The following is a 64393-nucleotide window of genomic DNA, read 5'->3' on the forward strand; positions in this document are numbered from 1 at the left end:
TGGTACGTATGGATCCCCAGGTGCATGCTGATCTAGCTTCTTACAAATTTGTTCAGTGTGTGTCAGCAAAGGTCTGCACTGAATGTTTTACAATAATTTATGGTTTTAGTGCTCACAGCTGAGTTTGCTGTGACACTGAAACAATTCAGAAAGCACATGCAGTACACAGATGTATTGGGTCTGGCTGACATGGAGCTGACTTTCTACAGCAGCCCGCAAATAACTCATGGGAAGTTACTCATGGCAAAGCCCTGCTCTTCTGGTACCAACTGAACTGGAAGTGGAAAGTATATTTCTCTTTCTGATTTGCAGTGCCCCAACACCGATTGTTTACTTTATATTTTACTTTCAGGATTATGACTGGGATTAGGATTGGGTCTCAAGCTGTAATTATCTCACAACTCTCCTTAGATTTCTTCTACCTTTTCCCATGCTGCAGAGAACAAAGCTAAGAAGCAACTGTGTGAGCATCTGGGTCTCAGTTATGGCTAGCCCACCATGGTGAATGAGCAGGTGATTTTTGAGAAGGAATTCATAACAGGAAGGCAGACTAACTCTTTCCCTTTTCTACCTACACGATCTTTTTTCCCTAATTAAAGAGAAAATGAAAAAATGTGTTGGTTCTGACACACACCTTCATGACTCTCAACTAGCAACTCAGGGTTGCTCCTGAGAAGCTGCTGTGGAAAATGAGAGTTTTTGGTTAAATGTGACATGCTGGCAGTACGTTTTCATTTTTAGGTTTCTTTCTCTCTCAACAACTCTATACCAGGTTCTCCAAGATTTCTGGGGAAATTAATGAGCTGAGCTTAATCTTACTATGTGTAATCCTTTGATTTGTGTAATTTATTGTGTTTATGCAGTGTTCACTTGTTTGGTTGGTTGGTGTGGATTTTTTTTTATTTGCATGTGTATGTTCTAATTAATTAAATATTCACATTATAAGAGGCCAACATACAGTATGAGGTCGCCAGCTCTGACTTTTGGAAACTCAGCACTTGCCTACTTGTGCTACTGCAGCTGCATGTGGGTTAACCAGGCTGCCAGGCTGGGAGGTACAGCCTTTTAAGCTTTCCCTACAAACAAACGCCACATTAAAAGCAGGATTTCCGGCTCAGGTGCCTGCCCTTGGTCCCGAGCTCCTCCCCTCAAAGCTTGCTGGAAGTGTGGATGGTCTGGGTCGCAGCTCAGCGCGCAGACCGAGGCGGGTCGCATCCCTGTGAGATAACATCCCTGTAAGATAACAGATAAGAGGAATGGAAACAAGGCTCCCAGAGATGCTCAGCCTGGAGCACCACCGAGCAGCGCCAAGCTAACTTGCGAGCAAACTTTTTCACTTTGTTACAGTGACACCTGGTGTTGCAAGGTAGCTTATTCGAGAGAGAAGCGTGAGGACGTCGGTAAAAGCAGCAACACCAAGCTTGTATTTTGGCACTGACAAACAAATGTTCCAATTTGCAAACACAAGGTTTTTTTCAGCTCCACTTTCTTCCTTCCGCATTTACTAAGTGGGGAAAAAAATAAAAAAAAAAGGAGTCACTGTGTCTTCGTGCATCTACTTGAGATGATTTATGTATGCATTATACTCTGGTGCAACAACTGTCACACAGTTTTGGGAACCTTCTCTTTGGGAACAACAAGACAGCAAAGCAGTCTTCTAAATATAAATAAAAAACTCGAACCCAATTCTTCATTGAAGTATGTCAAACATGAAGCCCACAGGGCTATCTTGATGTCAAATCAATTAGGGAAGACGTACTTAACTACTAGTATAGTTTACTCAAGGTCAGTAAATCAAGCTCCCTTCTAACATAATTTACCTTCGAGAAGGAGCACAACAATCTGTCCTGGTTAGGCAGGATGGGGTAACCAGGTAGAGTTACCATCTACCTGGGGTAGAGTTAATTTTCTTTACTCTGGCTGTCGTGGGGCTGTTTTGGGCCTGTGCTGAACAGAGGGTTCATTGTACAGAGATGGTTGTTATTTCTGAGCGCAGGTTACACAGAGCCAAGGCCTCTTCTGCTCTTTGTGCTGCCACAATGGTAGAGTAGGAGTGCAAGGGAGAATTGGACGAAACAGAGCCAGAACAGGTGACCCAAACTGACAAAAGGGACATTCCAGATCATCATCCTCAGTATATAAAGTGGAAGGAAGAAGGAGAAAGGGGGGACATTTGGAGTGATGGTGTTCTTCTCCCAAGTCACCATCATGTGTCATGGGGCCCTGCCCTCTGGAGATGGCTGAACGCCTGCCTGCCTGTGAGAAGCAGTCAACTAATTCCTTACTTGGCTTTGCTTGTATGTGTGAGTTATGCTTTCCCATCAAACTGCCTGTATCTCAGCCCACGAAAGAGTTCTCTAGCCTTTCCCCCTTTGATTCTCTCCCCAGTCCTGCAGGTGGGGCAGTGAGTAAGCACTAGCTGGGGCTTGACTGCTGGCTCGGGTTGAGCCACAACACATTCCCCAGGTGCAGACTAACAAAACTCAGGGCTACTAAAGCAGTAGCTCTATGAAAAAAAGATCTATACTCAACAGAGTCACGAATGGTAAAATGCTTTAATGTTAAGAAAACCAAAACAACACCTGAACTCCTCAAAAAACCCAAACATAAAACCCAAACAAAAACTCACTGAAAAGTGTATCAAATTACAAAGGTAAAGTAGTGATAACTGTGTTTTGTCACTGTGAAGGTCTAGTGTTCAGTTCTATGAGTGGGATTCTTAATCCAAATCAGTCTTTTAAAGGCAAGTACAGGCTGTGTGAACTTCTGTACTTCCATACTCACAAGCTGCTTCCTGGCACACCTTCTTCCCCTTCTTCCCACCTTCCCTCCACCCTCTGCCTCTATTTAGTTTGTCCAAATGGCATTTTGGACAAACTTGGCTGAACAACCCTGCTTGGCACTGTCAGATATTTGACAGAGGCCCTTCTCTCCATTTAAAGACTAAAGCATGTGCATTACCCTTCCTTTAGAACCACACACTCTGTTCCCATTAATGGCGCACTTTAGTGGCAAGGGACAAGAATGCCCAACAGGACTCATTCTGAGTGTCCTGGGTAAGTGCTCCAGCATGGAACAGGGAATATTGTTATTATTGTTTTATTCATTTCTGTTTTGATTTTTTTGTTTGATTTTTGAGTTTCATTTCACTTGGGGGAGGACTCTTTGGTGGGGTATTTTTGCTTTGTTTTGGTTCTTTTGTGAGGGGGTGTAGGGGTGTTCACAAGCAGTCAGCTGCTAATGCATTTTTTTGAAGTAACATGGCCAGCCAGTACCTGTACTTGGTCTCCATAGACCTTAGGTGCAGTCATGAGATGAGGATGAGAAAGAAGCAACTAGTTAGGTGTGGTGACCCAAAATGCAGTTGTTTCTTGAAGGGAGAGTTCATAATGCCAGAATTACTAATACGCAAATGCACCTCAAGAACAGGAAATAAAGAAAAACTTCCTGCTGAACCACGGTGGAAACCATAGCTCAGAGGTTCTGGTCCCTGCACAGGTTTGGGATGGCTTAATCCTTAAGGCAACAATTTCCTAAAATGGAGAGATTCTAGCAATACAGCTACAGTCTTTCTAGGTATTTTCTAGGCAAATTCCTTGTGATCTTTTAAAAGCATAAGATCAGTTTTATAACATAACAATTGCATTATGACTTTTCTCTGAGTAATGCAGGTACAACCTTGCTTCATTCTGGAAGGTTCTATCACTAACTTATTGTTAGAAAGAGTAAGCTGCTACTGAAGAGTTATTTTCTGTGGAGAATGAGATATTAGCCATTTCCAGAGAGACTTTTAAAATCTTTGTCATGTAGGTAATAGTAAATCTGTTGTTGCTTAAAAGAATAGAAGTTGTCTTCTTTATGGGTCTTATTTTTCCTTGGATATGGAAGCTTTGGGATTATTCTGCATTTCTCTAATACTATAAAAATATTGTAGCACCTTTTAATCTTTTCCCCCCAAGACCCATGGCTTTACTTCACTTCACATTCACCTCATAACTGTATTTTGTATTGGGTTTGCATGACAAGGTTTGGGTAGTGTGGGTGCTACAGGGCTGCTCTTTCTGAGAAGCTGATCTACCATCTCCCCCTGTGTCTGATGAAGCCCACACAGTCCATCTCCAAAGTGGACCCACAAGGTAGACCAGTTTGTTTTACAGCTGTGGCATCAATTCTGTTCCTTCTACTTACTGGGAATAACCTGGAGTAATACATTGTTGCTGACAGTCAGAGGCTGCACAGCTCTGATGCAGCTAGAAACTTCCACGGTGCAGCGGCTCTGGGAAAAGTATACTAAATAACCCTAAAAGGAACATAATAGTCAGGAGGAAAAAACATCTAGCTGTTACACATGTAGCTTTAAAACTACATATTACTCAAAAAATGTTACAAGTTTCACTGCTGATACATTTAGGAATAATTACCCCATAGATACTTTTCATAGATAGTTTTGACACACTGTGTCATATTTGCTCACATAAAATTAGGGAAACTGCAAGTCAAGTGCAAGAAGAAGAAGAGATATTACTGTCTTGAGGCCGAAAAATGCAAGATGTCCTTAAAAGAGAGACTTCAAGTGAGTGCTGTCATTCAGTAACAGGCATAAACCTTTTTTTGTTTTTTGTATAAAGACATGGTATTCTCTGATGCAGTTTAAAAGCAATTATTAAACTATTAAGTGCTGTTTTCAAAGCACTTATAAGAATATGTCTAATCCCTTCAATTTGGGTTTCTGACGTTATGACAGAGGCAAATGCAAGGAGAGATTCTTCAGATAAAATCTCTCCTTGCAGGAGCCTTTGGCTCTTGTTTTCATGTCCTCAAATTATTATTGATGACTGAATTATGAGTATTACCCCCATTATTACAAATAGATGTTTTCTTATTGGCTTCAGAAAAAAAAAGAGATAATTTTAATGTGACTTCATCTTAACTATTTTTAGGGGCTCCAGCAGGAAAGTTTGCTATTTGAAATAAGCCAAATATTTTATTTCTAGTCTGTTACGGATAATTTGTCTGCAAATGTGTTATCAAGCCACAGAAAGATCTCACTTCAACAGTTTCAAAGTTTAGGAATCTACTTTACAAACTCACTCTATGTGATGAGTATGTATACAGAGTTCATGGATTGTTTTTCACCAAGAGTTTTGAATTGTATTAGTTTTCAGATGAAATGTAGGCAAGAAATTAATGCCTATTTAATGTTTAGGGAGTTTGCGTGAGCAGCTCCCTAAACATCTGATAAAGAAAAGCATCTCTCCCTGCCACTTACAAAGCTTTCCTCATTAACTCTGTAAGTCAGGCTGATGCTTCCAATAATCACTTAGTTTTGCATTTTCTACCAGCATACATTTACTTATGAGAACTCCTAAACAAAGAAAACATACATAATTATAGGGCTAGAGGTTTACAAGGTGGCTCACATTTGATGACCTGCAATATTTTCTTCTATTTTCCTTGCTAATGCTGTGATTTACATCTCCACATCCAAGTACATGCCCATTACAGGGAGAAAGCAAGCTGTACTTTTCTTAATTAACTGGTAGTTCTATAAACCTTCAGAGGCTGGTATTATTACAGTATTTTGGAGGAATACAGATTAACGAGTAGCTAAAACAAGAATAGAAGAGCTCAGCCCATGCAAAACTGGAAGTAAAATCATGGGGCAATGTTTTTTGCATTACCTGATCCTGCAAAACATTTGATGATAGGATGTCTCAGAGATGCCTGTGAACTTTGACAAAGAAGATTGTTAAGGAATTATTCTAGAATGTAGCACTGTGTCCACATCAGATTCTCATCATTCTGCAATAAATCCAGGTTGTCTCAAGAAATCCTTATGCATAGGAATTTGGTTCCCAGAAATGTGTGCAAGTCAAGCATGTTGAATTCTGGCAGCTCCAGCTATGATGAGCATTTCCCCTTGTGGAGTAAGAATCATCTGGCATGCCTGCCTCACACATACCGGCAGTCCACAACCTCATGAATTACTTCAGTGTTGAGTCATGGCAAATGACCCTCCTAAGGGCAACCTGGTAACAGGAACTCAGCTGTCAGCGACATCACTGCATCACTAGTGATGCATCAAGTATTCTTCAGATGACTAATTAACATCTATCATTTTCTTCTTCAGTAATGTACTTGGTGAGGCACTGCAAGGTCCAGACAAATCCTGGAACCTCCGATCAGTCACACTGTTTAAACTGCATCTCAGTATCCTGCACGCACTGTGGTATTTTTCATTTCCTCTCATGTTTATAGAAACAAATTCATTATTATTTGTGAAAGAATAGGCGGAAAAGTTTCAAAATCTCAATTAAAAACTAAAAATCATTCCATCTAGATGACTACCCCAAAGATATAAAAAATCTTTGATGACTTTTTATCACCTTTTAAAAAATATTCTCATTTCTATATGATTATACTGAAGATCAGTATTTAAAGGGGCCCACTCCCACATTATTCTCTGTTCAATAAGTTCCTCAAAAAGAGACAAAACCAAACTCCTGATACCCAGAACTCTTATAGCATGAGTTATAATAGTTTAATGCAGTTCCAAATATATCCTAAACTTCAGTAAAATGCAAACTCCTTTTCCCTTGCAAAGCTGCCATTTTATAAGCTGACTCACCACCATGACAACCACCATGTTAAATGGTGTGCAAAAATTATTTCCAGCAATATATCCTTCAGCCACAGCTACAACCAAAGACAGAAGGCTTGCCGGAACCAAAACTGTCTGCAGACAGGCTGGACTAACACCAGCCCAGCCAACACTGCAGCTGTGCTCACCCACAGCACAGTTTCATCAGCTATAGTACCAGCTCTGAACAGAGCATCAGGAATGTGACATGAAGCCTTCACAGGACTTTCCCATTGTACAAACATTTTTGCACTGTGTTGCAACACATTGTTTATCTCTGTCACTCTGCTCGCTCCTGGTACTGACAGGTTTTGTCACCACTATGAGAAGAGAATTCTTCCTCTTATTTTCTCATTATACAGCTTCTGCCAGTTCCATCACATGCTTTCCTATCATTCCAGGATTTCCTCTCACCTTTAACAAAGAACAAGGCCATTATGAATTCTTCCAACTGGATGAACATTTCCCATATGTATGGCACTTTCAAAAGCCAAATTCACTTTTGGTTCTCCCTTCAGAGACACCCTTTCTGAAGCTAAATCCAGATTACTTATTAACTTCCTTCCATGCACCCTCCTACCTGGTCATCTGCAGTGTGTGCATGGGATATTCCTTGTTTACTCTGCCATTGTTGACGTCAATGGGCAGGACAACAGATGTGACACTAAGTTAGTCAGAGGTCATTGCTGTGCTGTTGGGAGGACTTATCTGTCAGTGAAACCTCCAGATAACCTTCAGATCCAACACTTCTGAATACACCTGACAAATCCTTTTCTGCCACTGAACACTTCTTGGTGTTTTCCAGCTTGACAGGACAGACATCAGGTGCTTATCTGCACCCAAAGAATCAAGTTTCAGTATTTCCTTCATTCCAAGGCAGGGATGGGCAACAACCTCAGAGCTGAACTTCCTCACAGAGCATTTGAAAAATGTAGTTTGAGAATCAAATTTTTCCATGCTCACTACAGCAAATCAGGCAAAGCAGCAAAGCAGATGTGGCATAGCATATTGTCATAGGTTAATTTATATATATACTGCTAGTTAAATGTAAAGAGTAGGAAGACAAAAGAAATCAAACCATCCTAAATCCTGTAAAGACAGTTACTGCAACTTCAGTTAAGTTCTGTGTATCGCTTAATCAACACTGGAATAGAAACTGGGAAGGGAGTAACTTTATATGCATCACTCCATTATGCAAGTCTTTTCATATCAGAGAAAACGACATCAGATCCAGATGAATCTCTGAATTCTGAAAATGAAACGAAAGTGTGATGAGAAATTCTAAAGCCTGCAGGTTTCTTCTTTACAAAATATTGGTAGCAAAAAGGTCAGAAATCTGTAATGCACACTTAATACATGGTAAATAAGCTTTAACTGTTCATGAACTGTACTGGTGATGGCATTTATACACTTGTTTCTTTTTTGTGGGGAAAAAAAAATGAACAAAATCTTTGGCCTAGGGTAAGACCCCATTTGGAAACTCATTGACAGCATGCTGCAAGTTCTTCCTTCAGAAAACCACTATAGCTGCTTTAGCTCTTCCTATCTATGCTTACTCTAGACTTTCAGGCAGGTTTCCAGGTAGCAATAACACTTCCGACGGTCACATAATACTGAATTTCGAACAATTACACAAAGAGACTTTATTCCATAAAAACAGGAAGTTGTTATATGTATGAAATAAATAACCATGCTTACAGATAGAAAATGGAATATTTTCTGAATATTTTCAAAGAAATTCTGTTCCTAATACATAAAAATGTGTATTAATATAAATCCCCACATGCATCATCATACACAATGCCAAAATTAACATACAAGGATCTTAGATGTCTAATCAGGGTTTGGAGCAGTTTAAGGGCAAGCACTGGTTTACCACATTTGATGGCATATAAACTCTTGCATAAACACAGCCTTTTAGCTCTCTGTTTTTTCAAAATTCATACTTTTAAATTGTTCTTCAAGCACATCAGAATCTTCATCACTGTCTGCACTACTGAAATTTGTATTAAAATCCAGCTCATCTTTCAATTTAGTGCTCTCTTGGCCATCTTTAGAAGTCTCATTGTCAGTTCTGTCTTGTCCTTTATCAATCCTGTAGAAAGCAAGAGGGATATTATCAGCACCCACTTCTGGAATTTCAACAAGAATGGGATGGAGGATAGAATATCCTCCTGGCATTCCCTCCCAATGTAGGATGGAAGATGGCAGGAGATGGGAAGAAGGAGGAGGGGCAATAAAAGTCCCTAAAGTTACTTCACACTAAATAGGAAGGATATAAAACACAGTAAAGTATGCATAAAATAGTATTTAGTACAGAAGAGACTGCAAAGAAAGAAAAGTAAATATTTGAACAGCTTGACCAAGCAAGCAACTGCTGGATTGTTGTCACAAACTACTAAATTAATGTTTCATGTGTCATGCTCAATAGAGAGCACCAGTAAACAACGTCAAAAGCCTGCTAAATGTACCGTGGTAACTGTGCTTAATATCAGTCCTTGTTTAGTTCTTCTGTTCACTAGTAACTGAATCATCAAGTGGCAGCCAAAATGCAAACAGTAAAGCGGCTTGTGCATATTTTATGATGCTCTACACAAAAAACCCATTTTGAAGTGCTTTGTTAAGAAGAAATACAATTTACCCATTGGTGCTAAAATGTCTTATCCAAGTAGGACTTTTGCTGCCTCAGCCTCACTAACATCAATAAACATTTTAGCCCCAGTTGCATCTGAAGAAAGTGAGGAAAATTACTCCTACTGATTCATGTTGGGATAATTGAGAATATGGCATAAATTATGACAGCTTCTTGGCAGTTTCCAAACAAGGCTTATTACAAGGGGAATTATCAGAACAGGACTGAAACTATGTACTCTATGAGCTACTTACGGAATCACTATTTCTTCTTGTTTCCCACACTTAGCACAAATTTCTAGTTTACCAGCACATGGTCGACAAATAATATGATAAGGATCTTTTACAGTCTTCTGGAGGCATTTCACACTGTGAAGAGAAAGAAAATATGATTCAAAAAATATTGTGGACATTTACTAAACATTCTGTGTTCAAATACAATATACAAAAGAGGAACAAACACTCAAAAGAGGAACAACACATCTTCGGCTGATTTCAGATTAAACACTCAATGTTTTATCAAGTAGCATAATCAAAATCATTGCCATTCACCTCTCTCCCTTACTTTCCTCAGGAAGAATTAATAAAACAAGTATTGAGAAAGAAACATTAAATAAAGAATTTTATATTTAAGTTGACAGAATAAACATTTCCCTTCATTTCAGTAGGCAGTTTTTACTTTAAAATTGCACAACTTCCAGTTTAAGGATAAAAGCAGCATATGGCATAAAAAAGTACATGGACTTTACAAATAAAAAGCTTTCAGCTGCAACACTGAAATGACTTCCTCTTGAACTTCTCAGAATATAAACTGAGTGAGTGCTAGACTTTGTTTTCTATGAACATAAGCCTGCATGGAATAGTATTCTCAACAAACCCAACCTGATAAGGTAGAGGGCTTGGGCTATTCTTTTTCAAAATGTGATAATATTCTGTGGATTTTGTAATTTCCAAAATTCTATGGCTTAACATTCAGCTGGCATTTCCAAAGCCTTGTATATCTGGAGAACATAACTGGAACAATATATCCCATGTAATGCTGATCTCTTGACAGTAATTTTTAATGCCTCAAAAGCTCTTCCCAGACATGTCTTACTAAACAGAGGCAATACCAATGCAAGGCAGATCTATATATTTTTTTTTAAATAGTTTGACTTCTAATAATTAAACACTCAGAAGTAAAGTAGGGAATACTCGTGGTTATATTAAGACTCATAATTTTAAAGATGTTACAAAACTAAAAATAATTGAGGTATTAATTGAGGTACAGGGAAGTCCTCCATCCCCATCTTTTGCAATATAAAGATTATTTTTTTTAAATTGTCACATTTTTAATGTCTATTATGCTTTCACTTCACCCAAAAGCTTCATATGTTAAAAATTTTCCTAGTCTTGTCCTTTCAGAACAATGGCTCACCCAGCCATTGTACTGCTGGCATAGAAATCATGACCTGTAAAGTCAGAATGCTCTGAGAAACAACTTCTTAGTTCAAAAATATGAGAGAGAACATCACATATTCTTTTATAAGCTGCTGTTCTAAAATGTCACTTCAGAACATTTAGAACAGTTCTTCAAAACAGTTGTTTAAACAATTCTTTAAACAGTTGTTTAGAACAATTAAGAAGCTGTCCAATGCTTCCCTAATTTACATGGGGTTTTTGCCTCCTCTCTTCCCTTTGGGAAAAAAAACCAAAACAGGATGCACAAATAACATAGTTATTTGGGAAAAAAGTGGAAAACCCAACTTCATCTGTGGTGCACAGAACATAGAATTCTTATTTTTTATTCAGCAAGCCTTCTACCTAATCATTTATTCTTTACATGAAAGGGTGAAACTGGTTAGTAATACCAAAATACAAGCTACTGTGACAAACCTGGCTGTACTGTGCGCACAGCCCAGCTGTGCTTTCTCTGAGTTCTGTGTTTCATTGCTGAAACACTGCTGTGTCTGCTACCGCAGGAGGTAAGGACCTCTGCAACAGAGCAAATAAGAAGGAAGCAGAGAGCATCTCCTTCAGAAAACTAAAATAATTATGTGTTTGTGATAGGTTAAAGTATTTATCATCTTTGCCATAGAGTTACACAAAAACAAGCAATACAGAACTCCATGCAAACAATGCCAACATTTGCTACTTAGGATTATAGTTTCTTACAGAAAAGGAGAAAACATGCTAAGAGGTAATGAAATGCATGAATTGCAAACATTAGCAAAGTAGAGAAGTCAAGAGATGTGCAGATCCCTCTAATACAGATGTGAAACAAGACCTTAGAAAATTGTGTTACAACATGGTCAGTAAGACTTTTTGTTCAGGAAGACAGTGACAGTCTTGGAAACCTACGGGTCCACAGTTCAACCAGTTTTAACAGCAAAGAGGGAAGCAGCTGCTCTTCCTCTGTGTCTCCTTTTCAGAAGATTGCAACAAAAGACTTCAGAATTAGAAAATTAACATTGCATAATACCAGCTTCTTCTGAGTTTCCAAAGCCAGAATATTTTCCAAAAGCTCACAAACTACATGACCAACAATTAACAAAAAATATATTTACTCACCATTTTTTAGGTTTTGTCAGTAGCTTGTACTTTCTGAATTTTACTCGCCACTCCAAGATACCTTTGCAATGCTGACACACTCCATCATGAAGCTTAGCATTTATTTTCTGAATAAGTAAAAAAAAATACATTGATGACTTCCTGCTGTAAAGAGTAAAATCTTGCTTAGCAAGTATTTTACCCATCTTATAATTGATACAGTACTATAAACATGTTTGCTTGGTACTAACATTAAGGTTTTCATATACTTTGTCTACAGATTTTCTTCAATGGAAAGGATACCTTGAAATTAAAGAATAGATGATGATGATGATGATGATTATTTTAATTATCTTAATACTCATACTTATTTCTGTTATTGTAGTGCTGAGAATTGATTACTGTAGGTATTTAATTATTTTCACCTCTAGAAATTTTACAAAATGGATAAAAGAACAAATAAGCCCTGAAATACACAGCTTTTGTCCAAAGAAGACAACTTACAAGATGTAGCATTTAACTTATTGCTCAAGCTATCACTGTACTACATAGTTTAAGTAGTCTCAGGATTTTTCCTCAGATAACAACAAACTAGAATCCACACACTACTTGCAGTCAAATTATTCAATCTCTCTCTAATCCTAGCCTTCCTTTATGAAAAATATTTTTGCTCTCTGCATCTAAGATAATTTTTTTAAATGGTAACTTAAACCATGGTATATTTTCAAGACAATGAAAAATTTACCTTAATATCTCCTACAACATTTTGTGTTTAGCTTTCTCAGAAATATAAAATGTCAACTGGCTAGTATTATTTCCACAAGAGAAGTTATTTTGAGATGGGAAAAGGTATCAAATCACACTTTTACTTTAAATAACAAGCTATGTCATTGTAAACTCAATCCACTTTTATTTCTTCTCTATTTAAGAATGCCAGCACTAATGTTGTCTATCATATGGGTGTTCAAGTTAATTGAGAAATTTAAAACTAGAAATTTCAGGGTTAAAAACCTCTTATAATAAAAAAATGTATTTTTTAAGACGGTTTAAAAATGGCTACCACATCAACATTGCATTATTAAAATTGTTTAAACCACATCTACTTCTTAGCATACTTAAGAGGAGCGATTCTGCATTAATCTGGACTTCAATTGATGTTATTCTTTCACAAATAAACTGAAAAAAAAATATTCTATGAATACAGCATCTTCTGAAGTAATTTCCTGCTTTTATGACTCACAAGAGTTTCTTACTACTCCACAAAGCTCTACTTCAATACATAAGACCAAAAGAACAAGGCAAGCTTTAAAAACTCAGTATCCTATTCTATTAAAAAAAAATTTATATGGCAGAGGAGATGCTACTTTCAAGTGAAACTATACTCTGCGACTTATGTTCCATTGTCTCCTTTTTTATTAAACTTGCTCATTCAAAATGAGTTTTCCTGTGGTGTGGTTAACTGAATGTGTGGTTTCTGGCTGCTTCAGTTAAAACAAAATTATTTTCTAAATGATCAAATACAGACTTGGCATATTAAGAAGTCATCCAAACAAGGTTTTGCACACTGCTTGAATTTTGAATACAGAAAGTTGTGGTTCTGCTGCATTATGGATATATTTTCCAAAAAATACCAACAAACACTTAATGTGCAGAATTTCTGAGAGAAGAAAATCATCATTAAGTTCCCATTAGGTAGATAACTGTTAAAGGCGATTTAATATCTCACAATTCAGTATCTTGCAATTCAAACTACTGTGAGCAGTGCCTGTGTTCAGTCTTTCAAAATTCATGCAGTTCAAAGACAAGCCTTGTTTTCAGCACTTGACCAGCATGAAGCAAGGCTCCAGGCACTATAGCCCACAAGGTGCAAACTAGAATGAACTTCCCAGAGCTCCCCCTCACTTCCCGGACTTGCATTGACTGCAGGAGGCCAGGAAGATACACTGTAATTTGCTTTTCCAGGTAGGGATACATTTATTGTTACCAGCTGGTTTTAGTTTTGCTAAAGGCAGAATCCAATGAAAGTCAAAAGACTGCAGAAGCTTAAGCTGAAGGGAGATGGCTGCTCTTCCAAAGAAGCAGTTAGCTTCCTGGATGAAAATTATGTATATTCCCTTAACACATCCTGACATCACAGCTGGGGCTGGGGTTGGGAGCTGTGCCATGGAGTGATCCAGGGGCAGGCTCAGGAAAGCCTAAAGCTCCTGGAATGCAAGACCCTGTGTTCAGGACTGCACACCCTGAAGAATGATCAGAAACTACTTCAGAAATCTCTCATCTGAAGCAAATCCAAAGTTCATCAAACAGGCAGCCTATTAAAAATTCTGCTTAATATTTGCTATGGAACAAGGAAATATACACAGTCATTGCTCATGGAACTTTATAAAGCTCTTCCCCACCCCAACACTCTCATCACATGGCTCCAGAATACACAACAATCACACAGGGATGAGTTTCTTTTTTCTTCTTTTTCCAATCAAACTGAAACACAGACCATCCCAAAAGCTGAAGATGCCAAAGATGAAGGGACGCTACAGCAGGGCACAGGCAATCCAAAAGGTTCCTCACCTACACTGATGACAACTGCCTTCTCCAAGTGAGAGAGGAGTCAACAAGCAGAGGCGCTGTGCAGGACCCTGCTCTCACCAACGAGGAGGAGCTGGTGAATGTGAAACTCGAGGGCAGCCTGGGCTGCAGTGACCATGAAGCAGTGGATTTTAAGGACCTTGGGGCAGTGAGGAGCTCGGGAAGAAGGCCACAAGAGAACAGACTTTGGCATCTTCAAGGATCTCCTTAGTAGAATGCCATGGGCTAGAACTGTGGACAGAAGAGTGGCTCAAAAGAGCTAGATGATACTGAACAGTTGTCTCCTTCAGGTTCAATTGCAATGCATCCCTACAAAGAGGAAGTCAAGACAGAAAACTGAGATGCCTGCATGGGTGGACAAAGAGCTCCTAGAGAAACTTAAACAGCTAGCTCACAGAGGGTGCAAGCAGGGGAAAGTAGGCTGGGAGGAATACACAGAAATCGAGCCAAGGAACCAAGGAGATGGTTAGGAAAGCTAAAGTACAGGCAGAAATAAATCTAGTAAAGGATGTCAAGGGTAAGAAAAAAAAAGGTTCTTTAGGTATGTCAATGATCAAAGACAGACTTGGGAAAATGTGGGTCCTCTCAGGAGGGATACAGGAGGCAGAAAACCTGCTTTCCCTGGACATGTAGAAGGCATTTGCACAGTGGAACTGAGTGTACCCTCAGCAAGTTTGCCAATGACACCAACCTGTATGAAGTGACCAACACACTGGAGGGAAGGGATGCCATGCAGAGAGAGGTGAACCTGTACAAATCTCATGATGTTCAACAAGGCCAAGTGAAGTGCAAAGTCCTGCACATGGACTGTGGCAATCCCAAGCACAAATACAAGGTGGGTGGAAAATGGACAGGAGTACTCTGAGGAAAAGTGTCGGAGAGAAAATGAGGCCTTTGCTGGGGTCGAGCCATTTGTCGGTGAGGGGAGACTCAGACACTCAATATGAGTGATAAGCAAATTCCGTTTATTGAAGAGAGCATCAGACACTTATACAGTGAGTAATAAGCTTATGAATATTCTGTAAGCTAAGCAATCTATTGGTTAAACTATACCACAAACTCTTCCTCATTCCTTAGGGGTTACAACTCTCTTTTCTCATGTCTCTTCCACTGTTTGTTATCCTACCACAGCTAGGGCCAAGGACATGCTATCAACACAGGTGCAGGACTTGGAATTAGCCACGGTTTTGTACTTTTCCAGTCTCTAGCAGCTAAATTCCCAACATAATATGAAAGGTTCTCAAAACCTTCATATCTATTCCCAGACTGGCTGTCTGTTCCCAGTAGCAGCCAAGGACAGAATGGTCTGAGAATCTTGTTGTTTATATAAAAGGTGGCTGAGAACCTAATTATTTACAGGATCAAGCCTGGGAAAGGCTGCTTTACAGCAGGCCCCTATATTTCCCTCAGCTGAATACCTTCATGGCCTCTTTCTTCAAGCCATGCTTAAACCAGGCTCTCCACAGAAAAGGACTTTGTGGGTGTTGGTGGATGAGAAACTCAACATGGGTTAGCAGCTTGCAGCCCATAAATCTGGCCAGCAGTGCAAGAGAGAGGATTCTGCACCTTCACACTGCTCTTGTGAGACACCACATAAGCATTCAGATCTGGATGATGAGATAACATAAGAAAGACATGGGCTTATCAGAGCAAGTCCAAAGAAGGGCCACTAAGTGGACCACCCTTGCTAGCAGAAGGACTAGAGGAGGTTTGCAACTAGATGATCTTTAAGGTCCCTTTCAACCCCATCCATTATATGATTCTGTCATCACATTTATGTGCATCAAAAATCACTTTAAGTATCCTGATCCAGGCATAAAGATGCCTGGAAGCTTCAGCATGGTAATAGCACAAATCTTACGCAGCTATTCCAATTGCATCTGCTCAGAAGGTCACAAACTGGAAGAAAGACAACAGCTTTAAGTTCTGACTTCCTCCTTCTGAGGGGCACACATAGAGCATCTTCCCCTTGTTCAGCAATTTGTATTTTTTACTCAATTTTGATGCCTCAAGTATGAGGCGTTGTAATTAACCATTGGCTCAGCATATCTGAATACAAGAGCCACTAAGACTTTACAACCCTACCAGGCAGTTGGTTTAGAAAGTCAATAGAGAATGATGGATTGATGTAAAGAAAGCAGTTAGAGAATTTAACTTGTGTTTGTCTTTCAGATTTATTTTGCTCAGAAAAAAAGGCATGGTATTTATGTGCTACCATTACTAAATAAATTGTTAATTTACTGTGGTTTTTTACACTTCATTCAGCATCTCCTCTGACCAAAACAACCCATAACACACCACTTTCAAAAGCAATGCAGACTTGAAGAAGTAAAGAAAGATGTCCCTAATTAAAAATTTGAATAGTCTGTTTTTTCAGATTTTTGAAAATGCTAAAAAAGCATGTGAGAGAAGTTCTCATAACAAACCTGAAGACAAATTTTCTTGTTTCTCAGTTCCTGGTCAGAATGGGGAAGTCAAATAAACTCCTCTGGTGCTTACTTTTCCTATTAATATTTACTTTTTAATATATTTTGTATATTGTTTCAACTTTCACAAACTCATATGTTTTTCCTTTTGCCCATTTAATGGCTTGCTTTTCCTTGAGGGTATTAAAAAACTCAACAGCCCACACGAAACCCTGAAAAAAGCTAGTCAACTTCATTATTCTTTTCCAACTTTTCTACCCAGCTTTTTGCAGGTAGCCAGGGCCTCACACACAAATAGGAGGTAGCACTTGAAATTAATTTCTTGGTGTAAAATTAATTTATTGGTGTGAAAACTACTCCAACATGTTAGATTATGTTTATGTTGCAGCAGTTTCTCTGGGGTTTTCTTTATGCTCATTTCCTTGTTTTAATCAATAGCTCTCTCTTTTCTTTAGCATACTTTGCTCCAAGGAAAAGTGCAACTCATCCAGCACTTGTGGTACATCTGTACATTCTCCAGGGAAATTACAGTTATGCAATAGAGACATACCTGAGCAGCCTTAAGGTATGATGCCACAAAATGCTCCATGTGCACACTATAAGCACATTCAGCTGTACATTAACAAATCAACATCCTCTGATCCCATAACCTAACATTAAATCACCTAACAACCTGCCAAAAGCAGTTCAGAATGTATTAAAGTAAACGAATGCACCTACACCTACTAACTTGGCACACAAAATAATCCCTAGCTAAAACTAGCATTAAAGCGCTCACAGGTAGAATGTAATGACAGGGTTTCAAAGAAGCTTCACCATCTGTTTGTAAGCTTCTAATTATGTGTGAACCTATGGGTATTTTGGTTTCCTCTACTGAAAGCAGATTCCTTCTACTGAGCACATATCAGTGGTCCACTCTGCTGTAACTGAGTGAAATGTTAATGCCACCCATAAACTTCCTTGTCAGAAACACAGGTGGCACTGCTTCAACCAGTAAGGCTGAATGCAGCACAAGGGTGAATGCAGGATTTCTGAACAAATGAACTTATCAAAAAAAACCCAAAAAAAACCAAAACTCCACAGGACCTCCAGCGCATGACTACTAAGCAGTTAAAGTAGGTCACTGCAGACTGACAAATGTGAAACTGAGCCACCAGATGCCAGATTTCATGGTTCCAGTACACATTACACAGGCTAAAATTGTCCCCCACAGAGCTTCAGTTGATCCCATATTGTATCAGCATTACTTGAAAATCCTTTTTCTACAAATGTTTTCTCATCAAGTATTTCAAAACTTAAGGAACATACGCATATAGCATTTAAGAGAGCACTGGAAGGACTCTCATCATCTCCCCCAGAAAGAATGGAAAATGCACAAAGTCACATACATACACACCAGACACACCTCCAGCACCTACCCACACATTCTGTCTCTCACTCTCTGCCCCATAGAGTCCAGAACAGATATTATATTTGCTCCTATTCTCCCCACATGAAAGGCTACAACCCAAGACGGAATGCACTTCTGAATCCAGAGTAAAAGGAGTGGCTAAACAGTAGACTTCAGCCTACCAAGCTACTCTACGCTGCAGCAAGAACGTTATCTAAAAAACTGCAATATGGTTATCTAACAATTCCAGTCGGCCACTGGTTTATCTCTAATTCCCTTCTGTGTTTCAAAATATGATTACTGACTCAGCATTTAAGCTCTACACTCAGCTGTTCTCTACCTAGTGCTTTCCCACAGTCTAAACCAGTGTTTCAACTAAAACAAGTGATTTATCCATGCACCTGGCTGAAAAAGTAACTGACATTAATACTGTGGTAAAGCTGAGGTTCAAAGGTAATAAACCCTGAAATTTAGGGAAATATGAATTATCATCTTAATTAAAAGAATGAAATAGAGAAACAAAACAGTCCTTTTGAGTGTAAATAGGAATCACTTTGTGGTTTACCATCTTACTACAATGGAATTCTAAATGTTCTCATTAAATGATATTTGCTTTCATTTCTAGAACTACTGCAGTTTTCATGATGTTTTTGTAATATACTTTACATAAAATGTATATTCATATAACATAATGTGTATTCCTCAGCTTGGTGCTGCAAAGAGCTATTCTGGAATATACCATGTAATGCAAACGCCAATAAACAAATTCCAAGATTCAGTAACTAACAAGATGGTGTCTTACCCTGTCCTGGCTATTCCTTCTTCAGGTCATCCTAAGATGCACACTTTTCCAGCACTGTTGTAGCTGTTTCCCAAATACAGTAGAGAGGCAGTGTACTTTGTTGCAAGGATGTTTCACCTCAACAAGCCTCAAGAGCAATTCTGTAGTAATGCTGTAGGTAAAGACTGATCATTAGAGGAAAGACAGGTGGATCTTCTAGCATGTTCTCAAGTAATCAGGTCTGTGGCCTCTAAGATTAGAAAATGGATGACACAGTCAGTGTCGGACAAAAAGCACGAAACATTTCAAAAAACCAAAACAAAACAACTGGATAATGACTGCCAGCAGAGAAAAGTCAAAATCCTATTAGATCAATTTCCTCTGCAGATACTGCTTCACTGAAAGAAATAGCAATAACACCATAATTAACTACCTCAACTCCACCCACTGTACAACCTGGAGCTATTCTAGTAAATATTCAACATTGCTAATGCAGTGTACAATTGCAGCAGGATCCAAATTTTAAGCTGATAAGCATTTTGCAGCCTTTCAAGATAGCATTGCATTGGACAGAAGACAGAAGAAGCCTGTACAACAGAAGACAGGCTAAACACAAACCCCCCCCATTATGTTTAACAGTGATTTTCAGGAGATCCATTTTCTTTGAGAAGCTTTAAGCATTCTTTTGATCTACTGAATAGAAAGAAGTATGCTCCACTCCTTTATCAGTCCCTATGACAGACTTTCTATGATTTCTTCATTTTTCCTCATCACACCTTGAATATCCATGACATATCTGATCATCCAGGACTGCAAAAGACAGAGATGCAAAACCGTGATCATTCAGCATAGTCCATATCTAAACTATGACATTAATCACCCCTTAATCTTTGCTAGTCTAACTTCTTTAAAACAGCAAAATGGGGCTAGCATCATTATACTGACCCCTGTGTATCCCTGTCCTGGTGCTGGCCAAGCCAGGGTTAATTTTTCTAGGACATTAAGGTTATTCCATACCACTTCACATTATTTTGCAGGAGTGGGGGCACATAGCATGGTGTGGTCTGGTACTGCCAGGAGCCCCACATAGTGAACGCCTGTGTGTGAATCATCTCTTCTACACTATTGCTGTGACTGTTTTCTTATTTCATTTGCTGTTTCCAGTAAACTGTCCTTATCTGAACCTGTGATCCTTGCCTTTTGTGCCTCCAATTCTCTTCTCCAGGGCTATGCAGGGAGATAGGTAGGGGGAGGGATGAGTGAGTGGTGCATGGTTTAGAGTGCTTCAGTTACAACACTAAACTGGGGAATATAATCCCTAAAACACGGCAGTACCTTAGGACTTGAATTTGTACATGACAGCATGCCCTAAGAAAAAGAAACGTATCCTTTCCCCTTACCAAACATTACCTAACCCCAGAATACGAGGCACATTCTTCAGGATGCTACTTCCACACACTCAGCCCTCTCCATGAACCAGCAGGAACAGAGAGAAAATTAACAATTTGCTTTAAATGGAAAGAAAAAAAAAGACAAGTAGACGTCCACAGCTAACCTTGGCCACATTAAAAAAAAAATATTTTCTTGAGTGCATGACATGGTGTAGCCAGTTCTATAGGATATCAATTATTTTCAAAGGAAAGAAAAACAGAAAAACAGTCATGTGTGTATTAAAGTAATTACATCAGTTACAAAACAGATACCAAAATTCAGTTTCTCTTTGAAAACTTTTTTGATAGACCAGCTCTCTACAACATTTCTCTGTGTGTGTGTGTTTGTACCAGACAGAAAATACTCTCCTATCAGAGGTCATGCACTGACTCATACGATAAATAATACTGTCACTGCTTAGAATCCCAGGAAAGCAGCCTGCAAGTTCAACTTGCAGAACCGGTCCTAAAAAAAAACATCTCAAAAACCAACCAAAACAAACTCACAAAAAACCCAAACCTCCCTCTTTAGCATCAGGGCCTTAACTTACTGCTTTGTTTCCCTCCTCCTAGCTCTTTTTAACAACCCAGGCAGGTTCAGTTAAAGGGATATTGATATGACAGCAATAGCACCAGATAAACTCTCCTAGATTGTTCATCCTCCGTGTTTTTCAGCCCCTTCCACATATTATGTTACCAAAACTAAAAGCACAGAGTGTATTTCAAGAATCTATTGTAGACCGTTTGCCCTTCCCTGCTTAGTACCAAAAAAGACAAAACAGTCTTCTGGAACAACAGAGTGAAGATGATAACTTTTGTAGCAAAAGTGCTGACAAGACAAGCTGAACGCCCCTTTCTATTTAACTAATCAAAAGAGCTCCCTTTTTAAAAAAAGAAATTAAAGCACACATGAAAGTTATCTCAAACGTAAGCCAACTGAAGCTGGGTATTTATGTGGGATAGGGGAAAGTTGTCCAAACGTAGCTCTCAAAACATTAAGATTTCTGAGTTATGACCACATAGTCACACACTTTGAGAAAACCAAAAAAAAAAGAAGTCATATGGATAACGCCTTTCAAGAAGTCATAAGGATAACACGCCATTGAACATTTAATTGCTGCACTCACTGCACAAATGTATGCGCTTTATTTCAGTCTTCCTCTTAAAATTCTTTGGCTTAACGAGGTCCTTTCATGTCATAAGTATGATTCAAGTCTCACACTACCCATTTGCCTACAGTGACAACTGTCTGAAATGTCTTGTTACGATTCTCTCTTAGCAGCACTGCGCCTGGTGCGGGCGGAGCCGGGCCAAAGGTATCTCCATCCCTGAAACGGTCCCTCGGCATCCAGCGCCTCGTGACTTCCTCTGCGATCCCGAAGCCCATCAGGACCTGGCACCAGACCTCACAGGGACAGGGCATGGCTTCAGAAGCCGTGCGGGGACCTGCCCACGCTTTCGGCAAGACGCCCTTCCCAGGGCTCCGGCCCCAAGAGCTGCATCGCCTGCAGAGGGGCGGCTTCTGAGGCCGGGACGGGCCCGTGTGTCCCGGCCTGGCCCCGTCCCCGCCTGCCTTGCCCCGGGCCCGCCCCCGCCTGCCTTGCCCCGGGCCCGCCCCCGCTTACCTTGCACCGGGCGCTGGTGTCGTACTTGTCGTTCTTGAAGGCGCGTGCGTTCTGGTGGCGCTGGGGCCGCGTGCGGGACACGTTCCCCCGCTCCGAGCTCATCGCGGGCCGGCGCCGCGTGCCCCGGAACCGCTCCGCGGCCCGCCCGCGCTGGGCGGTGCCGCCCCGGCTGCGCCCCCATTGGCGCTGAGGCCCGCCAGGCCCCGCCCCGGCCGCCCCCGCGCCGGTGCAGTCTGCGGGCGAGGCGAGGCCGGCGCCGCTCCGGAGGCTGCGCGGGGCGGGTTCAGCGCTGCCAGGAACGCGCGTTCTCCGGCCGGGGCCGGGGCGCTGACGGCCGCCTCCCGCCGCGCCGTTACTCAGCACAGTCGGTGTCCCCACGGCCCGCCGACCCGGCAGTCGGGAGAGAGCGGGACCGCCGAGCGGACCGCCTGGTGCAGGTAGGGACTGTCCTCCCCCGGCGTTGGGGGGATGGACGGTGTGCGGGTGACCTGCTGCCGCGGCGTGAGGGCGAGTTGTTTTCCCCTCGTGGCTCCGTCCGTGTCTCTTGCCCGGCTTGGACCCGCGGCCCCTCCTCGCCGCCTGGCGCAGGCGTGTGGCGGCCCCTGGGGCGAGCGGAAGGGCCCGCGGCCGCCACCGGCGTTTCCTCGGAGAGGCGGGCGGTGCGGCTTCGGTTTGCGGCACGAACCGGGCGAGGAGCTGCCCACCCCGCCTGCCTCTTGCCCGCGTCCCTGTGTCGCTGGGCTCGGGGGTCTCTGGGGGTGTCCCCTGCCTCGGGGTGCCCGGGTGCTGTGGGGATCTGTCCGGTGCTCCCGTTTCCGTGGTCTTGCCCTGGACTCCGTTGTTGGAAACGGGCGCCCTGACTTGTGACGCGCGTGTTGAAGTCCGGCTTTTCGGGCTCCGAACAGTGCCTTTGAGTCACTGCTGAGGACTTCGGCGGAGCCCTGTTCAGATTCGGACACCTGAGGAGTTAATTTAGTTCCCGCCAGCCTGGTTAAATTTATTCTTTCAGCTTCTGCTGTAGAGGGTGGAAGTGACGCTGGCCTCAGCATTGCTCTCAGGTATTATTAATATAAAAATTTCAAGTATTTGGTCAGCAATTAACTAGGAAAGTTCATGGCTGCGGAAATCAGGGTAGAAGTACCTGGGCGTAGAGCGGCGTTGAGGGCGGAGCTCGGTGCTGGTGGCCGGCCGGCCTGAGCCGGGACCCCGGGACACCGGGCCGAGACACCGCGGGTCTTCAGCGCCAGCCGCCGGTGGGTGCCTTCAGCAGGGCAGCTCCGGGGGCAGAGGCTTGCTTAGAGCATGCAAGGCATTATGTAATCGGCTTAATCCCGCAGTTGTCTATCTGGAGCCTTTAGAGGTTTCGTTTGTTCTTCGGTTGATAAAGAATGTCTGGATTTTTCAGTTAATGTTTCCTGGATTTCCTTTCTTTTTTCAGCTGTGGCCTTGGGTTTTGATATACACAAAGTAACCAGCAGAGGATAAATAAATGATATGTGTTAAAATAGATAGAATTTGTAAGACTAGAAGGGGTGTTTATTTGCTTAGAATCAAATTAACCAAAGTAAAGTTTTGGTTTAATCAGGCTTCTCTGTTTTCATGTAGCCTACTTTGTCTTTGAAAACTATCTTAAACACTTACTTCACAGTATTTCTTAATATAGCTTTTTCATAATTGAATATACTTTGTGTTGTTTTCTGGATTTACTGTGTATTCTTTCTCAATATTCTCTTAATCCTTTTATGTGGTACTGAATCAGACACTAATGATTTCTTTTTCTCTGAACATTTTGTTGCTTTAACTGTTGGACTAGTTAAAGGATGTTCATATCGTTCTGTTCCATTTCTAATATTACACAGGTGTTGAAATAAATGTCGCTACTTCAGTAGTAGCTTGAACTCAAGTTCTTATTGCATTGTGCTCGATGGAAGTGTGAGGAAAAATGCTTTAGAATTTCTTGTTTCAGCAGTAGATAATGAACAATAAAGGTGAAAAAAACCCTAATCAAACAACAAACCCTCAACCAAAATACACACATATACAAAAAAAAAAAAAAAGCCAAAAAAAAAACCAAACCAAAACAAACTACCAAACAAAAAAAACAGACAAATAAAAAAAGCTCCCAACAATTTGAATATCTTGCCCGTTATGGTTTGAACAGCACTTAAAGTTCCAAACCAGCAGCTATACTTATGAGTTTGACTTTGTTCTTGTGAATAGTTCCCATGAAGTCGGCAATTTAATTTAAATAAACAATTAGAATAATTTCTATTTAATGTAAATATAAGATTTCTAGATAAGTGTTTGCAAGGTTTGGCAGGTTTTGAGACTAATACATAGCAAAGTATTCAAAGATGTGAATAATAGGTTCCACTGTCTTGTTATTATGTACAGAGAGATAGGAGGACAGGAATAAATTCTCTTGTGAAAACATTACATTTGTGTTATCCTAGGAAGCACAAGATAAATACTTGAGGTGTTCTTTAAGATTAAATAGACATTTTCCCACTTCTGTCAGCCTTTATGAAAAGGCTAATTGCCACAGAATGAATTGAAATCACTGCCTGTGGGCAATTTTACATTTGCAATTCTATATGTTAAATCTTTATTCATAAGAGAGTTAAAGAGAGAAAATTGATAAAATGCTCTTGCTTTCTTTTTAAAAGCTATCCCAGAAGGGATAAGTAATATAGTTTGGGTCTGTTTTATTTCTTAGCCTCTATTGCTGCAATAGAAAAGTTTTTTGCAGTTTCTTCTATAGAATTTTCATACTTATTTACTAAAAATGCAGTATAATTTTAAAGGGGGTGTATATTTCTTTATCGTATTCTTTTTGTTGTTAGTATATTTTACCAGCTGTAGGAACTGTGTTTGCAGAACAGCACTGGCATTTTTATTACTACTGAAATGTCAAGTAGAAGGTGAGATAGTTGTGTTGTTGGGGTGTGTTGCTCTCAGCATCTGATTATGCTGTAATGAGCACAGAGATTTACATCATACATGCTCAGAAGGTGTTAGACTATACCTTAGGTATTCACAGTATATCTTAGTCAAATGAGTCCCATTAAAGTTACTCATCTGTACTTGTGGAACCATATGCTTAAATTAATCTAGTCAGAGTTGTTTTTGCCTCAGCTTCACTAAGAGTCCAGATAAAGCACACATCCAGCTTATTCACACTCTCATGTGAATACAATCCATCACAGTGAAAGACAAACCAGTTCCAGTATAATCGTAACATTGTTTGTATTTAGTTGGAGCTATTCTCCTGTGGAAGTTCAGTAGGTGTTTTGTATCAAATTGGTTCAGTTAATGACCTGCTGGTTGTCTTGGGTCCTCTGAGTGAAGAAAGTAGCATGTGTTTGTTTTAAAGAAGAGAGTTGTTATTAGCCATGATTTAGTTGGAGAATGAATCAGAATCTCTTGTTTCAGTAGGCATATTTTCCATTGGATTAAAAGATCAATACATAAAGCCTGCATTAGTCTAGCACAGGGGAGGAATCATCTGCTGTCTTCAGCATGTCATTTGCCATATCTGGTGACAACCCATTTTTCGCACATTTACACTATCTTGGGGGACATTACCATCACATCAGCTAATTCACTGTGGTTTACTGCTGTACTGCCCTGTGTGTGAATCCTGCAGGCCAGTTTCCAGTCTTCTGAAATTACTTGGGTAAATAGCAAATATTTTATGAGTGATATCATATTTGTAGTGTTTCTGGGCTGTTTATACTTTCAAATAATGTAAACTCCTGTTCTAATTCTTTCTGACAGGGGGATTTGGAAGAAATAAGAAATTCTGTAGTTCTCATTACATGCCGGTAAGAGTGCAGTCTGCTGTTCCTGGGCAAAACAAACTATTTGCATCTCACTTTTGGAGGTACAAATTCTTTTAAATTTTTCCCAAAAAATAATAGTCATCCCCTTAGAATAAAATATAATATCTAACTTCACCTTCAGCGTTTCTGTACAGGTGGGAAAACTCACTCAGAATAGACCCATTTAATAGTTTCTGATAGAAATAGAAGTGATTTTGAGTATTGTGTTATAAGTACTTGGAAAAAAAGCATGTTGAGACTGGACTGTGAAGATGAACTCCTTAAGTAGAAGTGAAAGAAGTTGCTTCTTTGGTGCTCATAATTACAAAAGAAGTGAGGAGGAACAAATAGACACCACCACCACCCCACAAAACAGTAGTATTTTTACTTTGCATAAGGCAATCTAAACCTTTTGCTAATAGTTTGACTTCCTCCATAGACTCCTTCCACTTATCCTGACTTGGGTATAACTGAAACTTAATGTTCACATTATCTCATCTGACAGAGGTGAGTTATTCCATATTTGAGTGACTAATTGTGCTGAAACACAATATTATTGTTACTTCAGCTATCAGGAATATGGTCCTTTATCCAGGATCTTCTTTAAGAGCCTATCTACCTTCTTAAGGGAGCTGATCAGTACTTCCCGCCATGTCCTCTAAATTGGAAGTGTTGATCCCCCATGTCTAAACCTCTGTGGTTTCCCTCTGTTTTGAAGAAAGCTAGAGACCTGGGTGAAAAACCTTAGCTGCAGCAGCCTCTTTATTTTGTGATATTCCATGAATGCTTGTGTGTTTGTCAGTCTGTCCCACTGTGCCTGGTTTTGCTGCTCTAAAAGTATGCTCCATGTAACATGGTTTGCAGTATGCTTTCATACTGTACCACCAGGAAGAGACCATTCACGCATCCAAAAATACAGATAGTTGTTCTGTGACACAGGTTAAAGGGTTTTTGCAGCACTGTCCTTGAAGCTTCTTTAAAAAAAAAATTTATACATGAAAACTATGCTTCTGTACAAATTTAAGGACAAAATTTGAAATAGCTAAATATTGTTAGGTGTCACAGTTAGCAGTAAGATTTTAGTGTTAGATGACCCAAATACTTCTGGAGCAGCATGGTACTGTAGACAACTAAAATCTGCTTGTTTTGTAGCTTGAGTCAAAGTCAGTATGTGAAACTGTAAGTGTTCATGTTCACAGGGAACTGTCAGGAGATGAACTTGGGACATGTAGGTAGATTTGGTATGAAAAAGTTGTTTAAGTTAAGATGAAATGTCAGATGCATTAACTCAAGGAAAGTGGAGTAAATGGTTATCTTTGGTGCGCTAGTTTCCAGCACAGTACTTGTCAAATTTCATTGCTCTTCTTATCTCTGAGAAAAAGTATTGCCGCAACAAAAGATTTCCCCCCACTCCCTTCTCACTGGTATAAATTAAGAGAAACACAAGGTCTATTTTAAGGGCAACTGTATCTTTACCTATCTTGCTTTAGGTATAGGTGTGTTTATCTTTTTTTTCCTCCCCCTCACCACTATTAAAACTAATGCTTTGAATTGGTGCTATAGGTTATGCTGGTTTAACAAATATTTGTGATAGAGGATTTAGTTAGGGAGATGTTTCTTGAAGCATGGAAAAAAGAAAAACAATTGTGTCATTTATACAATCCCAATTCCTACGGGCAATACAGCTAAGAATTTCTTTGAAGGTTTTCAAAATATTTATGTCGGCAAGTATGAGGAGTGAAGATAAGTTTATGGCTACATTTTTGTGTACCAAAGCTCTAGAGTGTTTGCTAATCCAGAAGCATCACCTTGTTTTGTCTTCTACGTTTTGACCTTCATGCACCCTTCATATTTCTGATAGTGCTTGCAGGAGCCCATAGCCCGTGATTGCAATATACTTTCTTTGTATTTAGGAGATGCTGTAGTGACTTTTGGCTGCAGAAATCTGCATAACCTTATGTTATATGACATAACTTAGTATGCTGCAACTCTGCAACATACTTTAATTGTTCTTTTATCACGTATGTATTTGTCAATGGGAAGAACGTTTTTCTTAATGTCTTAAGATGAGGAATTTCATTTCCACCAAAGAAAGTCGAAAACAAATGCTTGTTCCTTTTCTGGGTAATGATGTTTTACTTTTGATATCTGGCAGTGCTTTAGAGTTATCGCTCCCCTTTACTAATATACCCATTGTGAAATAACTAATAATATAAAATTGAATATTATACAGAAATATACATATATGGATTTAAGTCTTTGTTGTGTTAAATGTTCAGAAGTTATGCATTATTTCCTAGAGATATTGTGTTCACTTTTTTTTTTTAAGTTGGATTTTTTTAATGTCAGATTGTACCTGGAAACTGATACTATTCTCTCTTCCCATTTCAGACTAGAAGATGAATAATCTTTCCTTTAGTGAACTCTGTTGCCTGTTCTGTTGTCCACCATGCCCAGGGAAAATTGCCGCTAAGCTGGCATTCTTACCTCCTGATCCCACATACACACTGATGTGTGATGAGAGTGGCAGTCGCTGGACTTTGCATCTCTCAGAGCGAGCGGACTGGCAATATTCTTCCAGGGAAAAAGATGCCATTGAGTGCTTCATGACTAGAACATGTAAAGGCAACAGGATTGCCTGTATGTTCGTGCGTTGCTCACCTAACGCCAAGTACACTTTGCTCTTCTCACATGGAAATGCTGTTGACCTGGGTCAGATGAGCAGCTTTTATATAGGACTGGGTTCACGGATTAATTGCAACATATTCTCCTATGATTATTCTGGATATGGCGCAAGTTCTGGGAAGCCTACGGAGAAGAATCTCTATGCTGACATTGATGCTGCTTGGGTGGCTCTTAGAACAAGGTAAGACATTAGTTGCTGTTTTTCTTTTACAGCATTCTTGTCAAATGGTTTTATTTCACATGCATTGGTAGTTGAAACTGCAGTGCTGTGATTTAGAATTAGTTGATTCATATCCAAGCTGACTGGTGGGGCCTGATGTTGAAGACATTGCCAGTATTACGCAGGATCAGTATATATTACTTACCTACTGGAAAAATTGAAATGGAATTAAATTTAATAAGCTGTGGTCTAGTCTTGAACAAGTAGAGTATCTTCCTTATTGTCATAGTTTGGAATCTTCTCAGCTGCAAAATCTAAAAAATTGGGAAAAGCCTATAATAATTGATACCCCAGTGATTAACCCACTATTGTGAGAAAATGCAGGTTGTTTCTTCAGATAATTTCCATCACCTACTTTTTCTGTAGGGAGGGGCACAGTAAAAGCTGGTACAAGAGAACTTGGTGAGACTCTTATTTCTGTGTGGTGTTGATATCACCTTTGTTTCAGCATTCTGACTAGCAGCTACAGCATTTCCAAAGAGAGAAAACATCTTTTTGCTTTATATAGAAAGCTAGCTTCACAAAACATAATGTGTGGGAGAGTTTGTAACAGATCTGTGTAAATACCTTATTGGGGGAACCCAAAAAGAGGGATTTTGAGCAGTGATGTTAACTCAAGCAGAATAAAAATGGACAAGAAAAAAATACAAATGGAAAGATGTTATTTCAGTGATTTCTGTGTTCTAAGCCTCTGGTTTTGTGGGACATAAAATAGCAAAATGAAAGACTGTGAGTGTATTCACTGATATAAGTGAGAATCCTACAGAATCCTGCACCAAATATGTGCAGCTTCTCTAATTTGAGAGCAATTTTCACTATAATTTTTTCCATTTAGCTCAATAGTCTTCTCATGGTTACAAATACCCAGACAATAAATACTACTTTTAAAATAGTATTCTGTCATAAGAATAACTGCCCACCAGAAAATCCTACACTGTATATTTCATATCAAAAAGGTATAAAAACCTGAAATGTGTTGTTGCAGCTCAGTCATTGCAACTTGAGCATCCTGTTTAATAATTATAGTATCAGGGATTTGACTTAGTGTAAGGGCATGTGGGCTTTAAATCCTGGATCCTGGTTATTGTCACAGTGAGTTTAGAACTTCATCAATGTAGTATTAATGAGCAGATTACCCCTTTTCAGTGCTTTAAATACACATTTAGTCTGGCACTCATTTTACATTACAACTACAGTATGATTTCAAAGAAGCATATGTTATCCATGTATTAAATAGGGAAAAAGCTTATTATCATAAACCTCATTCAACTGCAGGAGACAGGTTTTCAGCTTCATCTATTCAAAAACATGCACACTAGGTTGTTGGATTACCTTTTGGTGTTTATTTTTATTACAATGGAAAGCTGAGATATGGCTGTTCCATAAGCCAAAAGGTGCAACAGGTGCACTCTTGACCATGGTTTGTAGCTGGTAGGTGATTAGCTATAACATTTACCAAAAATATAATGTGGTTTGTGAGCAATTTGGAAGACAGTCTGAACTATTTAAATGTGACAGAAAATGGAAGAGAACTAGATGGTGAAACATAATACTTTATGTCAGTTTACAGGCTCTGTTTTATAAACTAAGTTGTAGTTATTGTTTCTTCTTCCTCGTAATGAATGTCTGAATATAAAATCTGCAAAGAAATGTGATTGCACTTTGAATTCTCACCACTATTCTTAAGCAATGAAGTGTATTTTCTCTAAACAAATAAGATTGTTCATAATTGATAGGACACAGGCTAATGGCTTTAAAGTGAAAGAAGGTAGATTGAGATTAGATATAAGACATAAATAATAAATTCTTTTCTGTGAGGGTGATAAAGCACAGGAACAAATTGCCAGAGAAGTTGCCACAGGAAGAACTAGTTGTCCGGAGAAATTGTGATCAACTTCCCCATTCCAGGAAGTGTTCAAGTTGTGGTTGAATGGAACTTTCAGCAGATTGATCTAGTGGAAAGTATCCCTGCCCATGGCAGGGAAGGTGGAATTAAAGGGTGTTTAAAGGTCCCTTACCCAAACTATTCTGTGATTGTAATGTCTTATATAAGTGTGCTCATTCGTCAGCAGACGTTGTTGGGGAGACCTCTAAATATATCTTTTATAAGATATTCTTATGTTTAAGAATGACCTCACCTTGGTCCCTTTTTTTGTCTGCCTTTTTTTTATTATTGTTTGTCATGGTTTGAGCCTGGCACAGAGCCAGTGCCCCCATGAAAATGCCTCACCCTGGTGTCTGCTGTGAGATGTGACCAGGAATAAGCAAAACAGGCTCTAACTTAAACATAAAGACCACTTTATTACTTAAACTACAGGGAAATAGGGAGAGACTATAAGGAAAAAGAAGAAAAAAAGAATTGAAAACCTTACAAAAAAACCATTTTCCTCCTCCCCACCACCTGACTTTCCCAATCCAATACATTCTCTCAAAACAACTGCCCAGCCCGGCACGACACTTTAGTATACTCAAACATCAGTTCATGAAGAGGAAAAGGAGTCCTTCTCGTTCCATAGGCTTCTCGTGGAGACACACTGAGACCCTCGTGTGCTTCCCTGTCACTTCGGCACCGCCCGGAAAGTCCATTTGCCGCTTGTGACATGTTCCTTCCATGCTCAGTGCTCTCACCACCGAGACATGGATTAGAGCTGCTTTTAGGGTGGTCTTTCAAGGATGCCTTGTCTCACTCCAAAAAAGCACAGTCTCTGCTTTTGGGACAACTGTCCCCCCATATTTTTCCAACCCCCTGGGGCCGGGGGTCCTCACAAATGAACCCTCCTGGTTTTGAGGCACTGCCTCCCCCTAAATGCAGTCTGTGTCACAGGAACAACTGAGTCCATGGCTACAAGAAAAAGTCCAGCCAAAAGGCCACTCCAAATCATCTCTCCCCATCCAATCATCTCCACAAACTCCGGGCCAAAGTCCTTATCTCATCTCATCTCTCATCTCCCTTCTTATTCAGCTTCGAGGAGGATTAGCATTTTCTGCAAGGCCCCAATCATGCAAGAAAGGGTTAAAAGTTTTCAGTCTCTGTCTGTCGGTCCCGGAGCGGCTCCCACGGGAACGGCTCCCACGCACGCTGCCCACACGCTGCCGCTGCGGCCGGGCAGTCTTCCTCCCCCTTCTCGCTGGCTGCTCTCCTGGGGGGAGGGGGGGCTGGCTGCCCGATGTCTCTTGGGGCTCCCCCACCCTTCCATCCTCGAAGCCCCCTCAACCCCCACCTCTGTCCAGGCCCCAGGCCCACGGCATGGCGGCCCCTCCCCCGCCCAGCAGCAGCGGGCCGGGCGGGGGAGAGAGATCTGACCTCTTCGCCCGACGATGTCCAAAGAGGAAGTGCCAGGGCAGTGCCCTGCTTTTAACCCCTGTGTATTCTCGGAGGTGTGTCCAAACCCCACTGGCTACACCAGGTGTCAGTATGAAACCCAAAACCTTCATTGGTTTGACCACAGCTTCCCAGAATTCCCACTCCTTCCGGGTCAAACCATGACATTGTTTCACCTCCTGTAGCAATTAGGTAATTCTGTAGAGTGTATGAAGTTTCAGTTGGTTTGTTCAACTTGTGAATTTCACACACATGAACTGAATTTAGTCTACTGCTGAAAAAGAGGTTGGTATTACCAGTTACACCTGTAGTACTTAAAACAGCTTTCCAATTGGCTGACGTGGTCTCATCCTTGTATCTGAATGTTGGATGTATCATGGGGAAGTTCAGCACTTGACTCTGGATATACTAGCTCACAGTTTGGTTATCCAGCTATGGTGTTCTCTTGAGCCCTGAGACAGTGCTCAGCTGTGTTAAAATACTCAATGTATACCTGAAGCTACTTTCATAGCGTAGCTTCTTCTGTCAGTTTCACGTTGGTACAGTCTTTAACGTTTATAACTAATTCTGCAAAAACAAAGTAATTCAATGGTTTATTTGCAGGAGAAATGTGAGTATAGCTGTGACTCCTTGGAAATTCTTGTTGATGAAATGAGATAAGAAAGGATCAGAAAGTTTTAAACTCTGTCTCCCAGTTTGTGATGTGATGAAGAAAAGAATGGAGAAGTTACCTTCAGAGATTGATCACAGCCATAGCTCCCTGCACTCCCTGTTCTGAAAAATGAAATCATAGAACCCAACACTAAAAGGTGTTTCTGGGGTAATTGAAATTTTAATTTTTCGGTGAACAAAACCACTTGTGGTAAAGACTTGCTAGTCTTTATTTAAGATACTAGTGAGAAAACTTAAGATACAAATCTTGTGTCTTGGGAAGGCAATCCACACACTCACCTGTAAATCAGCACGGCTGTCCAGTGGGGACTGGACACCTGGGGTGAAATAGTCTGGAACTCATGCTGAGGGTGATGATGAGATTTTGCTGTGAATATTAATATTTGTGGAAGTGAATACATAAAACTAGTTTGGCAGCCTATCAGAACAGGTAAACAGCAGATGTAGATGCTAAGTTGTGTCCCTATTCTTTACCTCCTTTGAAGATGTTAATAGGAGGCAGTCATTACCTATATGGATGATGGCCATGAGAGAAGGTGGTGTGATTCACTGCCTTCATCAATTTTGGAAAAGTTGTACATTGCTGCATATTCATGTGCATGGGGCTGTATAAAAGCTGCAAGTAAGGAGATTCTTTTTCCAGCTGTCATAACTACCACGTGTTGAAATGCTAAGAGTCACTTTGAGATACGCCTATTTTCTGCTGTTCTGGTCTCTGAAGGCCTTTGATGACACCCTAGCAAGGGTGGAAAGGTTTAACCAGCCCCAGGCAAATGCAGGGCAAGTGGCACTCATTCAGAAACCTCTGAAGATGTGCCAGGTTGCCTCATGACCAGATTTACTTGTAAGAAGCGAAACAGCCCTTTCATTGTTGCTTATCATGGACTGCATAATAATTGAAAAATTAAAGGGTAAATCTCACCATTAGACAATGTGTCAAAGTGAACAGAATGTCCATAAATTGAACAGCCAGGTATAGGAATAATACTGTCTCTTCAGATGTTGACCAAAATTGTTCATTTCACAATTCATAAACTACTTTTTTTTTGTTTTTTTCATTCAGAAGTAGAAGGGGGGGGAGTTCAGCTAGAAGTTGAGGTACTCTAGTTTTATACATTTGGAGGGAAATTGAGGGTATCTTTAAATTGATAGGGAAAAGTAGCTCAATTATTGTGGAAGAGAAATCTTGACAAATCTTTATGTATTGGTAGCATTTTAAAGTTTAGAAAGGCCAAACTGTGAGAGAGGCAAAGAAGGTTCAGTTTGTTGATATAATGTGGACAATGGGTTTGCCTCTCATAAAACATAGTTCCTTTTTTCTTCTTCTTTTGTAAAATATTGTATGCGCAAGAAGGGGGATGCATACATCATTTGAGGAAGCACTGTGTGGTCCTGAATTTTATATGTGGCCTAGAATGTTGAGAGTTACAGGTGTGGATGAGGTTCATGCCCTTTATGTTCTGCAACTTGCAGCTGTAATTTCATGTGTTATGTCCGTGATGACAAAAGATTCTGAATGTACATTAAAAATTCCCTCAATATGTTCCCCCTTGTTCCATGTGCCCCAAGTGCTGTGTTTCTAAACGTATGTGTTGCAATAGCTTTGCAAACTGTAGCTTCTCTAGAGCATCTAGTGTAAGCCTAAAGGGGTACTATGGAAAATGTACTCTTCTAAGCTTGATCTTATCAATAGTTATTTCATTATTGTAAAGCAATCAAGCCTTCTAGATTAAGAGCAGTAGTTCAGAAGTAAATATAAGTTACTTTGTCTCCCTTATGTATATCCAGAACAAAATGGCAGGTATTTTTAAGAGCCTCACACTGCAGCATGGTAATTTCTGCTAGTATTTGTTTCTTAAAGGTAACTGAAATTAAAACCCAAAAACAAAGGATAAAACCCAAAGAAACAAAAAAAAACTCTACCTACATTGTCACAGCTAGACATGCATTTTGTAGTTTTCTTATTGCATCATGATAATATGGTAAATATCCAGTGAAAATATAAAATAAAGTTAATATCCAATGTTAGTGATGTACATCCAATTAAAGTGTTTAGGGGTCAGACAGAACTTTGAGCAACTTGATTCAGTGAAATATTAATATTACCTCCCTATGGCAAGGGTGTGGACTATACTACATTCCAACCTAAACTGCTCTGTGATTCCATGAAGAGAAAAAGAGAATGGAGGGGCAGAGAAAAGGTGGACCACCAGTAAGATAAGTGTTTAGTAAAGTGCAGGAAAGGTCTTGCTACAAATACAGAAATATCAAAGAAATGGTGAAAAGAGTTTCTGCTAAATCACATGAAGTTCATCACCAAGGGGAAAAAAGAATATTTCATTATTGTTTAGCAGTCCTTTTCCTACCAGAAGCTGAAAAGATCAGGCCAAAAGTGTTCAGGATTGCCTCTTTTACAGAGACCATCTACATCTGGTCAGCATATATAGGGCCACAGAAAAGAATACTGGCTTCATTAGTGTTATCTTGGGCGCTGGTTCCAGGCACTGGAACAGTCTGGCATGGTTACAACTCCTTATTGGCTTGCTCCTTCCTCACCCAGCAGTAGCATGCTGTTTCCTGCCTGTCCCTGAACACAGGCAGCACAAAGGAGCACTAAAGCAATTGCTCCACTACTCTCAGACAAGGTTTATTTAGTTCCTTTCATTAACTGTTAAAGCCTAATGAGGGGGAATGCATTGCTGAAGCTGCAAATAGGAAAGTGGTTCTTTCTGTTCAGCTATGGTTTAGCTTTGTAGTGACATTAACCTGTGCCTTCAGTGTGGTGATGAGGCAGAAATTCGTAAATGCTCAGACACTCTGTGAGGATGTCAGGAAGCTTACATGAACACAGGTTCTGTGTCAAAACCGCTCTTTAGATTCCGTCTGCTTTCCAGGCAGGTAACCTTTAACTGTGTGAGCATAAAGGATGAATTGGATGTTGAAAGGAATTGAAATTTCAGCTGCTCTGGGAAAGAGAAAGATGTTGCAGTTAGCCTATAAACTGCAGAAAATATCAAGTTTTGTACCAGGTTCTGCCCAGAATGCCTTGTCCATGAAGAATAGTGCTTTCTTGGCAAAACCAGTGCGCTGGTACATTTGTGCATAGCTACTTTTAAGGTTTTCTTCCAAGGTCCTTTTTGGTGATTATGGCTTTAAAAAAAATCCCCAAACCTAAAAACACCCTTCATTACCTTCACCCCCACACTGAAGGTCTGTCTATGCTGACACAGGTTATCTAAGATTACTTGAGTCGACAACAGTGTTTACATTAGTCCTATTATCAACATAATGAGCTTTCAAAGATAGCAACAGTCTTTACAGCATGTCTTTGACCTCTTGTAACCAGAGGAACCAGTTGAAGCATATGGCTCTGTAAATGCTATGTTCCCCTTCCTCAGGATGGCCTGTAGTTACAAGGCACTGATTAAGAGAACAGTGTTACTGCGACTTTTTCTCTTGATCTGACACTCCTCCTTTGGGAGACCAGGTATGGTCATCTGATAATTTGACACAAAACTTCTTGGAGTTTAACAGACTATGAGTCTGTCAAAAGTAAATTTTATGAGTAGGAAACTTAGAAACAGTTACCTTTTCAATATTTTTTCTGTTGTAGATTGTAAAGTGATACTTTTGAGAAATAGCAACAGAGGGACAGTTCATCTCTTTGTTTTTTCTAAATATTTCAGAAGCCTATTACATTGGGTTTGCATGGCCAAGCTTTGGTAGCAGGGGCCTATGGGGATGCCTTCTCTGAGAAGCTGCCAGAGGCTTCCTCCATTTCCAGCAGAGCCAAGCTCTGTTGGCTCCAAAGATGGCGGTGCCGCTGGCCAAGGCTGGGACGATTAGAAGTTATGGTAGTGCCTCTGGGATAGCATATTTAAGAAGAGGGGAAAAAGAAATCCTTGCACCGTTGTAATCACAGCCAGAGAAGAGTGAAAGGAGAACATGTGGTGGGAACAGCACTGCAGACACCAGGGTCAGTGGGAAGGACGGGCAGGGGGTGCTCCAGGCACCAGAGGAGCCCCACAGCAGAGCAGGGGATGCCTGAAGGGAGGCTGTGACCCCATGGGAGACCTGTGGAGAGAGGAGCGCACGCTGGAGCAGCCTGTCCCTGAGGGACTGCACCCAGGGGCACATTGGTGAAGGGAGGTTGTGACCCCATGGAAGAGGGACCCACCCTGCAGCAGTTTGAGGGGGCCTGCTGCCTGTGGGCCAGACATCAGACAACAGAGAAGTTTGTGGAGAACCGGCTTCCTATGAGGGGGATGCTGTGGTGAACTGGGGAAGGACTCCTCACCCTGAACAGTGAGAGAAACAACATGGGATGAACTGAGCCCAACTCCCATTCCCTGTGTCCCTGTGCTGCTGGGGGAGAGGGAGAGTTGGGAAGGAGGGAGGGTGGGGAAAAGGTGTTTTTAGGGTGTGTTTTACATCTCATTATCCTGCTCTGACTTTGTTAGTAATAAGTTCAATTAATATCTCCATGTCTAGAGATGACATTTGATGAACCATCTCTCCCAGTCCTTACCTCAGCCCATGGTCTCATCATTAAATTTTCTCTCCCTGTCCAGCTGTGAAGTGGAATGAGAGAAAGAGCTGCTTTGGTGGGTGCCTGGCACCTAGCCAGGATCAGCCCACTAAACCTTTTCAAGAGGAAAGGGAAGACTGGAATGAACAGATGTAATCTGTTTTCCAAGCTGCTTGGAGTTTTTTATTTGGGAGGGAGGGTTTGATTATTTAGGTTTCCATCCTACTCAAGCCATAATACTCAGAAGTGTACTTTGAGCTACCACTTTGGGTTACTGACTTCTTTAGTTTACTGATTGCAAAGCATGTATTTTCTGGTGGGCACTGTGACGCAAACTGTTTGACTGTGATGGAGTAAGGATTACTTAAATCCAGATATTGTAAATGCTTTTCTTGGCTTATTTGTTGTAGCCGTCATTTATCTATTTGAGGCTGAAGGAATTTGATCAAAAAATAGGGGAAAGAATAATGAGAAAGAGGAGAATATGTGTTCTGAAATAGAGTTTTTAAGTTGTGCTTTGAATTCCTGTGTAATGGCCTGTGTCTTGTAAAACTCAACATTTAAGGAAACCCAAGTGTGGTAATTGGCAAGGTTTATTATTTGAATACTGTTTTATCATAATGTGCTGTGCAAACTACATGCCATACTAGTGATGCAACATATTAATGCAAGTTTTGTTCAGATTATGTTGGAAGGAGGGAAGGCTGTCCTGTACTTTCATAAGGGACAAATGTGATGTGAATTGAGAGATGAATTGTAAAAGGATAGCACCTATGTTCTCGGGTGTTTCAGAAGAGATGCAGAAATAATGATGACCTTAGATTTGTCTTTTGTTTCAAAGCTTTAATTTATTTTATTTATGTGTGTTGGAATTTTCAGAAAATCTTGTTAACACTTAAAATTGCTTTTTCTTTGAGAATTGTTGTGAAGAGGCTGTTAGTAGTTCCAGGCTGATGATGAAGACTTAGAGTTTTAAAAGTCTTAATTTGATCATGATCTGATTATGACTAAAAACTCTTTCGAGGAAACACTGATAGTGATTTAGTAGTCATGATGTAGCAAGATTCCTGTGTCAGGCAGAATCTGCCTCTGTGCTAATACTTTGAAACCTTTTACATTTCACTTTATCAGAACTCAAATTAAATAAACAGACAAATATTAAATTGATAATTTTAGATGTGAATAGTGGGTTTTATACCAAATTTAGCAAGTTAATGGCATGCCTAATGAGTTCTGCTGCTGATAACATGTACAATCTTGAAATCTCCCTAGATGCATATTTTTTTATTAATTGTTTATTATATATAAATGCAACTTAGAAAATATTTTTTCTGGCATATTAAGAAGTACTTGTGGATTTGGAGGGAGCTGTTTTGTTGGTTGGTAATTTGAATGTCTTGATACACATGAAACACTTTTTTTCCTAATGTTCCTGATCTTTAGTCTCTTAGACTTTACTGATTTTAGTGTTTGGTTACTCATACAGTTATTTACCCATGTTTATAAGATACTTGTGAATTTCTTCCATACTTCTGCTCCCCTGACTTTACTGGAGATATGCAAAATATAGAAATTTGATAACTTCTTTGTGGCTATGTGTGTTGTTATATGATGTTGACAGAAAATATGCATGCCTTTATTGTAGACAAGGTAACAGGTGCTCTTTCCTATACTTGATTTTCATTCCTTTTAAAGTGGCAAGTGTCAAACCTACCTCCTGCTGTTCCACAGTGATGTTAGGCTAGGCTGCTCTTACTTAAAAAGTTGAACAAGTTTTTAATAATGCACGAGAACAATGATTTGGGTTTGGGTTTTTTGGTTTAATTTGGGGGCTTTGGACTTTTTTTAGAGATGATTGGGAGGAGTTTGATATTTTGGTGTATTTTGTGGGGTTTTGGGAAGGGTAGTTGTTGGTTTTGGGGTTTTTTGTGTATGGGGTTTTCTTGAGTGCAATGTGGTATCCCTTCCTATTGAAGGTACTTCCTTTCCCAAGTTTAGATACACTGCTGCAGTCTGACCTGTGCTAAGAGTCCCTGGTTAGGGGTACAGGGCAGTGGATCAGCTCACTTTTTTTGCAAGCACTGTTCTTGGCCACATTATCATTCTCTTCAGAGGCTTTTCCCGTGTAACTTGGGCAGCAATTGCTTTTTGCATTCACACTAATGCTGAAAAATATATTAAAATTACTTATATGAGTGTTAACTAGATGTTTCTTTTGTTTGCCCCTGTTAATTGCATCTTTCTAGGAGGAAGGCTTTGATTTCGATTCTGTATTCCCTGCTGGGCTGTCTTGCTTGTGGATTAGTTTGATAAGAACAAGCTTCTTGGCTATTATGTGGAATGATCAATATCATTATACTGCTCATTGTCAGTATGGGCAAGCTTTAAGTCTCTCTAAATTTATAAGCAATGTACCAGCTTGAAGGTTTTATCAGATAGCAGAAGAGTAAAGCTGACCAAATTTTTGCAGGCTTGATTATGCTTTATGTGATGATAACCAAAGATCTATTAAGGCTCTAATCAGTCTTCTGTTGTAGGTCCTCTGGAGTTAAAAGTAAAGACTTTAACAAGCCACACTGCATTCACAAATCTGTATTTAAAAATTTAAATCATTATTCCAATATCATTCAGGCATGGGGAAAAAAGTTACTGCAAATAGAGAGTAAATAAATAATTGTGTGTTTTAGTCAGGAATGTCATAAACAAAGTTGCTTGTTCTTCTACCAGCTCCTGTTTCATAGTTGATAGCATTGTGAAAATTTTCGTCTTCAGAAATGCTTTTTTTGCCTTGCTCTGTAGGTTGCGTCTGTTTCACTTTATATGCCACTTTTTAAACATTTCTAATTTTCTAGGTATGGAATTCGCCCTGAAAATGTGATTATATATGGCCAGAGTATAGGAACGGTACCATCTGTGGATCTTGCTGCTAGATATGAAAGTGCTGCTGTAATTCTTCATTCTCCACTGACCTCAGGAATGCGAGTAGCTTTTCCTGATACAAAGAAGACTTACTGCTTTGATGCATTCCCAAAGTAAGTTGTAGGATATTTTTTTTTCAGCATGCATTTTCTCTATAACAGAAGTTCTCAACTAGAGAAACAAGTAGTCTGGCATATTATCTGAAAGTCTTTTCAAAAATATAATAAAAGAATTGGAGAAAAATCACTGAATAACATTGAAGAGGAGCATTTGATTTGAAGAAGTTTACAAAACTTTGTAAACCTTCTAGGCGCTTTGCATCTCTAATCATTTTAGTGGATATCTGTAAAGTAATTAATTTTCCTGTATATAACATGTAAATCCCTAGTTTTAACAAGGAGTTCTGTCCAGCAAATTGTTAGTCTGGGAAACTGTGAGCAAAGTAATTTGCAATATGTTTCTATAAGACTAAAAAACTAAGTAAATCTTAATTGAAGAAAATTTTTTGTTGTATTTCGGAACTATGCTGTTGTTTTCATAGATATAATCTTTTTCTTTACAGCATTGACAAAATTTCTAAAATAACATCTCCTGTCTTAATAATCCATGGAACTGAAGATGAAGTAATTGACTTTTCACATGGCCTGGCATTATTTGAGCGTTGCCAGAGACCTGTAGAACCACTGTGGGTAGAAGGAGCAGGCCATAATGATGTGGAACTCTATGGACAGTACCTTGAAAGATTAAAACATTTTGTGTCACACGAGCTGGTGAACTTGTAACTTTCATTGTGTATTTACATGGTTTTTTTTCATTTCACTGCAGAACTGCACACTTTGATAAATATATAACTTAAAACCTGAATGTTGTGTTTTCAAATCATCTTGGTTGCCTTCATTAAATCTACAGGTAATGATTTGTCAACATAATTAATGAAGGTTTTAATGTCAACATTATAAACTGGAATTACATGATCATGCAGTCAGACTGGCAGTTCGTATTTCTTTGTGTGAGGTTTTTTCTTCTTAGATGTGAAGAAAAAAATCACAAGGAGTACTGTAAGAAAATTTAATTATATAAAACCAAATGCTGTCAAAGTGTTGCCAAGTGCTTTAGCATATCAAAACCAAGTTTATAAATATTTTTTAAACATCTCAAAGTGTACTGTGACTTACTCTGTTGCACAGGTGTAATTAAAAAACTGACTTCTAAACTGTTGGTCTGTAAAAATGTAATAGCCATGAAATTTGAGCAAATACTAATGTATGTAATGAGAATAAACAGTCACTGGAAATTATTCATGCCCTGTTACAGGGAGAGAGGGGAAAAACAGATATATTTTCCCATATTTTTTACTACTTTTGTGCTTAGTTTTCCTTTAGTTATTTTGTACTCGTATCGTCTATTAGCTTTCAGGATAATAAAATGTATCCACTCATGTTCTCAGGACTCCTAATCTTGCCAGAGTACAAATTATCATTGTTGTAATGCAGGTATCGTTCACATGATTGCTACTGAGGCCACAAAATACCTCTTTGAAACCAGACTTAAAACCTAGAAGACTTCTTGAACCATGTAGTTTTAAACACTGATTTTCTAGAGCCACAACGTGTCATTAAGAAGAACCTTGAAGTTTATCCAACATTGTAATAAAGAGTTTGCAACGTAGCAGTTGTCTGATCAGGCTAATTTTGGATGTTTAGTGTAAAAGCTTATTTTTTTGAGTATTGTATGGAAATTTTACTAATTGGGCCTCTGTGGGGTGGGACGAGTGACAAGAAGAGAATACTGACATTTTTCTATTAACTCATTATAAAATAAACTTAAGTTGCCTTTCCCTTGAATGCATTTTACAAGAATAAAGCTATGAAAAATAAACTTAATTATATGTGGCCTAATTGTGAACAAAGTAATATTCCAACAATACACACTGTGCTTTTAAGGCCTTACGTAATTTAATTGTTGTGCTTGTTTTTTGTGATTGAGACTATTGTGTACTTAAATGTAGTTTTGAGTATTGTGAAGACTTTGGTTAAGATGTGTTGATTAACAGTAAACAATATTCCACAAACTTGCAGTTTTCTCTTTTTATTCAAAGTAATAGCAGCAGTTGCTTGGAGTATCAAAATACTTAGCAACTCCCCATTTATTCAAGGAAATCTGACATCAAAAGCAATAACTTATTGTTCGGAATTGCCAGCACATTTCTTTATCAGCAGCTACTGTTCTGGATCACCCTTCTATCCCCATGCCTCACCTTACTACAATTTGCCATTCAGGACACAGGCTTTCTGCTGCAAAGCTGCTTGTAAACTTTTTTTTTCTGTAACAAATTCTAGTATCTCCTTCTTTGAAATTAAAATGAATTATTGTCTTGTGCACTTTGAGTTAATTGAGTAGAAAGAAATTTGTTCACAAGGAACTAGATTTCTGTGTGATTTTTTGATCAAGGATATTACAATGAGTTCTGAAATACAGAGTATATTCAGAAACAGCAGCATTAGACTTAAGGATTTTCATCCTAGTTCAAGGCTTTTGGATACAGGTGCGTAACTCAGCTTTATTAACATAATGTTTAATACATGGTTTGATTTCCTTTTCTTACTACCTTGGTAAGGAGGTAGCCACTAGCCACTATCTCCAATGGAAATCCATGCCATTAAATGTTTAAGTGCTTTCTTTGTAATGAATGGAGCTTGTTTTGAGATTCACCTTCAGGAATTCAGAAATAAAGAGTGTAGAAGTGCAATATTAAGTGAAATATATTGGCTGCAGTTTGGTTGCCTGCCCCTTGCAGGCAAATGATCACCTGTCACCACAAGAACTATCTGATTGTGCCAGGGGATATTGTGGCACCCTGTAATTGAAAAAGGCAGAAAAGGTGTCATAGTAGTTTTGCTGCTTTTGTTTCTGTATTTTGTTGAAGCGGAACAAAAGACCTGACTAATAGTGTTTTGACTTCAGTATGTGCAGCTGTGCCGGATTGCACTGGTGAGTAGAGATTCTGGTCTCTTGCATCATTTATGCATGGTTAATTATTGCCATTTAGTGCTGATTTATGTTTTATACTAATATGTTTTCAGAGGAGTTGTATATGTGAAGGAATTTAAATAGCTTAGCCTGTGGTGCAGATTGTATTATGGCAGCAAAGTTGTTAGTGACAGAAAGCAACTCTGAGCTATTGCAACGATGAGGAAAACATTTGACATCCTGATTGTCTTATCCTTATACCATCATTTTGGTCAAATTGACAATGGGCTGTTGTTTAATGTTATAGATGCAATTGTCTCCTGATAAACAAAGTTGATTCAGCATTCATTGAAAAGACAATGCCTGTATTTTAGGGAAAAAGAAAAGAGTGTTTTGTAAGCTTCATGATGTCATTCCTGGTTTGGTTTTTTTTAAAGAGATGTATTTGACAGTAAGCTGTCATTTTCAGTTCTGCAAACCTTGGCAAATCAGCTTTCAAAACAACTCCATATATGTAAAATATGTGATTACCTTCTAAAGGTGGGGTCTATTTAGGACATGTTTTGCTTTTACATTCACAACTCCTTAACTCCCCTCTCTTAATTCCACATCTGGCACCAAAGAATGCTAGTGTATGTTCAGTTAGATACTCTTGTTGATTGATTCTAAACTTACTTTCCTTTTCAAGATTTTTTTTACTGGGGAAAAATATTGCATGTTTATTTTTGGGCTCCTTTAACTGCGTGGCATTGGACAACAAGGTACTGCTCCTGTGGAGTATGCCAGGTCCTACAGGTCCTAATTTTTCTCACTACTCTGTAGGCATTGTTAATATCTTAAAGTCACAAATAAGGAAAATAGTATGTAAGTAGGAGGCTGATTGGTTGGAAACTTTGCAGAAAAGGAGTTGGGGACCCTGCTGCAACAGGCTGCATATGAACCAGCATTTCACCCTTACGCCAAAGGCAAATGAGACCATTCCAGGCCTGATAGGCAGAGGTTTGCCAGCAGATCATGGGAAGTGATCCTGCCTCTCCTCGCTGCTCTGAGTGCAGATGTGTGTAAAATGCTGAATCTAACTCTGGGCTTTTGCATGAGGAACGTAGGGATGTACAGAAGGAAGTCCAGTGCAGGGCCACAGCTTCAACTGAAAGACTGGAGCATCCAGCATAGGAAGAGATGCTGAGAGAGCTGGGGCTTTTCATCCTGGGGAAGAAAAACTTTGAAGTTTGGCAGGATATTAACTATTATGTGTGAATATCTGAGGGAGAGAGTGAAGAGAGCTGAACATTTCCCTGTACTGCCCTCTGAGAGGGCAAGAGCCCATGATGACACACTAAAAACCAGAAAATGCAATCTGAAATTAGAAAGCAAACAGGGTTTTTTGAGGTGCTTTTTTGTTTGTTTGGTTTGGTTGGGTTTTTTTGTTTGCTTGTTTGTGGGGTTTTTTGTTGGGTTTTTTTTTTTTTTGTGAGGCAGATCAAACACTGGGACTGACTGTGTAGTTCTCATCTTTACACATAGTCAGAATTCAGCTGAACACAGCTTTAGGTAACCTGCTGTAGCTGAGCCTGCTCTGAGCACACAAGTAGATGTTTCAAGGGGTTCCTTTCAGCATCTGTCATTATGTGTACACCAGCTCAGAAATGGAGTGTTTATTTAAAAAAATTGTCTTCATTTGGTGTTCCCTACTTTTGACACTTTATTTTAAAGCAACAGAAAGCCCTTTTTCTCTTGGTCCTGAGACCATCATTGTTTGATGCACTGCTACTGAGTCAGACTAATACCAACTTTTATACCACAGACAGTGTCATCAAAGATCATAGATTGCTACAGTGTATTATAAATGGTTGAAAAGCTAGAAGTATAAGTATGCTGTCCTGAAAAAAGTGCTTGAAAGATGTCTTAAACATTGTCAAAGATGGAAATGTTGCATTCACAGCTACTATTAAGTTATGAGATACAGTTGTTTTCAGTTGTTTCGATAAAATTGGGTAATAAAGTTGGTTTTACTTCACCTGATTAATGAAATGAAAAATTGTTTGTGGGAAAGTTTGTCATGAGCTAATAACTGTGTCAGACTTGCTCACCATCACCGATACAGTACAGATAACTCTGATTGTTATAAGTTAGTGTGAAAACCCATTCAGCTTCAGTACCACCAGAATGAAATGTCATCATGACATTACCTTAGAGCTCTTGACATATTGAACTTCATATTAATTGTAAAATAGCCATAAAAAAAACCAATGATTCGCCAATAAATTCTATTCTATGATAATTTCTATACTATATCTGCTTCCCTTTTTTATTTATTTCTCTATTACGGGTTCTTCTTTCTGTGAAAGGGAGTAAAATCTTTGCAAACTTCTGGTAAAATGCCAAGGAAAATGTTTCAAGAAAGACAACTTTTTAAAATGCATGATCTTAACAACAGATTACTCTTCCAGTGACGAAGGGCCAGCCACAAAAATTATCTCAGCATTAACTTTTTCCTGGGGGCATTAGTAGTTTGTCTTAGTCTAATAACATCTTTCTAAATTATGAGGAAACCTTGAAATGGTCTTGTTGCTTAGAAGAGGTTTTGTGGTTGGTCAGGGAGGCATCATACAAATGTTTGTCATTTTAATGTTTAATTTTCAAATTTTTTGGCTTAAAGTGGGCTAATAGCTTTCTAACTTTCATTGAGCGCTGCAGAGAAGACATGGGAGTGACATTGATGAGACAGTCCATATAGCTTCATATTAGGCTAGAAGCTGTGTGCACCTCAAGTAGGTAACTGCGCCTTCTCTCCTAGAGCTTTGGGTGAATGTAATATGGATGTAATCAGACTGTTATACTGGGACATTTTTAATTTTCCAAAGCCACAAAATTTTTTGCCAGATGTGTTTTTCTGGAATCAGGTAAATGGTAGATTGACTAAAATTCTAAAACTGAACTGTGCTGACTAAAATTCAAAAACTGAACTGTACCAAAGATCTGAATAAATCATTAACTAGAACAGCATTTTAAATAATTTAATCAGTAACTCATCTAGTAGCTTAAGGGCACATAATGGCACTGCAACTCTTTATCCAGCACCTGAAGTATTGCCAAGGTGTTTGATTGGCCAACTCATCTGTTTTTAAAGGTATAAGTACACTTTCAGCATAAATGTACATTTATGTAAGTCATTCTAAGGAGAGCAAGGAGTGTGTGTATAAAAATCACCAGCAGCTTCGCAAGAGCATTACTGATTTGGAGACACATATGATGCATTCTGATTTTGCCCTGAATATTTCCTAAAAAAAGTTTGCTAGGTCCATTTGGTAGATGCTGCACACTCTTCAAAACAGAAATATCTGGTCTCTGGTTTGAAACAACCTCCCAGGATGTTTTGTTACATTCATGGCAACACTTTAATCCATTAGAAAAATGTTCACAAAAGATTTGAGTGGTAAACTCTAAGTGCTGATGAGGCATTTCGGTTTTCAGACATCTCTGCTTCTCAAGCTGTTACTAGTTAAATATATACTTTACTTCTTTTTCATGTATTTGGCCAAGTGTATCATAGTGCGCTGCATAGAGAAAAGCAGAGGGATGTATGCCTTACTTATCAGAATTCTGTTTGTGTTGTATCTATCAGAATTCGTTTTGTGTTGTAGTATCATTTCTAGTTGGCAACGAGATTTCATGTAAGTTTCTTCCTGTCAGAGATTTTGTGTCCTCTGAAGTGCTGGAAGACAAACCCCGTGCTTGGAGCCAGAACAGGAAGACAGACAAAAAATGCTGACTTGAAAAAATGTATGAGTTCCTGTTCTGCTGTATTTGTAGAGCCCAGCACTGTCTCAGTTTGCCCATCTTAGTAGGTGTGTAATAGATAACCTGTCATTATGTTACTTAGGGTCCCAAAACAAAAACAATTTGTGTCTTGGTTTAAAACAACTTGAAGGAACATACTCTGGAATGAGCTGCCTCCCTTTATAGGTTCAACAAATCCCTTTCCACCAATAAGTGATGAATACAAGTAGAAGTGAAAAGGGTGCAGCAACGGGTGCAGCAACAGTCAGGAAATAACAGCAAATACCCATCAGATAGAAAACTGCTTAACCTCACAGACTCCACAGAACAGAGACCCAAATGCCGGGGACAGCCCCCAGGATGACGTTCCACAGCCGAGTGCGCGGTTCGAGGGACAAAGGGAGAGGTGGTGCCAGTCTTCCCCCACCATGCCCCTGCGCTCTGCTCATCTCCAGCTGGAGCGCCGGCTGGTGCTCCACGGCTCAAGGGCTGGAAACTTGCGCAAGGACTCTCCCTTTCTCTCGGCAGGAGCAGTAAAGGCAAGGTGTCCGGGCTGGGGTGACTCCGTAGTCTTCTCTCCTGGAGCAGGGACCGATGGAGCTGGACCAGATTGCTGGAGAGCAGCCACCCCACTCGATGTGGCAGTACAGGCGACATGTGTGGAATTCTCTTCCATGGAGCTCAAAACTGCCAACTGCAAACTCTCCAACACGAGAGAAAAAAAAACGGACATGAATCCCAAAAGGAAACGGCTCTGCCTGGGCAAAGACCAGGAAGTCAGCGAGCCAAAACTCACACGGCAAGAGGGGATGAGCTGCTTGTGACAGCCGACTTAAAAAGCGCCCGATAGCACCTCACACCGCAGCTTCCCGGCTGCAGGTCAGAAAGAGACAGGATCAAATAGATCTGGAATACGACAACATTTTGGGTTACAGATGACAATTTGAGTGATCTAGAAGTTAGGATGTAGGTTATATTGTGTGTGTTTCTTGGTAGTCACAAAATCTTGAGGGTTCTGTTTCAAGGACAGATTCACTCATCAGTAACTAGAGTTCTTCACAGGCATATTACATCACAAGGCATGATAAAACCACAAGGACTGGCAAATTTGAATATGCAGTCCTGGAGGCAACTCCAGAATAATGCAGATAAGGTAACCATTAACTTTAATACAGATAAGGTAAACATTAAATTTAAATTTTTCAGACTACTGGCACAATGCATTATTGTCCTGCCATATTTTGTCTTTCTAATGTAAGAAAATGGATTTTATGCAAGGCACTGTTCATGCATTGTAAAATCACATTGTGTTTTCCCATATGTGTCTGATTTGTGACATTTATGCTTGCTTTTCACAGAAGTTGGCACAACAGGTTTTTTTACATGGTTCAGTCTCTCCTTCCAGGCAGCAAGTGATGATAGGAAAAGTGAAAATAGCCTCATATTGCACCAGGGTTGGTATGGATTGGATATTAGCAAAAATATTGTCACCAAAGAGACTGACAGGGATTGGAAGAGGCTGCTCAGGAAAGTGGTTGAGTCACCTTCCTGCAGGTATTTAAAAGACAAGTAGACACACAGCACTTGGGATGTGGGTTAGCAGGAAACCTAGTGATGCTCTGTGATGTTAGTGATTGGACTTGTTGACCTTAAAGGTCTTTTGCATCTTTAACAATTTGATTAATTATATGGGGAGTAGCTATTTTACAAAAATAATCATATGTGAACAATAGCGTTCATATGTGAACAAAACATTATTACTTCTGATTATTACTTTGTCAGTGTTCAGCAGCTGTTCTGAGTCAAATTGTCTCTGTGATATGTGAGGACATAGCCATAAGAATGTGTGAGTTTAATGGTAATTTGTCTTTTTATTTATTTATTCTATCACTTGTTCTGAATTGTAATTAGTACTGTATGACTTCAGTAGACAATTGGATTTTAAAAGTAACTAGGAATCATTAAGGTGTGTTAAGAATTAATGTTTTGAAATATTCACATTTCCATGTCTCATGACTGATACACATACAGCTGTTGAATAATTGTACAGTTTCATTGTAGTCAATCATGTGATCATTTATTATTGCCAAAAATTGGATTCTTTTTATTAGTGAATCATTCAGCTGGCTGCAGTGCTTTTCCATGCTTCCCCTTCATGGTTCATATGAGTTTTTTCTGTTACAAAGGAATTAAAGAACCAATTTGGTAATGTTGGTGGGAGCTGATCCACTGCATTGAGCTTAGGAAACATGGGGACATCTGTTTCCATATCTAAGTTTTACACTGTTGCAAATTTCTGCACTGTGTAGAGTGCATGTGGAACATGAATAGGGTCTGCAATAAAGTTTTTATTTAGGTAAACTTATGAATTTCTTATATGCCAATTTTTCTGCAATAACCATGTGACTCACTATAAATGCATGATTACTTATGCTTTCCTTTAATTGTATCACATTTTCACATGGCTTAGAACCTGCAAACAGATTAGCAACTAATGCACAGAAAATGCTGTTCTTGTAGCAAATTCTCTTGAAAAGTGCTGTAATATGTCAAGTTGTCCATATGTCCCACTGCCTCTGTAAGCAACATTGCTAGTCAGAGGTGTGATTTAGGAAGAGCTTTTCGACTGTGTATTTTCTGTTGTCAGATCTTCTCATGCTCTGCTGACATCCTTAATTAGAGAACTAGAAATGTTAAAAGACTACATCCAAACCTATGCCCTTTAAAATCTTTAGTGTAAGATTGTATTTATTACCTTTTTGAACTTCTTGATACTGTTATTTCATGGCTACAAATCCAACAATTTTATCACTCTGAAAGATGTACTTCCTTTTCTCTGTTTTCAAATCCATCTCATTAAATTTTCACTCATAATGAATGCCCTCCCTTTTGTTTTTTCAGGGTTTGATGAACAGTTCTGCTGCCACCTTACCCAACTATTCTCTAGTAGATATCACAATTTTTCTTGTGAAGGTAGAGGAAGTGCTTCTTCTCGTTAGTCATTTAGTTGTCCTTGTTTGAAATATAATACACACTTAGGGTACACTAAGAAACTGTATTATTGACAATATATGCTCATGCTTTCAAATAATCTTATAAAAAGAGATATAATATGTATTTTCTATAGAAAAATGCAGTGTATAAATATATAATCTAGCCATTGCTGTATTTTATGGAGCAGTATTTCTATGGATATTTCTATTGATGTTTTGAGAGCATTAGCATGGAATAGGATATCATATCTATAGGATGTAAGTGCAGATACTGTTTCTGTCATAGAATATTTTAAAAAATATATTATTAGAAGAAACCATATCTCCAAGCTTAGTTTTTTTAGCATAGTTAAAACAGTGAAACTAGGAACTAGAAAATACTTTGAGAAATAATTTAAGTGGCATCTGTAACATGTTAATAAAGTTTTCTGATATGTACGATAATACTTTGATGTGATATTTTTGACAAAAAACCAGTGCATATACATTGATAATTCCTGTACTAATCCTTTATTTTAATTCTAGTAAATTTCTAGAGAGGAAAAAACCCATTAAGCATCATAAGTATCTACCGTGCTTTTTTTGGATTGTACTTCACTGTGACTGATAATTTCTTATGCCATTGTGCATCTTGAAACACTTAGGTTAATGATTTTTTGAAAAGTGCAGCAGCAGAGAAGCAGCTAAATTAATAATGTCAGACATCAAAGGCTCTTGATCATTAAGTCACAGGTTGCCAGATTTTGTGATATTTTCTGCTGTGACAATACTCAAATCACAGCAACTGCTACCTGCTGATGTAGCCAGTCTTCCCTCGAATTTAGATTGTCCCTCAGCTTCACACAAAGTTCCATTTCTTCCTGCAGGCTCTTTGTTGTCCCTTGCACTTCTTGTCTCGCTGCCCCTGTCTTAATCTCAGTGTGGCCCAAGCCCGTCTCAGAAAGCTTCCAAGCAGCAGCCAGAAGTGGATGAGGCTCCAAGGACTCTACAAATCCATTCTGCATTTCAGTGGCACAGAGAAGCACAGACAGGAAGGGACTTGCTGCAACAAATGTTCAGCTATTCCTGCTTTCATAAGGAGACATTGGTTTCCAAGTAGCCTGAAGGCCAGAGGAAACAAACCCACTTATCTGCTCCTGAGTATTTATCTTCCATCTTATTGTGGGAAAAGAAAATAACAGGAAAGGAAGGATGTGGAAAATATGACGTTCCACTGGGGAAAAAGAAAAAGGGTTAAGGTAAATGTTTGGCCTGGTGAAGGCCTAAAGAAGTATCTGCAGATCAGATGCAAGGAGTTTGTGGTTAGGTAGTGGAAAGCAGAACCAGCAGAATGAGAGAGGAAAAGGGAGATGCTGGGAGAAGCGAGAGATTTTGGCAGAACTAGGCAAAATGAGGAAAAGGAAAAAATGAAAAGAAAAATGCAAAAGGAGCTTAAAGCTTTTGTCTTTTCAAAATAAAACTTTTTTGAAAGAAAAACGTAACTAATCCAAATGGGAGTGGAGCAATTAGTAGATGGAGAAATGCCAAATACAATGAAAAAAAGACAGGAAGAAGGAAAATGTAAAAATGAAAGGAAGTGGAAAAGGGGAGGGGGAACACCCTACATTACTTCTATTTTCCAATTCCTTTGTTTTGTCATATGTCCTTGGGAAATCAGTTTATTGTGATAAAAGAATTTATGTCTAACAATGACATCTCCTCTGTGTTTATGCACTGATATTGTTACTGTGCTAGGGCTAGACCAGGGACCTCCAAAAGTTTTTGATCATGCACCTCTATTAGTAAGACCTTTTTAAGCATGCACCCATAATCAAGGCATATATATTTATTTATAAATTGTACACATGATCTATTCCATTAATGTATTATGTACGTTTAAAAACATTTACCAAAATAGGAACTAAGATAATGTGAGATAAAGATGAAAAAAACAAACAGTATTTTGAAGATTTGCTTTTTTTTTAAATTTTTTTTTTTTAGTTTTTAATGCTAGAACCCATTATTTCTTCACTGCAGTGTATTGTCTGGCATACATCTTGGGTTGTAATTTCCCTGCCACACACATAATTTCGAGAGCACTAGACTAGACACTAACGCAATGTCTAAAGCCTTGTGATGAGCTCTCTCCAAGCTATTGCTTACATTTCTGATGGCCTTGGTGAAGAAGATGAGGAGGTGGCCTCCTTATCACATGATGCCGAGCTGCCTCAGCTCTTCATAAGTGTTTTACAGTACTGCACAGAAATGGATTTAGAAATAGCTGGTTAGCACCAGTCAAAATCATTGACAAAAATAGTCATTCAGCCTGATGGCACCCGAATTTTCTATGTTGTATTCTCTTACATTTACCAGCTACAAGGAAAAAAATTATGGTTTCCAAAAATAAAGGCACAACTTTTATGGCCATGACTTTAGAAGATTCTAGTCCAGTTACAGTCAAAGTAGACCTACAGCTATTCGATAAAGACATTAAGAATTCAATTTAGTTTTTTATATTTTCCTAAGTTTCTTCTCAAAGTAGGATCAGCAAATTGAGTTGAGGACATCCTTTGAATTAGACCTGCAATCATGCTTTGAGTTGCACAGAGAAGATCAGACCCACTTTTTCAAGCATAATTGATTTATATATGTTGACTCTTAGTTTTCAAATGTGTCTAACAGAACACATTTGAAAGTAGTGTGACATTCAAAACTTCAATAATAAATTATACTGGATTTTCTTGCAAAGGGTAAGCCCCAAGAAAAACCTTCATTTTGCTGCTTTCTCATGCGCTTTCCTGTGGAAATTCATATAACAAAGGTTTTGGGAAGGTAAGAGCTGTAAGAATATAAGCATAGGCTTGTATTTAAAGAATATTTCTTTATATTTGTTTAACAACATTTATACTTAATGTTTTTATAATTCTTTTACTTATGTCTAGAAGCAGCAATTTGAAGCAGTAACAAAAGGCAAACACCGAGAGTGAAATGAAACTATGATAAAACTATGAATTGTTTATAGATATTTTCAGGCTAGTTTATATTTAAATGCTTTCTGACCTTCTTTGTGCCCTATGCTGACATAGACTTGAATTACCAAACATTACGTTTAACATCCTAGCCTAACAAGTCTTTGTTGCCAGCAGATTATCTAATGCAGTCTGCAGTTCAGTCAAAAGGCTGGGTTTAAATGCTCTAGAAATGTAGGAACTTATGCCAGCACAAAACCTGGCAAATTATATTAACCCCTTTAGTCAAATTCACACTTGTATTTCAAATATGTAATTGGATTCTGGCATTGGGGGGGAGGTTTCTGACTTAATTTGTTTCCTTGTAAGAGTCCATCAGTGCTATCGACTGGTCATGTCAATGGCTTAAGAACAAGAATGGAGAGATCCAAAAAAGGGGTGTTTAATCTCCCTATGCCTGACCTTTCTGCTGAGAATATTGGAAAAGATAGTAATGGTTACAAAACAGACACCGGTTTGCATTGACTTGGACTGAGAAGATTGCTTGTCTTTAGTATGCTTCCCCATGGTGGTATCAGGCAATTCCTCTGTACTTTGTTTTCAACTCACTTCATAAACACAAATCCATCATTCTTTTAATCTGCTGGAGTGCTGGTTGAAGTTGACTCAAACATAAAAGGGTCTGTATCCTGTTGGGCCTCTGCTATCCTTTAAGTAGGATTTAATGACTGTACTGTTTGTGAGACAATACTGGCAGAGCAGTAGGAAGACTCTACTGCATTGTGACCTAGATCATTATCAATCAGATAAACTTTGGAAAGAAAAAGAGCCCTACAGAGCTGGTTTTCAGATTTAGTTGTAAATAGAATGCATTTTATAAAGTTTTGTACGAGATCTGTTTTACAGAGGATGTTTATGAGTATTTTCAAAAAGGAAGAAACAGTAAATTCTTTAATATACTAATTAATATATTGAAAACATATGTTGGGCCACAAAAAGTCTTGAGTTTATCCTTCTTCCATAATACAAACTAACCCAAGACTGGTCCTTTTAATTGACCTCCTGTGTTTTGAACTGTCAATGGACACAAAAGTTATATTTCCAAGCTCCAACTTCAAAACAGAAGCTAAAGTACTTCATTTTTAAAAGAAAGCTTAGTTTCTGATGTAACCATAGCATTCTAAAGAGAATAAGAGGGTATAGAGACTATGAGGCAGATGTTATTAAACTTCAAGATAATAAAGGGTCATGAGAGCTGACAACACCAGATAAGCTTGAGTTTCCACACTGATTTATGGTGCTGCTCCTTGCAGAACCAATTTGAGATTCTGCAAGCTGAGTCTTGAGGATGTCAAGGACAGGTGCATGAGGCTGTAACCAGTGGGTACCTTGGTGTATATAATATGGGAGATCAAAGCTTTGGCTTCTATCTGAGTTTAACCCATTTGTATTTCAGGGGAGATTAAAAAGAAAGATTAAAAATGTTTGTGTCAGCCAGATATCAAATGTAGCAGTCTGCTTCTTTAGATTTACCCAGTCCATAGTAAGATGCAGCTTTGTCATTGCTAGTGTTGAGAAGACCCTTAAACCACAGACAACTTTGTGCTAAAAGTTCTGTTTCTTCTAGTTACTGTGGAAAGGCTAGGAATCATCTTTTTCAGTGCAATCTTATTCCCTAGCCATGTTCATATCCAAGAAAGCTGCATTCACCTAACAGTTCTATTCAGATCTTAAATACTTCTCTAACTTGAGTTCTAGATCAAGACTAGTCCAAAGAAAAGAACAAGCCTCCTGTCAAATTTCAGGTGTTGTCAACTGCATATGAAAAAGTCAGCATTTTATTCACAAAAAAAGAAAGAGAAAGGTTGTAACTGTCTGCTGTCCTCTTTGAGGGAACATTTGAAAATATGGCTAGTGAAAAGGACAGCATGTATGCCAGGATAAAAATTAAATTCCTTAAAAGGGAGGAAGAAATTCCATTTGACTGGCAAGCAATTCCAGTTAGCAAGGAAGTATGTGTTCCACTCCAAGTCTGAATTGGAATATAGCATTAACCAATAGTTGTGAGGAGTTATTAGCCACACTAACATTTCTTTTTCCAATTAGTAATAAAATGTTTACTAATATTTCCCTTTAAAATGTGGTTACTCAGTTTCAGGATTAACATCCATGAGACATGCAGGAGCCATTCACATCTCATGTCTTTCATTATACCAGTCAGCAATCCGTTATTAAGTTGATATGTATATTTTGAAACTTAATTGTACCGCTGCAGGCATTCCAAGAGAGATATTAAGATTCTTTGAATATATTTTTATAGTATCTTGCAAGAAACTAGGACACTGGATCATAAATACATCAGATAAAATAGGATTCTCTTTTGGGGATATAAGAGATAAAGAGTAAATCAAAGTTTAAACTCTGAAGACCAAATAAAGCCATGTACTTATAAAAAGTAGAGTCATTACTACTGAATAATCCTTTAGATATGTATATAGCAACATATTTGTGAGTATTTGCTACCCAAGATAGATGAATCAGGTAATACTGCTTCAAATTAAAAAAAAATATTATGAGAAGAGGTCCTAAATAACAGCATGTAAAGATTTTTGTGTCTATTTATGTCTGATTTTAATTCATTATCTGCACATGAAGTCAACACTTTGAAAAGTGGAATAAGTTTTAAAAATTAATGTGATTTCTGTACACTCCGGTCTTCAGAAAATTTATGACTTATTGTCACATTTCTCTGATTCCAAAAAAGTGTCTTCTTTCCCTGGTTTCATGTGAGAGACTTATGAAGCTGACCAAAGGTAAGCTGTTATCAAAAAAGCAAAATAAACAGACAGAAGCCTCTTTTAAAGCCTTTCTATTAAAATGACACACCACAAGATTAAGTTAATATCCAATTCTGGTGGCTTGACATTGGCTGGATGACCAGTGTCCACCTAGCCACTCTATCACTCCTTGACTGACAGAAGTCTGTTCCAGTGCAGGCTTCCCACGGGATCACAGCATCCTTCAGGCATCATCCTGTTCCAGACTGGGGCTTCAGGAGCCACAGGTGAAGCTGCAGGTGGATTTCTGCCCTCCTGTGGATCTCCATGGCTGCAGGGGCACAGCTGCCTCTCCATGGGCCGCACCAGGGGCTGCAGAGGAATCTCTGCTCCAGCACCTGGAGCACCTCCTGCCCCTCCCTCTGCAGGTCTTTTTCTCTCAGGTAACCTCACTCCTTCCCAGTGCAATAATTTACATTTATGATTTGATTTCTATCTCCTGAAGGGTGTATGATTTAAAACAGTAATGTAAAAATTGTTAATTACATAACAAATGAAGTAAAATAACAATCCATAACCATATAATAGCGCTTTCTGCATGGCAAGGCATTTGACTTAAGGTGTCCATAAATTTGGGAAATTACTGTATCCTGCTCTTTGTCTTTTTTGTTAGCCAGAATGTAAACGTCTAAGAGTTTATGTCCAACTGCTGAATGCTTCAAGGAGAGGACACAAATTTTCCTACTCTCATCCAGCTGTTGTTCTGATCAGCCTGTCCAGCATGAATCTGGTCCATGTAAGGGGAGGTTCAGTGTCGCAGACATTTTTTCATAGAAATCTTTTCTTTGAGATTTGTCTATCTTCTGGGAAGCAGAGCCCCAGAAGAAGAATGTAAACAATTGTTATCAGCTGCTGTGAAATGTAGCAGGTGCCCCTGTGATTGGCTTATCTTCCTTGTGTACCATTAAAGACCAATCACAGGAGCAGCTCAGGGACAGATTCCCTGCACACAGAACTTTGTTATTCATTCCTTCTATTCTATTCTTAGCTTAGCAGATCTCTGCAACTTCTCTTCTTATTCTTTTTAGTATAGTTATAATGTATTATATATCTTATATAAATAAATCAAGCCTTCTGATCAAGAAACAAGATTCTCGTCCTTCTCTCACCACAGTGACTGTCTAAAGTCGCTGTAATAGTTCAGTTCAAAGCCTGCATGAATCTCACCCCTGCAGCAGGGGCTGATGAAAGCTGCTGCATTATTTCGGCCTCATATGAATTTTAGTCTGAACCCATGAAAAGGTCTAATCACCACGTAACTTGGCACCACTGGCAAATCTTTATGCTTGTAAAAAGTGTAAACATATGGTAGGAAACACCAGGCTTTATGAAGAATATTGTCCAAATAAGTCTTTTAGACAGCCTCTACCATACATAAAGCCAGCAAGACCTTTTCTGTGCAGTCATTACCTTTGAGTCTCTAGAGGCTTGGTTGTGATTTTTTTTCTTGTAGACACCCTCTCCCATCTCTGGCATTGTTTTTTCCCAGGAGCTGACTTCAGTTAAGCCTTTAATCTCTAAAAAGTCTGTGCTGTCTAATTCAGAGTGGAGAAAATTGCTTGGAGAGATATTGTACCTTCACTGTGCTCAGCTTGAAGTTTCACCTGTCATAGTTTGTTGTACAATCATGAAGAACATTTCTATCTGTAGTATTTTCCTTTATTTTATTCCTGTTCTCTCTTTTCCATGCAGCTTGCTCCATGGAATTTTGCAGAGGTAAGACTTAACTAACATTTTAACTATAAAATGTTGATATCAATCCCACACTTACCACTGCCTGGCTAAGTAAATATGCTCCTACTGCCAAAAAAAAGGAAATAGGCTAAGGGAGTGGAACCAAAAAGCAAGAGAGAAATATAAGATTGGTAGCAAGAGAACTTGAAGGAAAATTAAAGAGTCAGCAGAAAAGAACTTCCCTGAGTAGCCTTATGTATAAAAACAATGGCAAGCTTGCACTGAGAACATTGTCTTGCCTTCAGCACACAATACAGTTTGATAGGTACTTTTTCCTGTCTTTTTTTTCCCCCCTTTGCTTACCTAAAATCAAATGACAGTATTTGAGGAGAAAACAGGAAACTGATGGCCTATTTTTTCCAAAGGGCTGGTTTATGACACAGGTTATAATTTTTGAGTGGCTCCTATTTTGCAATTGACACAGAACAGGAACTTGCTGCTCAGAACAGAACATGAACAATCTGAAATGCAGCTCCTTCTCAAAAGCTCGCTGATGTGATTGTTATAACACATGGCACTTACAGGTTGTTGGGAAATCCAAAGCGAAGTTTATGTACACAATTACAGGCCCTAAAGACTTACTGTTCAGAAATACTACTAAGGAAACATCAATGCAATATTCAATGGTGACCACAAAGCAATAAGATTTTAGATATGATTAAGGGAGAAAAATACAATTAAAAGAAAGCTCCTTTTTTAAATCTAAGGTACCCATATTCTAGAGGATACTGCAATTCTCTTTCTGTCTTCTTTAAATAAACGGGCAGCAAAATTGGCAAAAGAAAAATAAAGATACTGAAATATAAAACAGTTTCCATGAAAGGGACGGAAAGAGATGTTCTGTTAATCTCAATGAGCATGAGAGAATTTGATGGCATGTGAAAAGGATAGAAAAGGTGAATAGGGAATAACTTCCTTTCAATGTAAGAACTATGGGGTATCATGTAAGATAAGTGGAACCTCTGAAAGAGATATTTCTTGTTACAAGATAAACTTCTTGTAACTCATATGCCCCATGTAGTTACTACAGAGCTCCTTGTCACAGTACATCATGGATGTTAGGAACTTATATAGTTCAGAAGGCAACATATTCTTTAATAGAAGCTGGTAAAAAGCAGCATATCAATGGTGACACAGACCTGCAAATCACTTGAAGAAGGGGAAGTAGGCTATCAAGTTTTGATGTATGTTTACTTATCTTTTAAAAATATATTCTTGCAATGTCTTGTCAACAGCTGTTGGAAAGAAGATACTTTGCTAGATGAATGTCTGCTTTAGTGTAGAGTCCTGTTTTAACATTAATTTATCGTTTTTGTAAAGAAACAGACTTGCAAAACCAGTAATGATCATGGTGCTTTCACTTCAGTCTCTGGTTTAAATAATTGATTTTTAAAAGTAGCATGATTTTTAGGATTATTGAATGTCTCAACCTAAACCAAATGTTTAAGGATCATATTCTGCGGGATTGCAAATGCATCTCAGTGAATCAAAGTATTCATTTCTCTTGGGCAAAAAAAATACTTATTGTTTTTACATTTGGCTTTCATTCATAGCTTCAGTTCCTGGAGCTTTTTCGTAAAAAAATCAAAAGGTCAGAATGATATCCTATGCACAGAATCCAACAGATAACTTTTCCTGTAACAGTGATTTCATTTGTATTTGTTCTACCAAAAAGGAAAAAGGTTCAGTCTGTCATTTGGTGACACACTCTGTTGGCAGAAAACTGAAAATTTACTGGAAACAATGACCCCTCTGACTTTACATATGTGCATTATCACTTTGTAACAAAACAAAGTAAGCATAAGTGCTTTATTCTACAATGTTACTTAAAAACACGTGTCAAATGTGTTCCTGATGAATTTCACAGAAGTTTTTATAAAAGAATGACATTTTGAGGACTATGATGTAAATGTGAATAAACAAGCCCAAAGCTTTGTAAGAAGATTTACATTAGCAAATCACCATGTGCAAGAAATGTATCTTGTGTTTGATGGAGAGTTCTGTTTTGAACTTGGTTTTAATGCCACGGAAAACAATGCTATCTTAGTGTCCTAATGTTGCACTTTACCTTTCATATTTTCAATTACACGTTGTTCTTACATACATATGTTTCTTCTGGGATAAAATGAGGTACTGGCGAATACAGGTCTTTAGAACTTTCCATATCTGGTTTTGGCACCAATTTAGAAGCATTACAACTTAATTATTTCCCAAATGTTTAAATGCTTCTAAAATAAGTAATATTCCTGAGCATTTCACCTTGTGAAAATATTTATCTTTCTCTTCAATCAGATATATAATAAATAACTATAACAGCAGAACACTTAAATGCATTTCTCTACAGTGGAAGTCAGACTCTCTGTCTCCCTCAAAAATTAAAAGAACCCAATTATGTCATGTTTCTGGCTTACTAGTATATGAATGCAGATCAGAAATCTGTGCTTTAAGCTCTGATCTTCTTGTAAAATTCACAGAGTTTTAACCAAAATCATTCTCTGTTAAGATAAAATAAAAAATTAAATTTATCACAAAGAAACATTATGTGCACAATTTAAAAGCAATTACACCAAGCATATGGGATAAAAAGCAAACGGTCATAAATATTTCAAATAGTCTCAGCCAAAGTCTGGCAGGCAATTTGTAGGAAATTATGCACTTAACAATTTTTAGTCTGCCTTATCAATTACAGAATGCCTCATAATTAAAAATTTCTGACATATCTTAAAAAGTCTGTAGACTGTAGCTCGTCTCATGAGCACAGCACTCCAAATACAACTCTCATGGATCTGACTTAGCCATTGTTTATGTTTATTGACCAAACAAGCAACTAGAATAAGCAGTCCTTATGGCTGTGTTTCTGGTCACTTATTTGCCAGTCAATTTCCATCAATATTTACCTTAAATGCAAGGAAAATTTACTGCTGCACTTAGCTTGTAAAATTGACATAAATGTCAACCCAATTCACATAAAAATAAATATTGAAGTGACTTGGAAGGTGGACACCTGCTGTGAGAAACTTTCCCAAGGAAAAAGTTTTTAAATATGGAAGACAATCACAATCAAATGTTTTTAATAATGTTGGACTAAAATCTAAACACAACAAGTATCTGTGTTTCTTAGTGTGAATGAATGAATTGATTTGGTAGGGAATTGTGACTTTTATTCTGGTGATATTTAAAATTGGTGCAATACAGCTTCGTTGCATTTTGTCTTTCATCAAACTGCACTTTAGAAGTGTAAAATGCAAAGTACAGCTTTCTGGTACTCATATTGACTTTGTGATTTTGTTGTTTTCTTCTTTTCTCCTTTTGTCTCAGTTATGTGCTCCCCTTCATGTGTTCCATCTACATATATCTACTTCCCCCTCCCGTTCCTATGTGTTCTTAATACTTATTCTCAACTATTCTTTTAAAACCCTGATGTATTAATTCTCCTTTCACCCTTGAGTGCAACAGATAATACTCCATTACACAAGTTTTTAAAGTATTTTGCTGATCCACTATCAACTATCAACTATCAACTATCAATTTGATTACTGAGGAGGAAATCTAAAAGTCACTAAAAATATATCAGGTTTTGTTGTTGGTTTTCAACAGTTTTTCATCTTTATATGACCCAGAATCTTAAAACTCTGACAAGTTTCTCCACAGTAAAAATTTTGGAAACATACAAAGTGACAGAGGAGAATGACAGGTAGGATCTACCAGAACTCAGCTATAGGTCACACTGTTTTGTAAACCTGCAAAAAATAAATCAGTTTCATATGGGTTGTCTTGACATACAAAAAAAAAACCACATTGGCTCTTCAGTGAGCAGGGAAAGATGATACACTAAATCTGCCTGTGACTAAATTTGCTTTAAAATTACCTCTACATTCCCCTAATATTCATTTTGCACTCTTGTCTTCTCCCTTAAACTGTTGTTATATTTTATTAACTACTGTTACCTTTGGTTGAAGCACAGTATTTCAAAGTAAGATCAAGTTTTTAATAAGAGCAAACCTTCCCCCAGCCCTAGGCAGTGTTTGCATTGTTTTAATAACTTTTTTTTTTTGCCACAAGTGCTAAACTCACTGAAAGTTAATTAAAAATCTGTGTGGTTTATGATAATTTAAAACATGGCTACTGTATGGAAAAGGTATTACTGCAGAATACCTGGGACATATGCCAGAAAGGCTTAGGTCAGGAAAGAAATAGGTACTTTTGCTCTCTTATTTAAATAGAAAAACAGCAATATTTTCTAAGGGTCTGCATGGGAATTGAGAGAATAGGACATAATTTTAACTGTAACTGCCTATATTTACTCCCACCTGTTGCTTCCTAACTTGCTCCTTCCTCTCTCCTAGTACCTCTTTTTATTCAGAAGGACAAAAGCTGCTTCCTTCTTGCTTATTTTAAAATCATCAGACTATAGTGATGGCATCCATCATCTCTTTCAAGTCCATCTTTTGTAATTTTAAAACTTTGGTTTGTACACTTTACCAACCATTTGTCTGCTGAAACCCAAAGCATCATGAAGAAGAAAGTGATACAAAATGGAGATGCACTAATGCTTTAGTGCACCATTTGGGTTTGATGGAGAGATTTCAAATACTCAGCAAATTTCAAAGTCCAACATTTTGCATACTTACAGGGTTTAGGGATTGTTTTATTCAAATGTATCCATCACTTAAAAGCATTATTGTTGTTTGGTAATAATTCCATTCTGTAAGAGATCTGCAGCTGCCTGAAAGGAGGCCATAGTGAGGTGGGCGTCAATCTTTTCTCCTGGATAACAAGTGTCAGGATGAGAGGAAATAGTCTCAAGTTGCACCAAAGGAGGTTTAGACTAAATTGTTGGATTTTCTTTTTCACAGAAAGGGTTGTAAAGTGTGTTGGAGTCCCTATCTCTGGAAGTGTTCAAAAAAACTGTGGACATGGTGCTTGAGGACATGGTTTAATGGTGGTGCTAGGCTTGTGGTGCTAGGTTGACAGTTGGACTTTATGATCTTAAAGGTCTTTTCCAGCCTTATTTTTTTCTATGGTCCTATGATCTAGTGTTTTTATAGCTCAAAGGCCTATAGTTTGTGGCCTGCCTGAGACTGAAAAATAATGTATTATGTGGGTTGTCTAAAATACTCATACGTGTGCACTCCTACACACACACCTAGTGCAATATATTCAGTTGCGGACTATTTAAGTATGTAGAAATGTTTTACTTCATGCCCCTATATAGTAGTACTGACAAAAACATCTGTACTTGGGTATAACTAAACCTTTTTTCAGGCTTCTGGCTGAGAATGTTGATTACAGTCTGTATTTCTTCTTTCTTTAGATAAGTATATAAGAAAAGTAAATAATTTATGTTCCCAGACTAATATCTTTCTAGTAGATAAGCAGTGCTTACATTCAGTTTAATTTCAGCCAAAGAAATAGGCAAATGTAAGTATTCAGTTAGCATGTTTGTTGAAAAGAGGTGAAGTTTTACAATTACACGTGTTAGAATAATTGTGCTCCTGGCCTAACAAAGGAAGAATAGAAGTAGAGACACACTGCAAAAGCCACGATGAAATTGTCTTATTCATACACCTACAAGCTTTACTCTCTGTGGTTTAGTGACAAAGGCAAGTTAGGAACTGTCTCAACCTGTTTTGTGCCTATACAGGCAAATCTCTGTCTTGAGTCAATTACTGCTGTAACGCCTAGGCCTGAAGCTCAAACTGTGCAGCAGAGCTGCAGTCAGTCTCCTCCTGAGCTAGTGCAGCTGCTCCTTCCACCGCGCTCCCTGCCCAAGGACAGCTGCTATCCAGTGGTGCGATGGTTTGCACTAAAACTGCTCAGCACCCTGCAGCCCTGGGGTGAAACATTGCAAGCAATGGGTCTGACTGTCATCTCCAAGATTTCAGATAAATGAAGCTGATTTGCAGTCTGTTATTTAGGCGCTAGATGTCTCCATGTGCTATAAGTACACCACACCACACAGGCTATGCTTACTGTGCTTTAAACAAAGAGGAAATCGCTAGAGGCAAAGTTAGCAGGGCAGTGTTCATAGACATACAAGTGAGTTATCACTTTGACTTCATCTGTTTGGAATATTCCCAAGGAAATAACTATGTTGGGAAATGCTTGTGTTTCCTGAAGCATTTCATTGACCCATCTGGAATCTGATCAGGGAATGCTTTTTTCTTTTTTTTTTTCTTCCACTGGCTCATCAGTAATGAGTGTGGCCCAACCTTGCAGCACGGAAATGGTGGGAGGTCCCAAACTTAAGAGAAGTCCGTTGTCAGATTTGCATCAAAGCTGACAGCCTGAGGTGCCCTGAGGCTTCACAGTCCCTCTTGAATGTCTATACCAATTGATGCTCTTTGCTGGGTAACAGCTTCAGGCAGGGGCTCCCTGAAATTCAGAACATTTTGGGCTTTAGTTTGATTTTACTTAAAAAATATTAGAACACGAAACAAAATAGAAACAAAACAAAACAAAACAAAAAAGCAAATCAGAAAGCGGCATCAGGTTCTCCAGTCGGCTCTTTCCGCTGGTCAGACTGCCCGGACTACAACGGCCGTAAGTAACTCTGTTCAGCCCGCACGTACCGACAGCCGCCGCGTGTCTCTGCTCTCTGCTTCTGCCGCCTCTCATGCACTCCGGCTGTCCCTCCATCCCTCCCCTCTGGAGACAGCACAGTGCCTCTTCCCCCGCTGTCGCCTTGCTCTCGTTCCTCGCGCACATTCCACACCGCCCAGGCAGCACCTGCGCGTTTATAACTGCGGAATTACTATTATTGCAAGTATTATTATCATTATGATTAGTAGTAGTACTACTGCTGTTGTTACTATCACTTTAACACGGACATCGGCATCTAACGGTGCGTCCAGTATTTGAACTGAAAATCAGCACTTTTCCACTCTGCCCAGAGGAGAGCCGTAGGTCAGGGCACGGATGCAAAG

General features: G+C 38.9%; 2 protein-coding genes across 5 annotated transcripts; one reads left to right on the forward strand and one right to left on the reverse strand.

The window, feature by feature from the left end:
- Positions 1 to 7927: 7927 nt before the first annotated feature.
- CZH9orf85 (chromosome Z C9orf85 homolog) lies at positions 7928 to 22175 on the reverse strand. Its single transcript, XM_064735793.1, has 4 exons — positions 22039 to 22175; positions 11822 to 11928; positions 9527 to 9640; positions 7928 to 8735 (listed from the first exon to the last, which is right to left on the reverse strand). The coding sequence occupies exons 1-4, from the start codon at positions 22138 to 22140 to the stop codon at positions 8558 to 8560; spliced, it is 501 nt and encodes a 166-aa protein (XP_064591863.1). The 5' UTR covers positions 22141 to 22175; the 3' UTR covers positions 7928 to 8557.
- Positions 22176 to 22263: 88 nt separating this feature from the next.
- ABHD17B (abhydrolase domain containing 17B, depalmitoylase) lies at positions 22264 to 45427 on the forward strand. 4 transcript variants are annotated; one of them, XM_064736214.1, is made up of 6 exons: positions 22264 to 22475; positions 25816 to 25921; positions 26299 to 26366; positions 28251 to 28725; positions 40139 to 40318; positions 40768 to 45427. In XM_064736214.1, exons 4-6 carry the CDS (start codon positions 28259 to 28261, stop codon positions 40985 to 40987), a joined length of 867 nt encoding a protein of 288 aa, XP_064592284.1. In that variant the 5' UTR covers positions 22264 to 22475; positions 25816 to 25921; positions 26299 to 26366; positions 28251 to 28258; the 3' UTR covers positions 40988 to 45427. The 4 variants fall into 4 exon arrangements, with proteins under 4 accessions (XP_064592284.1, XP_064592285.1, XP_064592283.1 ...); XM_064736215.1 differs by having other exon boundaries at positions 25816 to 25862; XM_064736213.1 differs by lacking the exon at positions 26299 to 26366.
- The last annotated feature ends 18966 nt before the right edge of the window (positions 45428 to 64393 follow it).

This window comes from Zonotrichia leucophrys, chromosome Z, assembly GCF_028769735.1.
Source record: "Zonotrichia leucophrys gambelii isolate GWCS_2022_RI chromosome Z, RI_Zleu_2.0, whole genome shotgun sequence".
NCBI classification, from domain to species: domain Eukaryota; kingdom Metazoa; phylum Chordata; class Aves; order Passeriformes; family Passerellidae; genus Zonotrichia; species Zonotrichia leucophrys.

Bases quoted from the DNA above. Each gene is read 5' to 3' on its own strand.
- CZH9orf85 (XM_064735793.1), bottom strand. From the start codon at position 22,140: ATGAGCTCGGAGCGGGGGAACGTGTCCCGCACGCGGCCCCAGCGCCAC. The intron at 11,929-22,038 runs GTAAGCGGGGGC...TTACTTATTCAG, and splicing joins ACACCAGCGCCCGGTGCAAG to AAAATAAATGCTAAGCTTCA. The intron at 9,641-11,821 runs GTGAGTAAATAT...TTCTCTTCACAG, and splicing joins CTGACAAAACCTAAAAAATG to TGTGAAATGCCTCCAGAAGA.
- ABHD17B (XM_064736214.1), top strand. From the start codon at position 28,259: ATGAATAATCTTTCCTTTAGTGAACTCTGTTGCCTGTTCTGTTGTCCA. The intron at 28,726-40,138 runs GTAAGACATTAG...CTAATTTTCTAG, and splicing joins TGGGTGGCTCTTAGAACAAG to GTATGGAATTCGCCCTGAAA. The intron at 40,319-40,767 runs GTAAGTTGTAGG...TTTTCTTTACAG, and splicing joins TGCTTTGATGCATTCCCAAA to CATTGACAAAATTTCTAAAA.